This window comes from Pogoniulus pusillus, chromosome 24 (assembly GCF_015220805.1).
Source record: "Pogoniulus pusillus isolate bPogPus1 chromosome 24, bPogPus1.pri, whole genome shotgun sequence".
Taxonomy (NCBI): Eukaryota; Metazoa; Chordata; class Aves; order Piciformes; family Lybiidae; genus Pogoniulus; species Pogoniulus pusillus.
Window position 1 is genome coordinate 6,834,156 of NC_087287.1, and position 66,413 is coordinate 6,900,568.

The 66,413-nt window shown below is 51.2% G+C and overlaps 1 protein-coding gene across 1 annotated transcript; it reads right to left on the reverse strand.

Annotated features, from left to right (window-relative positions):
• Positions 1–29,166: 29,166 nt before the first annotated feature.
• IGF2 (insulin like growth factor 2) lies at positions 29,167–48,583 on the reverse strand. The gene is made up of 4 exons (XM_064163181.1): positions 47,922–48,583; positions 40,260–40,419; positions 31,498–31,664; positions 29,167–30,794 (listed from the first exon to the last, which is right to left on the reverse strand). The coding sequence occupies exons 1-4, from the start codon at positions 48,045–48,047 to the stop codon at positions 30,552–30,554; spliced, it is 696 nt and encodes a 231-aa protein (XP_064019251.1). The 5' UTR covers positions 48,048–48,583; the 3' UTR covers positions 29,167–30,551.
• Positions 48,584–66,413: the final 17,830 nt, after the last annotated feature.

Genomic DNA, 66,413 nt, shown 5'->3' on the forward strand with positions numbered 1-66,413 from the left:
TTATTTCTCATTCCCTTCTGTCCCGTGGCCAGTTGAGGAGGCAACTGATAGAGTGGTTTTGGTGAGCTCCTGACACCCAGTCAAAGTTTACCCTCCAGATTCAGCTCTTTGCAAGTGCCAGAAGGAATTAAGAGCTTCTAATTCTCACGTGTGATTGCTGATCCATTAATTGTGCCCTGCTAGCCAGAGGCTGATGGGGTGCCTGAGTCAAGAGGACAACCCATGGGCGCTTGTGTCAAAGCATCCCTGCTGGTAAGCAGACTGCTTACCAGTTTGAAAGCCTGGCACACCAATCTCTCCTCGGTGCTACAGGGACTGTGTTGACTGCAAGGTGTTATGAATAGCAACGTGAGCATGTATGTGACTGGAAGGTTTGCACAAGCTCCAGAAGTATTTTGGCAAACAAAAACTCTCTCCTTGAAAAAAAAATCCTATGTATGGCTCCACAGAAAATATATCCACCTACAAAGCAATCCAAGAAAGGCTACGGGACAGCCCAAGTCTCCTCCAGGCACCATCTCCACAGCAGCAGGGAGGCGAGGTTGCTACCAAGCAATGGCAACAATTTCCCTATGTTTAATGCCTATTTTTACTCTTCTTGCCTCCATTTTTCCTGGCACGCGAAGGGCTGGAAGCGAAGGCGCCGCACCCTGGAGTGGTGGGGGGAGATGAGAGCAGGAACACGGTGCCAAGGTGCTGGTTAGATCCTAGGCTCCCCTTGACTGGCGTCACAACAATTTTATGACTGACTTTGTCTTACGAATGCCCAAAGCTCTGGGCCAAGAAACAGGTTGTTGGAGACCGTTAGCAAACAGCCAGCAGCGGAGACAGGAAGCAGCTGCTTTACTAAAGGTCAGCTTGGTGGGCTAAATACATTTTTCTCCTGCATAATATCACACCACCAAACCTAATGGAGGCACTGAAAGACCCCAAGCCACCCACACAGTGCCCACATAGCCAAACGAGCAGGGGAGTCTCCACCCAGCCAACCCACCACGCTGCTGCCCAGCGGTGCCCCATCCAGCTTGCAGGCTGAGCCTCCAGTTCAAATGGGTGTAGACTGGGGTGTGGAAGGTGAGAGGGTTAATGGCACCTAGCAGGAAAACTGGATGTAGTGTTTCCAACCCGACCAGCCACTTGAATATTGCCCAACCAAAATATTGATTCTTTTTGATTACTGAACTTCTGCAGCCAAACTCACAGCTCACCCATCCAGCTCAGCGCACTGACGTCTTTGCAGCCACTGTCTTCTTTGCAGCAAAGGTCCTTGAGGGCTTGCTTTTTCTTTTTTTCTTCAACTGGATGGCCTAGGATGTATAGGAGACAAGATAATGAATGAATATTCCTAGAAAGAAACACATGTTCCTGGAAATCCTATTCTACCTTCATGAACTCAGAGAATCACAGAATTTCTTGGATGGGAAAAGCCCTTCAAGCTCATCGAGTCCAATCATTGGTTTCACACTGACGAGTCCTTGACTAAACCAAAGCCCTCAGCACAACATCAATCACTAGGAATCACTATGGTTGGAAAGGACCACCAGGATCAGCCAGTCCAACCTTCATCCCAGCATCCTTCATCACTACACCATAGCCTCAAGCACCACATCCACTCTCCTTTTAAACACCCACAGGGATGGTGACTCCACCACCTCCATGGGCAGCCTGTTCCAGCACCTGACCACCTGCTCAGGAAAGAACTTCCTCCCAACATCCAACCTAAACCTTCCCTGATGCAACTTGAGGCCATTTCCTCTTGTCCTATCATTAGTGATTCGGGAGAAGAGACCAGCTCCAGCCTCACTACAACCTCCTTTTAGGTAGTTGTAGGGGACAATAAGGTTCCCTCTCAACCTCCTCCAGACTAAACAACCCCAATTCCCTCAGCCACTCCTCCTAGGTCATGTTGTCCAGACCTCTCACCAGCCTCATCCCCCTTCTCTGCACCTGCTCCTGCACCTCTGCTGGCAGTAAGTTTCACCTGGAGAAAGCAAGGTGGCAGTGACTTTCGTGACCCAAACAGCCCTTTGCTAGTAGGATAACACCCTTGAAGGTCTTGCTCAAGGAACTGCTTCTTTTGCCTTTTCTTTCCTTTAATGTTCTGTATGTTGGTTTGATGTTCACTTTCTTGAAGTCTTCAGTGTCCAGCCAGTAAGGCCCTTCTCCACTTCATAGAATCATAGAATGATCTGGGTTGGAAGGGACCTCTAAAGGTGGACACCTTGCTGAAAGATACCTTTGTCCACCACTGGGAAAGAGTCAAGATAAAGGATCCAGTCTGCCGAAAGTGGTTTCATTTTTAGTGCAATTTAGCTGATTTGCACCCATCTATAGCACATTATTGTCCCAAGGCTTCTGCAGATGTTTGTGGTCAAGTGCCTCCCCAACTGCTTAGCCTATGCTGTTCCCCTTTCCTTCTCCCCCATTAGGTGTGGAGAAAGAGAGGAAGAGGATGGGCAAAGCTTCCTTGCACTGATAAAATGAACACGAAGCACAATTCCTTGAGCAGCTTTGCAGTGGGTTTGAGCCTTCTAAGTTCTGACCTAAGCTGGTTCTGCATTGCCTCTCATTGGAGTAACCAAACCTTGGTTTAAGCAGATTCTCCTTCCAGGAAACTTGAGCTGGCAGCAGGGTTTCCACAGATGGAAACAGAAATGCTTCTTGGTTCATGAGCCGTGAGATATTTGGACGAGCTGGTTCCTACTGGTCCTTTGGCTGCTGCCACACAATCAGTGAGTTGCCTGGTGTGTTGTTACTTACCTTTTGGCTGAAGGACCAGCCTTGCTTTCCTGTCCTCACCTGAGTCCCACCATCATCTCTTGGGAGTGCTTATCTTTTTTGATATGCTGTCTGAACTGCCTGGGCGGTTGCTTTCTGAGCTACTTTTCAGCTCGTTGCCAACCAATCTGGAGGGGCAGCATCCTGCAGCAGGAGAGTGGTTGAAGATAGTAAGTTGTCCAGCTGGCTCAGTTGCTTTTGGAAGATGTGTGATCAAGCTGTAAATAGAACCATTTCCTGCGCTTTCCTTCCCAAGCTTGGACTTGTTTATTCATGCGAGTGGCACCTGGGCCTTGCTTTGCATTTGTCTGTACTTCAGCAGCATCATTTAATCATAGAATAGAATCAAGCAGGTTGGAAGAGACCTCCAAGATCATCCAGTCCAACCTAGCACCCAACCCTGGCCAATCAACTAGACCATGGCACTAAGTGCCTCATCCAGGCTTTGCTTGAACACCTCCAGGGACGGTGACTCCACCACCTCCCTGGGCAGCCCATTCCAATGCCAATCACTCTCTCTGCCAACAACTTCCTCCTAACATCCAGCCTAGACCTCCCCTGGCACAACTTGAGACTGTGTCCCCTTGTTCTATTGCTGGTTGCCTTAGAGAAGAGCCCAACCCCACCTGGCTACAACCTCCCTTCAGGTAGTTGTAGACAGCAATGAGGTCAGCCCTGAGCCTCCTATTCTCCAGGCTAAACAACCCCAGCTCCCTCAGCCTCTCCTCATAGGATTTGTGCTCCAGGCCCCTCACCAGCTTTGTCACCCTTCTCTGGACATGTTTCAGCACCTCAACATCTTTCTTGAATTGAGGGACCCAGAACTGGACACAGTACTCAAGGTGTGGCCAGAACTGGAGCAAATTCCTGTAGATGATCTGTTCTTTGTAGCCCTTTAACTATGGCCAGATGGAGTGGCAAGGAGCCACACCGGGCATGCTGAGGAGCACATCCTAATGTGCATGGTCAGGAAGACGTCAGAGCTCTCGTCTCATCAGCAGTCTGAAGGAGGTTCTCCTCCCCCTCTACTCTGCCCTGGTGAGACCTCATCTGGAATATTGCACTTAGTTCAGGAGAGACAGGGGTCTACTCAAAAGAGTCCAAGAGAGGGCTGCAAAGATGACTAAGGGGCTGGAGCACTGCCCTGTGAGGAGAAGCTGAAGGACCCAGGGTTTTTTGGTCTGGTGAAGAGAAGACTGAGAGGGGATCTAATCAGTGTCTATAAATATCCACGGGCTAGGCTTCAAGAGGGAGAGGACAGGGACAGCATCTGCTCACTGGTGCCCTGGGATAGGACAAGGGACAATGGATGTAAACTGCAGCACAGGAATTTCCACCTCGGCATGAGGAGGAACTTCTCTACTGTAAGGGTCACAGAGCACTGGCACAGGCTCCCCAGGGAGGTTGTGGAGTCTCCTTCTCTGGAGACTTTCAAGACCTGTCTGGATGCATTCCTGTGCGACCTGAGCTAGATTGTATGGTCCTGCTCTGGCAGGGAGATTGGGTCCCTTCCAACCCCTAACATCCTGCTCTCCTGTGACCTCAGCTCATTTGGTAGATGGTTTTACTCCACGAGGCACAAGCCAGAGCAACCAGCTTAAAAAGCTGTAGGGTGCTTCTTGGAGGACTCCATCACTTTAGATCTGTGAGGAGCTGCTCTCTGCTCTGCCTTTCCAGAGGTGTTTAGGGATAGTGGGGTGCTGGAGCGAAGCACCAAAAAGCCTTAGGTTAAGCAGAGGAGGTGGAAGCACAGCCCTGTACAGCAGTGAGTGCAATGTGCCCATATGCTTACCCAATTTCATCTTTGCTCTCTTGTCCTCACTCATTATGGCTTTGGAGAACTGCATTTCACCATGCTGGTTCTCCACAGAACCCACAGCACTTGGAATGTGCAGTAACCCTTCATAGATAAGCATTCCACTTTGGTAGCATCTTTCCTGCAAGGATCTCCAAATGCTTAATACAGGGAAATGTTTCTCTCAGTTTTTTAACCAAAGGACTAACTAGAGCCAAAGGATAAAGTGATCTTTGCAGAAACACTTTCAAACCAAGCTTCCTGACTGCTTTTCCAGGAGCTGTTTCATCCATTAGCCCAGTCCACTTCTGCTTCTTGTGGCCACTAATTGTTTTTCAGCTTCCCTCTCAGTGCATCCATGAGAGACCTCAACTTTAGGACACAGGAGGACACTTAACTCATGACTCCTTCCAGAGTTCACCCCTTTGTATTACCACTAACCTCAGGATGAGTGGGGGAAAAGTGGACTGAGCTACTCAAAGGTGAGAGTGAAACTTGACCAAACATTCAGCTGGGGTAACCCAATAAGCTGAAGAATGGCCACCACCACTTGCTTTGGAAGGGCAGCAGTGGGGCAGTGTCCAGTTCTGGGCCCCCCAGTGTGAGAAGGACATGGAAGTGCTTGGGAGAGCCCAGCACAGAGCCACAAAGATGATGAAGGGAATGGAACAGCTCTCTTATAAGAAGAGCTTGAAGGAGCTGAGGCTTTGCAGGTTGGAGAAGAGGAGATTGAGAGGTGACCTCATCAATGTTTATAAACATGTAAAGCTGAGTGCCAGGAGGCTGGAGCCAGGCTCTGCTGGGTGATGCCCAATGACAGCACGAGGGGCAATGGGTGGAAGCTGAAGTGTAGGAAGTTTCTTTTAAGCATGAGGAGGGATTTTTTAGCCTGTGAGAGTGACAGAACCCTGGAACAGGCTGTCCAGAGGGGCTGTGGAGTCTCCCTCTCTGGAGATGTTCAAAACCTTCCTGGACATGTTCCTGTGTGATCTGGTCTAGGTGATCCCTCTCCGGCAGAGGGAGTGGATTGGATGAGCTTTGAAGGTCCCTTCCAGCCCCTGACATTCTGTGATTCTGTGTTGCAATGCTCAGGGCTGCTGAGAGGTGCACTAGTGTCGAGGCACACACTTTCTCCTCCACCCAAAGTCAGAGACTTGGAGTTGAAAGCAGACTTTTTGGTGTCCATGTGAGCATGAGGCACAAGGTAGCCTCTGGGCATTATTTCCCATTTCATTACCACATCATGCAAAATGCTTTTCAGGAAAATCTTGTTTTGCCACTGCCATGTAATAAAACTGTAGAAAAAGAGAATGAGTCCCACAGTGTGCTGGGGAGATGTGGTTAGCTGATACTCCAGCAATGTGCTTGGCTCAGCACCCCTCACAGCTTTCCATCATCTCCGGGGCCTGAACATCTCCTGCAGCTGCGCCCATCCCTGGTACGTCCCAGGTGAGTGCAGCAAAACAAAACTTCACTTTCTAGGATTAAACTCCAGGATTTCCTCACTCTTAAGCAAGATCCAGCTCTCTGGAGTCAACAGCAGCTTGACCAGATCCTACTTTCAAATACAAACAGATGTAAAACTCAGGGTCACGCAGTGCTCTGCTCTGACCTCTGGGCTGAGCTGCTCCACTGCACACTACACTTTCCCCCACCCATCGGAAGGCTGGAGGGATCCCCTTAAACCAGCACCGTGACCCCACTGCTGCACTGGGGCATCCCAGCCTCCATGCTGTCTGGCTCCTGGCTGGCTGGGAAGGAGTTTGGATGCGATTCATTCATTGCAATCAAAAAAAAACCCAACAAGTACTGGAAGAAAGTTCAAATGTATGTGAAAGAACTTGTCCGAAAAGCTGGCAAAGGCAGCTTATTTTTCCTGTCTTACAAGAAGTTATGCAATCAAGTGATTAATTACCCATGGCACAGTCTGAGGGGTGAAAGACTAATATTCCTGGAGACTGCTGCTGTTGACCTTGTGTTATACCCAGGATGGGAATAGCCTGAGCTTCCCAGCAGAATAAACCTTGCCCAACGGCCAGCCTTGTCTTCTCCAGAGTTGAGTGAAGAGGTTAAAGTTTTGTTTTCCTTCATAATTCTGTCCCTCCAGCAGGAAATAGTGCCATCAAAAAGACCCCCACCCATCTCCTGGACCAAAAAAGAAACAAAAAAGGAAGTTGAAGGCTTTTCTAATGGAAGGGCTCTGCCTCGCCAGGCTGCAGCCGTGGGGTGGGAGCCCAACCTTCAATCTGGGCACTGCTGGGAAATGCTTTAGCAGCACAGAATGTGTAACTGGCACCCGCTGCTGGAAACCATCTCAGCTGGTTGCAGTTAGCCCCAGGAAGGGTGAACCTCAAATTCAGTCTCAGTTTCAAATGATGGTTCTTGCCTGCACTCCATGCTTGTTACTGCACATTGGGATAGGATTTCTTTCCTGGGGCAAGAACCATTTCCTGGGATGTGAATTCAGCATGCAGCTGCAGTGCTGATCTGCTCCAAAGGGTGCCACGTTCCCGTGGTGTAGGGCACATCACATCATCCCACCTTCCACCTTCTACACAAGACCATGTGCAAGCAGCAACCAATTTCTGATGAAAAGCCTTCACCATGTTGTTAGCCAAGTCCAAAAGGTCTCTGCTGCTTTCATTTATGGTGCTTTTCAGGAGTTTTTAACTTCAGCTAAGTCTTCACTTCTAGATGAAGTTGTGTTCATGAATCATAGAACATTGGGGATTGAAATGGACCTCTAGAGCTCATCTAATCCGACTCCCCTGCCAAAGCAGGATCACACAGGAATGCATCCAGGTGGGTGTTGAATCTCTCCAGAGAAGGAGACTCTAAAACCTCTCTGGGCAGCCTTCTCCAGCAACCTCATAGTAAGGAAGTTTCTCTTCATGTTGAGGTGGAACTCTCTGTGTTCCAGCTTATACCTGTTGTTCCTTGTCCTGTCACTGGGCACCACCAAAAAGAGTCTAGTACCTTCCTGGTACCTTCTCCCAGGCAACCAGCAACACAACAAGGGGACACAGTCTCAAGTTGTGCCAGGGGAGGTCTAGGCTGGATATTAGGAGGAAGTTCTTCACAGAGAGAGCGATTGGCATTGGAATGGGCTGCCCAGGGAGGTGGTGGAGTCACTTTCCCTGGAGGTGTTCAAGCAAAGCCTGGATGAGGCACTTAGTGCCATGGTCTGGTTGATTGGATAGTGCTGGGTGACAGGTTGGGCTGGATGAGCTTAGAGGTCCTTTCCAACCTGGTTGATTCTATTATTCTATGATTCTCTTGACACCCACCTCTCAAGTGTTTATGGATGTTAATAAGATCCCTTCTCCCCCTTCTCTTCTCCAGACTAAACAGTCCCAGGTTCCTCAGACTTTCTTCACAGGAGAGATGCTCAAGTATCTTAATTATCCTTGTAGCTCTCCGTTGAACTCTCTAAATCTAAATCCAGTACATTTCCAAGGAAACAGTGCAGTAAACTGTCAGTCATTTCAGTCACTGGGGCAAGGAATGGTCCATGTGTCCACTTACAACCCAGGAGGACACTTAACTCATTACTTCTTCCATGGTTTAGCCTCTTTTCAACAGCAGTAGCCTCAGGATGAGCAAAGGAAAAGTGGTCTGAGCCACTCAAATGTGTCTCAAAAGTCCATGTGTAAGGAATAATGGTTTCATGGCTATGATGGTGTTAGATTAGATCAATGGTTGGGATCAATGACCTTAGAGATCTTTTCCAACCAAAGCAATTCTATGATTCTATGAATGCATACCTCTCCCTATATACAAAACCTTCCCCACTTTGCCACTAAGCCTTTACAACCACTTTCTTGGGAGTATACCTTAGCATGGCCTACCTCTCCTGGCTGAATTGGCAGCATCAAATATTAAACAAACACCCAGCATTGATTTTTAAACTATATTCAGTATAGGAAGAGGCAGTAAAAGAAAAGGCTTGCACAACTTCTCTGTCTCAGGTAGAGGTTTCCATCAAAGCAACTTGAAGTCCCTGGCAAAGGAGAGAACCAAACAAGAAAGGATACCAGGAAAAACAGGGCAGGGGGTGAAGGGTTACTTGATGTGCAACAAAGAAAACCTCCCATAATCTTTGGTCAGCAGCACTGGTATCAAATAATTCCTTGGAGCAGGAAGAGTGGACAGCACATCTCCTGTGAAGACAGGCTGAGAGAGTTGGGCTTGTTCAGCCTGGACAAGAGAAGGCTCCAGGGAGACCTTCTAGCAGCCTTCCAGTAGCTGAAGGGGACCTAAAAAAACCCAACAAAACTGGAGAGGAACTATTTACAAGGGCTTGTAGCACTAGGCCAAGGAGCAACGTTTTGAAACTAGAGCAGGGTAGATTTAGATTGGACATAAGAAAGAAGTTCTACACTGTGAGGGGTGGTGGAACATAGGAACAGGTTGCTCAGGAAGGTGGTGGACGCCCCACGCCTGGAAACATTGAAGGTCAGGCTTGTTGGAGCTCTGAGCAACCTGATCTAGGTGGGGATGTCCCTGCTGACTGCAGGAGGGTTGGATTAGGTGACCTTTAAAGGTCCCTTCCAACCCATAGAATGCAACCAATGCATTCTATGAGCGTGGTGCTGAAAGCCTTGTTCAGATTGGCATAAACAACATCCACTGCCCGCCCCTCATCCATCGAAGCACTCATCTCATTGTGGAAGGCTATCACGACGGCCAGGCATGACTTCAGCAGATCAAATTCACCAGAGTGTGAGCTTTTTGAGAAACTGGAGAAAGGGAACCGCACCTCACCTCCCTCAGGCTTGGGGTTTTTTTTCATCAGAGTTGGAGGGAAATTGGTGGGGTTTTAGCTTTTGTTGTAACTAAGAATGGCCATCTCCCTTCTGGGGGAGTTAGGGTAGGAAAGGCAGAATTTACTGTAAAAGCTTCGCTCTGTGTGCTCAAATTTTAGTCTCTGCTTTGGCATGGACTTAGAAAAATACTAATCACTTAAAAATAAACTTAGCTATTGTATTTAACCTTGGCCCGTGCAGCCAGCGAGACTCTGACAGACGTTCCAGCTAGCCCCAGATTCTTTTCACCGAAGCTTCCCTTCAGGAAACCAAATAAATTAATGATACAAACAGGAAGCAGCTGTCTTTTCCTAAATAATAATTAAAATGGGGTCCCCTTAGCTGAAAAGGGGGAATAAAGGGGAGGGAAAAGACCTGGGAGAGTGTCGGTTTAACTTTGACCAGCCTTCAGAGGACAGGCTTAGAATAGCAGCATGAGCTGTGAGGCTGGGGGGGGGGGGGGGGGGGGGGGAGATGACTTATTTTCTTAGGAGCTGGTTTTAGCTTTAAAGAACACCAAACCAAACAAAAACAAACCAACAAAAAAACCCCACAACCAAGAGAAAGGTCTGGCCAAGGGGCAGATGAGCAAGACAAAGGAATGTCGCTCGCTGGAGGCACACAAGCTCTCCTCCTGCGGTAGTGTGAGCAGGGAAAGAAACATTAATCATCATCATCATCATTGATGCTGCTCTTCAGTGGCTTTCATCTCCTATCAGCAATCACTAGGAAATTCCAGGCTGTTCCTGATGAGTCTTTTTTTGGTGTTGTTGTTGTTGTTTTTGTTCCAGACTGGTGACTTGACACAGTTCCTTGAAATTCCACTCCAAGGAGGACAAGAGGAAACTCTTGGCTCCTTCCAGCCGGCTGGGAGGAGGAGGTGGTGGTGGCAATAAGTGTGGTACCACTCATGGGTTTTTTCCTGCTGTGCCCCCAGGATTTTGGTCTGACCAGGGCTTCCAGAGGTGGAGAGACCTTTTCCCTATTGGCTTAGCAGCTGAGCTTGTGGGTGACCACAAAAAACATATTGGCCAGAGGCGAGGAAAGTGGGGGAAATAACCACAACCAACAAAAGCCATAAGCAGCACAAGAGCAAGGACTTCTTATCTGTTATTGCACTTGAGTTAAGCTGTGGCAGTGCACAGGGGAAGGTGGATTTATGAACAGTGTGAAACAGCTCTTCAGTGAAAAAAAAAACCCAAACCCAAAAAACAAAGCAGGTTTGAGTTTGCTCCATCTCAGGAGATAACGTCAATACGTTACTGTGCAACATGGCCCTGAGAGAAGACTCAGGATGCAGCCTCAGTTGGTGCTCTGCCATCTGCTTGAGTAGGTGGTACTGGGTGACTGATGGTGCTGATCGTACAGGAGTGACTTAGTGGAAGTTTTGTGACTGCAACCAGAAAAACCTGTGCCATAAACCCAGTGGGTTAGCCAGTGCCACCTCCCGAAATATAGAGCGGGTGGGATAAACAAGGTTTGTGTTTTGTTTGTGAGATTTCAAGGCTCTGCTTGGCAGGCAAAGAACCTTCTGCCCACTCCCAGACATATCACTGAGTTGCTGAGCGTGGCAGGGATTTAGAGGTGAAAAGGGAGATGGCAGAAAAGCTGGTGACAAGCCTTATGACTCCTTCTGGTATGTGAAGGTATCATCAGACTATCACAGATACCAAATTCTATATGCTTTGAGGTATGGAAACTCCAGAAAGGCCTCATGCCATAGGCTCTTGCCCACAAATAACAGTTGGCACTGATTGTGACTTCAGTGTTTTTAGAACTGGTTGCTTTTAAGGTTAGAAAGCAGTAAGGCACCTGGATGTGAAGACATTGGCACTGTCACATAATTAAGGAAAGATAGGGGTGGGAAAGGAACTACAGAGATTGTCTGGTCCAACTTCCCTGCCAGAGCAGGTTCAGCTAGAGCAGGTTGCACAGGACAGCAGCCAGGTGGGCTTTGCATGACTACAGAAATGAAGACTCCACCACCTCTCTCTGGGTAGCCTGGTCCAGTGCTCTACTACCCTCAAAGTAAGGAAGTTCCTCCCTATGTTTAGATGGAACTTCCTATATTTAGGTTTGTGCCTGTCACCTCTTGTCCTGCCACTGGGCACCACTGAAGAAAGCCTGGCCACATCCTCCTGCCACCCACCCTTGAAGTATTTATAAGCATTGATGAGATCCCCTTCTCAGTCTTCTCTTCTCTAGGCAAGAAGAGACATTCTCGTTCCCTCATCAACTTTGCAGCCCTCTGCTGTACCCTCTCAAGCAATTCCCTGTCCCTCTTGAACCAGGGAGCCCAGAACTGAACCCAGCCTTCCAGATGAGGCCTCACCAGAGCAGAGCAGAGGTGCAGGAGAACCTCTCTTCATCTGCTGGACACACTCTTCTTCATGTACCCCAGGATGTCACTGGCCTTCTTAGCCACACAACCACGTGGTCCCTTTGCACTCAGTGACTTTATTATCCATACAGCCTTTCTTCTGGCTCCTTCTCATTACATCTTGTCCACCTTCAGCTGGCACCCTTTGGGTGAAGCCAGCAGTAACACATGTTCACATTTAACTGGGCAGAGCAGTGTCCTGCCAGTCCTGTATCTGCAAGGCTGAGGGGACAGAGCCAATCTCCTGGTGGCATTGCAAATGCTTCTTTTAGCAGCACGGCAGGAAAGTTCAGCTGGGAATGTCCAGAACACTTAACAGCCTTCACCAGGTCACAAGGACAATTTTTCCATGGAAATCCTAACCCTAGCCTTTTCCATAGAAAAGTTTATCTTGAGTTAGGTTCAGATAAGGACAGTGCCCATGGGAAGCCCCATTCATGTCCCTGCCATGAGGGGGAAATCTGCTCTGGGTCTCTGAACATTGAAAAATGAGGATTTTTGCAGTTTCCTACTGGAAGAACAGTTTTGTCTCTGAATTCAATTGCCTGTTCTCTGGATCTCTCTTGTAACAGGCATTAGTAGCTAACACATCAAGTTGGCATCTTCTCTGCCATGTGGGTCCCAAGCCAAGCACTTCTTCTTCACGTGCTCAGAAGGAATTCAGGAGAGCTGAGGTATTCTGGGCAAGCACAGCTGTTAAGACAGAAGACTTCAAGGACAATAAAGCAAGGAGGAAATATTTCCCCAGTGGTACAGACATGCTTCCATGGGGTCCCAAGAAGCTGAGCAGGTGGCAGTGTGGACATCAAAGGGAGGTTCTCCTGCCCCTCTACTCTGCCTTGGTGAGACCCCATCTTGAATACTGTGTTCAATTTTGGGCTCCCCAGTTGAAGAGGAACAGGGATCTGATAGAGAGGGTCCAGTGGAAGGCTATGAGGATGATTAGAGGACAGGAGGGCATGGCTTATGAGGAGAGGCTGAGGGACCTGGGACTGTTTAGTCTAGAAAAAAGAAGACTGAGAGGGGATTTGATAAATTGTTATAAGTGTCTGAGGGCTGCCAGGAGGGGGGACAGGCTCTGCTCACTGCTGCCTGAGATAGGACAAGGAGCAATAGGTGTAAGTTGCAGCACAAGAGGTTCTGCCTCAACACAAGGGGCAGCTTCTTTACTGTAAGGATTCCAGGGCAGTGGCACAGGCTGCCCAGAGAGGTTATGTGGAGTCTCCTTCTCTGGAGCCTTTCAAGGCCTGTCTGGATGTGTTCCTCTGTGATCTGTGTTAGATAGAATTGTCCTGCTCTGACAGGGGGGTTGGCCTCGATGATCTCCTTGGGTCCCTTCCAACCCCTGACATCTGTGAGCCTGCAATCCTGCGACCCTGTGACATCACCTTCAGGTTTGTGTGCGCTTGCATGCGATCGGGGTGGGGGGTGGGGGTGCTTGTGGTGGTAAACGTAGAAGTTTTTGGAGAAAACAGATTTTAATCCCTGTTTAGACTCACCAAGCACACCCAAAAAGGGATGAAAAAGGAGCCTGACGTCACCGGAGCCCTCCTGGCTCCCGACACTACACGTGCCCTCCTTTTTAGTTCAAATCAAATTAATCTATTAAGGTACAGGAAACCTCATTTCACAGCTGAGTCTTCTCCAGCAGAGGCTGCAATACCGAAAAAGGCAGCAGGGTCTTTATCAGAATGCACAGCTCAAGGGAAGTGAGAGGTATTATTCCTGCGGGTGTGACCCCATGGCCACACTGATTCACTCCTCCACTCCAGAGCCCTCCCTCGTGTCCTTCCGACACTTTGCAACAGCTCGGGGCCACCTCTGCAAGGGGCCTTATTTGGTGAAGAGGGCTACATATTTTGGCCTACCCTCTTTCCTCCCTGCTACAAGTTATTGTTGTGGAAATGGCTCGCAGAGGGCTGTTGTTGGGTTTTTTTTCGTGCCCCTTCAAGATTAGGCTTCCCGTGGCTAAGAATAGCTCCTGCCGTTATGTGAGCAGCAGCGGAGAGTAAAAGGAGCGTCAACAATGTGAATGTCACCGGAGGCGAAAGTCTCGCTCCACCCGTCGCGACAGCAGGACACTTTTGGAGAGCTCTGGGTGACACTCAGCTAATTTTGAAGCTTCCCCAGCGAGATCCACAGTCAGTGTGGCAAGAGGGAGGGCAAAGTTTGGGCAAGCGTTCTGCATCGGCCCTGCAGTACCACCCAGAGCATAAAGTCAGAGAATGCTTTAGGTTGGAAGGGACCTCCAAGCTCATCCAGTTCTAACTCTATGCCATAGGCAGGGATACCTCCCACTAGAGCAGGTCACTCAAGGCCTCATCCAACCTGGCCTTGAACACCTCCAGAGAGGGAGCAGCCACAACCTCCCTGGGCAGCCTGTGCCAGTGTCTCACCACCCTCACTGCAAAGAACTTCTTTCTAACATCCAGTTTCAATCTCCTCTCTGCCAGTTCAAACCCATTCCTCCTCATCCTGTCATTACAAGACCTCGTCAGTAGTCTCTCCCCAGCCTTCCTGTAGGTCCCCTTCAGATATTGGAAGGCTACTACAAGGTCTCCTGGAAGCCTTCTCTTCTCCAGGCTGAAGAACCTCAACTCTTGTAGCCTGCCCTCACAGCAGAGCTGCTCCAGCCCTCTGAGCATCTTTGTGACCTCCTCTGCACTTGCTCTGACATTTTGATTTTCAGGATGCTGATAATCAGTTGTCATCAACCCCAGTGAGCTCTGAATGGTGGCAGGTGGCTTGCTGTGTTGTCCCCAAAATCTTCAACTGATGTATTTATCTCAGAATCATAGAATCAGCCAGGTTGGAAGAGACCTCCAAGCTCATCCAGTCAAACCTAGCACCCAGCCCTGGCCAATCAACCAGACCATGGCACTAAGTGCCTCATCCAGGCTTTGCTTGAACACCTCCAGGGATGGTGACTCCACCACCTCCCTGGGCAGCCCATTCCGATGCCAATCACTCTCTCTGGCAACAACTTCCTCCTAACATCCAGCCTAGACCTCCCCCGGCACAACTTCAGACTGTGTCCCCTTGTTCTGTTGCTATCATGGAATGCACTGGGTTGGAAGGGACATCCAGAGGTCAGCTAGTCTAAACTCCCTTCAGTCAGCAGGCACATCCCCAACTAGGCCAGTGGAAAATGAGCTCACAGCTCCACCAAACCTGACCTTCAGTGTCTCAAGGGATGGGGCCTCCACCATCTCCCTGGGCAACTTGTTTCAGTGTTCTACCACTCTCATAGTGAAGGACTTCTTCCTAAACTCTTGAACCAATGTATTTACCTCAGAAGATAGCTCTTGATGTAGTCACTCCTGCTTTGCCCTCTGTCTGGGAGAGAGAAGAGCATCTATGTGCTCCACGTTCCCATGATGAGCACCATTTTCTCTCTCTTTTTTTTTTTCCCAGACCATTTTTTTTCCTTATTCCCCTTTGGAAGTCACTGCTATCCTGACTGCTTGTGGTTTACAGCAGCTTCTCAAAGTCACAGCAAAGAGACCCAGGACACAAGACCTCAAAGGAGCATCTGGGAGATGTGAAAGGAAAGCTAACAAGGCTGCTTGGTTGTTATTCACAGACTCATCTTTCAAATAGTGTTTTCCAGGGAAGATTGGGGTGAGAAAGGCTCAGGCTGTTATCACTACAAATAAATCCTTTAGAATATATCACAAGTAGGATGAATCAGGGCCCGACGCAGTTCAGCTGAGATATGTGCTGTCTCAACAGCTTCAGCATCTCTTAACACAGTTACCAACAAGGACTCCATTTCCATAGCTGAACTCAGAACCAAATGGGCAAACTGCTGACCAGAATTCTAATTTACTCCCCACAACTGGTTTCACAACCATTTCAACACTGGATGTTGGGGGGAAGTTCTGTACTGAGTAGGTGGTCAGGCACAGGAACAGGTGGAGTCACCACCCCTGGAGGTGTTTAAAAGAAGAGAGGATGTGACACTTGAGGCTATGGTCTAGTGATGAAGGATGCTACGACGAAGGTTGGACTGGCTGATCCTGGTGGTCCTTTCCAACCATAGCAATTCATAGTGATTAGATATGCTGAAGGGTTTGGTTTAGTCAAGGACTTGTCAGTGTGAAACTAACAATTGGACTCAATGATCTTGAAGGTCTTTTGCAATCTAAGATATTCTGTGATTCTGTGATTGTCTCCTGAGGTGGGAACAAATGGCACAACAAGGAGGCAAGAGGGGTAGCAGCATCTGACATCAATATTATTGCCAAATAACCTGATAACATTGAACTCCAAGAGTGGTGAACCACTTGGGGATGCTGTAGATGGCAGACATCACAAACTTCAAGTTATTCAACAAATCTGCCCAGCAGCTCTCAGGATATCTTAAGCTGTTTGGTCAAATGTGACCTGGAAAGTGGTGTGTGCAGTGCCTGAGCTGTGCTGAGCACAGAGCAGGTGAGCTGCTTGAAAATGGTGACCTTTGGGAAGTAGCCATGCAAGAACAGGATAAAGCCATCCCTCGTAGACATGGTAGTAGAAAAGGATGTGAACACAGCCCCAGTGGGTCAGGCCAAAGGTCTGGCTAAACTAACATCTAGACCTCAGCAGGGCCCATGAGTAGAAGTCTAGGGAGAAGTAAGAACAAGGACAAACATACAACACCTCCCCTCAGAGCTCTCCAAGCCTCCAACTATTTTCAGCTCAGGAACTTCCTGAGCCAGATACAGTTTCTATGTATTTAGTAACTCTCAGTGGATTTATCTTCCGTGAACTCTCCTTGAATCCATGTAAACTTCTCCTATCTACAACATCCCTTGGTAAGATACTCAGATCAGCTACCTGTTACATGAAGATCCATCTGCTTCTGTTTCTTTTTCAACCTGGCTACATTGATCTAATGCTGCTTGGTCTTGTGCAGGAAGAGACAGTAAAGCCTTGCCCATCCCTGCTCCCCTGCTGCTCCTCTTTCTTTTCCAACCTGAAGATACCTGTTTTAGTTGGTATGGAAACTAAGCCCCAAGGTGGAACCTGTGAAGGGCTTGGGCTATTTTAATGTACATCCTCATTTGCCCTCCAGGCTCCAAAGGGTCTTGTTGCATCCTGCAGTTGTGAATGAAAGCCTCCAGCTTGCTCAGCGCTTGAGTTCCAGCCATAATGCTGCGAGCGTCACGCGTTGGCAGAGCTCTGGGGTTATAAATAATAGCCTGCACTCAAACCCCAGGGAGGAACAGTTCCTAACCGGGTGTATGCATGCACGAGCCATTCCTGTGAGCCTCTCCTTGCTCCCACCCTCCCTTGCATGTCCCCAGCTTTGCCAGCTCCATACTCCCAGCTTCACTTCCAGAGGTCTTGTAAGGTTATTCATGTCTACGAGGTGCCCTTTGTGGACAGACTTCAAGAGTTTTTGGCAGTGACCAGCAGCTTAGCCCTTTCTCTCACTGCACTGGCATGGAAATCCCTTGTGAGTGCCCAGGGGAACCAAGAGCCTGCCACCTGCATAAACGTGACTGAGTACCTACCAGAAGCATAGGGCACACTCTGCCCTGTGTCATGGTGACCTCCCAGCACGCCGTCTAAAATAAGCCCATGCGTGGAACCAGGAATAGAAAGAAAGGAAGGATGCATTTTAGGTAAATGCAGTCAGAAAGTCTGCAAGATAAACTGCTTGAAGTGGTTTGAAAGAAGAAGAAATGTGACTCACTTCCAGGGGGAACAGGACTGAGGGCAGGACTGTGTCTTTAGGCAAGTGCGTGGTCACCATTGCTGACATCCACATGGATGGACTGGGAGTGGATTGTAGTGAGGGGGGGAATCAGTCTCTTCATCCAAGTAGCAAGAGATAGACAAGAGGAAATGGCCTCAAGTTGCACAAGGGGAGGTTTGGGTCAGATGTTAGGAAAAATGTCTTCATGGAAAGTGTGGTTAAGCCCTGGAACAGGCTGCCTGGGGAAGCAATGGAGTTCCTACCCCTGCAGTGATTTCAAAGCCAGGTCCACGTAGTGCTGAGGAACATGGTTTAAATAATAGAATCATAGAATCAGTCAGGGTTGGAAGGGACCACAAGGATCATCTAGCTTCAACTCCCCTGCCATGCCCAGGGACACCCTACCCTAGATCAGGCTGGCCAGAACCTCATCCAGCCTGGCCTTAACCACCTCCAGGCATGGGGCCTCGACCACCTCCCTGGGCAACCCATTCCAGGCTCTCACCACTCTCATGCTCAACAACTTCCTCCACATGTCCAGTCTGAATCTCCCCACCTCCAGCTTTGCTCCATTCCCCCCAGTCCTGTCACTCCCTGAGAGTCTAAAAAGTCCCTCCTCAGCTTTTTTGCAGACCTCTTTCAGATCCTGGAAGGCCACAAGAAGGTCACCTGGGAGCCTCCTCTGCTCCAGACTGAACAACTCCAACTCTTTAAGTCTGTGCTCACAGCAGAGCTGCTGCAGCCCTCTGAGCATCCTCCTGGCCCTGCTCTGGACACGCTCCAGCATGCCCACACACTTCTTGTAATAGGGGCTCCAGAACTGGATGCAGTGCTCCAGGTGAGGTCTCACCAGAGCAGAGTAGAGGGGAGAATCACCTCCCTCACCCTGCTGGCCACACTTCTCCTGCTGCAGCCCAGGCTCTGCTTGGCTTTCTGGGCTGCGAGTGCACACTGCTGGCTAATGTTGAGCTTCTCATCCACCAGCACCCCCAAATCCCTCTCCTCAGGGTTCCTCTCCAGCCACTCACTGCCTGTATTTGTGCTTGGGTTTGCCTCGACAGCACCTGGACTTGATGATCTAAAAGATCTTTCCAACCTAAATGAACCTGTATGGTGGGCAGGCAGAGCAAGTGTGGCCCATGGACACTGTGGGACCTCTGCAAGTGGGGGACACCTATTTATCTGCAGTGTGGGCTTACACATAGTTTGTGCAACCAGTATCACTAACATAAGGATGCTCACTGTGGGCCTGGCAGAAAGAAAGTCTACAAGACAGGCAGGACCCTCCTAAGCTGTTTCAGAGCAGCTGTATATTTAATTAAACTCTTCTCTTCCCCCAAAACCAATGGGTAGCACTGCAGAGGATGAGGTAAGGAAGCTCAGTGCAGGCAGCCATGCCCTAGCCAGCTGCCAGCAGAAGTTTCCTCTGTCCCCATGGCTATCCTCACCCAGCTCCTCTGGAGCGTGGGGGTTTGGTGATGTTTATCAACACTTGCCTTGTGAAACACAGATATGTGTTCCCTCATTCATCACAGAGATAACATTATCTCTCCACTGCTCTTCTCTCACTATCTCCTCACGGCAATGAGCAATTCCACAGAATTAATCTGTGCCTGTTGACGACATCAGGTGTTTTATTTCACACCATCTTTCCACGGTCACTGCCTGCTGATGCAAGGCTCAGAGCTGCTCTTCATGTGCAGCTCCGCGGCGTGCTCCAGCCTCTCAGTGCTGAGGAGCCAGCACCGGCAGGTTGTGTCCCCTTGAGCAGGCGCACAGGTTTGGCAGTGCAGCCCTTTGAGAAGCACTGAGCGTTTCTGAGCAGGTTCCAGCTATTGTTCCCCGCAGGTTGCATTGCAGCAGCTCCGGCTCTGAGTTTTCCGAAGCCCTGCTCCATGAGCATCCACCGAGCACAGGAATGCGAGTTCACCCGGAAACCACCTTTCCCTTTCAAGTGAGAGCATCTGAGAGCAGGTCTGGTATTTCCCATCTCTAGATACCACATTTTTTCCACTAACCCTGCAGGCAGCGCCAGGATTTCCAGCCAGAGCCTAAATCCGTCAGCACACCAGGAAGTGCAGGAAGCCAAACACCGAAACTTCCCATCCCATTTTCAGCAGAGGGGTCAGAGCTGTCTGTGCCCTGCAGCGCGGCCACCAATTTACTGGCATCGCCTCGCTGCCAGCACAGGAAGGCACTCGCAGACCGGCTCCAGCCCCGGCGCCCTGGGTGGGGACGCCAGCCAAGGTGCTGCCTCTCCGGGACCACAGGCCTTTTCTCTCCTTCCTCTGCCGATGAGGATGAGGATGGGGATGGGCTGGCTGAGCTCGCTCGCTCACGCCGGGGCTGGTGGCAGGGTGGCACAAAGCCTGCATTGTGCGCGCTCGCCGCCCTGCCTGGAGATCTAATTGTCTTCCCCGGCTCACAGCAACAATTTGCTGGCAGCCAGGCTTGTGTCATTATATAACTGGAGATAGTCAAACTTGTAAACACATCTCCAGAGCATGCCTCTCATCCCTTGTTTCGGAGGAACAATAAGCTCGGGGCTGGCTGACACCTTGATGTTGTTTGCATGGGCACAAACCGAGCCTTTGCAGGGAGGGATCGGTCCTGGGCATTGCCTGCTCTTTGCCTGAGGCATCCCAGGAAAGGAAGAGGTTTTCAAACCAAACCTGGAGATGTGCAGGGCTCCTTCAGCTGCATCTCCTGCTTTCTGGCTAGGGGAGGAGCTGTGCAGAGAAGGCTTTCCAGCAGTAAGTCTGGAGGAGCCTGAAGAAGGAATTTGCTTTCCATGCTCACTACAGAATCATGGAGTGGTTTGGGTTGGAAGGGACATTCAGGGGTCATCTAGTCCAACCCCCCTGCTGCCAGCACAGACAACTAGATCAGGCTGTTCAGAGCCCAGATAAGCCTGACTTTCAGTATCTCCAGGGAGGGGGTCTCCACCACCTCCCTGGGCAACCTGTTGCAGTGTTCCACTTCCATCATAGTAAAGAACTTCTTCCCAATGTCCAATCTAAATCTACTCTGCTCTAGTTTCAAAACATTTTGCCTTGTCCTGGTGCTACAGGCCTTTGTAAACAGTTCCTCCCCAGCTTTCTTGTAGGTCCTCTTCAAGCTCTAAAAGTTCTCACCAGAGCCTTCTGTTGTCCAGGATAGACAAATCCAACTCTCTCAGCCTGTCTTTGTAGGAGATGTGCTCCAGACCTCTACTTTTGTGGCACTCCTCTGGACCCTCTAGGTCAGGTCCATGTCATTCTTGTGTTGAGAACCCCAGAGCTGAAGGCAAAACTCTAGGTGAGGCCTCACCAGAGCAGTGGCAGAATTGCTTCTCTTGCTCTGGCTTCTGTTGATGCAGCCCAGGATGCCTTTGGCCTTCTGCACCATAAGTAGGCACTTTTGACTCATGTCCATCTTTTTGTCCACCAGTGGTCCCATGTCCTTTTCCACAGGGCTGCTCTCTATCACATCATTCCCAGCCAGTACTGGTAATGAGGATCCTTCTTTTTCCCAATCCTTATCTTATGCTAACCAGCTACTGAGGGACAGGCAAAAAGCATCCTCTACTCCCATCCCACCACTTCTAGGCTGGTGAGGGATGCCCCAGAACATCTTCTCTCCATTGCTTGCCAGAGTTGAAGCTGAAAGCACTATGCTGTCACAGTCATCTGTGCTGCTCAGGCTCCTTGGGCTTTTGTCCTCACCAGAGATGGTCTGCACTGGGATGTGTATCCCCTTTAGGAAAGGAAAAGTAAACTAATCTGTCTGAGTTTCTTCTTTCTGTGCTTTTGCACATAGTAACACCAACAGACAAAATTTCTGCTCTGGAAAGCTGTTTCTCATCAGCTACAGGGGACAATCTTCATGTTCACTTCAGTGCTGGGCTTCCCAGACAGCATTTTGTGCTGCTTGAGCCTGAAACAGGGTTTCAGGATGGAGGATCAAGAGGAGAAATTATTTCCTGGGCTGGAGTTTCCCTTTGACTTTTCTATTTAAGGACAAAGATGTTGAGAGGACAGGGCTGCTACAGCCTGGTCAGGACATGCTTGAAGTGCTACAACAGGGCTGAACATGAGTATGCCAGCACCAGAAATGGGCTACTTAACCACAGAATCATAGAATGCATCAGGTGGAAAGGACCAGCAGAGGTCATCTAGTCCAACCCCCACTGCTGTCAGCAAGAACATCTTTAACTAGATCAGGTTTCTCAGAGCCACACCAAGTATGCCCACGAATGTCTCCAGGGATGGGGCTTCCACCACCTCTCTGGGCAACCTCTGACAGCATTTCACTACCCTCATAGCAAAGAACTTCCTCCTAATGCCCACCTAAATCTATCCTGCACTAGTTTCAAATCATTGTCCCTTGTCCTACCACCACAAGCCCTTCTAAACAGTGCCTCCCCACCTCTCCTGTACCCCCATTCAGGTACTGGAAGGCTGCTCTAAGGTGTCTGCAGAGCCTTCCCTTCTCCAGGCTGAACAACCCAAACTCTCTCAGCCTGTCTTTGTAGGAGAGGTGCTTCAGCCCCCAGATTATCACCCTCTGGACCCTCTCCAGCAGGTCCATATCCTTCCTGTGCTGAGACCTCCCTCCACCATACCTCCCCTCTGCTCCCAACGCTGTCTGCCTATTCAATTCCTCTCTCTCACCTCGCTTTGCCCTGGGCCTCCAAAGCTCTGGGCGCCACATCCCACTCCCCAGAAAAGAGGGCAGGAAAATACCAAGAGGTTGCTGCTCTATTAGAAGCTGGCAGCTGCTGGCCCTGAGCATCCATCTTCCCTTCCTCCTTTCTCCCCCACTGTTAGATCCCATTCCATAAATAAATACCCTGCACACTGACGTCAGCACAGGCCTTGAGAAGTCATCCTCCTGCCGCTCTCTGCGCCACGCTTGGGGGATGCAGGGGAGAGGGAGGAGGAACAGAAGCAACAACCTCTCCGAAGATGAAGTCTTAATATTCTCTTAATTGCCTCCCTCCCCTTTGCAGCTCTGCCCCAGCTGGGAGGCAAACAAAGATTACCCTTATCGGTGTGTCCTTCTGGCTTGAGACAGCACAATCAAGTATCCAAATTCCCTGCTGGTGGTGAATTATTGCCTTCTTTCTTCAGTGAAGGAGGGTGACACGGAGATACTCTGTCCTGGATGCTAGAGGGGTGCTCTCAGAGGTCATTGTGCTCCTCCTGTGGGGCCTTAAAAAGTTGTGCTCAAAATGCTGGCAGAGCTTGGGGAAAAGGAAGTGAAGGGGAGAGCTTCTTGCTCTCTAAAAGCACCTGAAAGGAGGGTGGAGACAGGTGGGGGTTGGTCTTGTCTCCCAAGTAGGGAGAGCCTGGAGGAGGCTCAAGAGTGACCTCTCTGCTGTCTACAAATACCCTAAAATCACCTGAAAGGAGATTGGAAACAGGTGGGGGTTGATCTTGTCTCCCAAGTAGGGAGAGCCTGGAGGAGGCTCAAGAGTGACCTCACTGTTGTCTACAAATACCCTAAAATCACCTGAAAGGAGATTGGAGACAGGTGGGGGTTGATCTTGTCTCCCAAGTAGGGAGAGCCTCCTAAATAGGGAATCCCTGGAGAAGAGGAGGCTCAAGAGTGACCTCATTGCTGTCTACAACTACTTGAAGGGAGGCTGTAGCCAGGTGGGGTTGGGCTCTTCTCCCAGGCAACCAGCAACAGAAGAAGGGGACACAGCCTCAAGTTGTGCCAGGGGAGGTCTAAGCTGGGTGTTAGGAGGAAGTTGCAGTACTCAAGATGGGGGTTCAATGGGGCAGAGTAGAGTGGGAGGAGAACCTCCTCAGACATCTGAAGAGTGTCTTTTTTTTTTCCTTCCCATCTGGAGCTGTGATACGCTTCGTGCTTTGGTGTCCAGTGCTGCTCTTTAGAGAGCACACATGGGGATGGATGTTGTACCATGCTCCTCACCTCTGATCATGCTGCATGCTCTTCCTGTCCTGGAAGCCCAAGCCCCCATGAGCAGCCAGCAGAAAGCAAGAACAACCCATTTTCATAGAATCACTGGCTAGTTAAGGTTGGAGGGGACCTTCAAATGCCATCTAGTCCAGCTCCCCTGCAGCGAGACATCTTCAAGCAGATCGGGTTGCTCAGAGCACCGTCCAACCTGACCTGGGATGTTGCCAACAGTGGGGCAATCCTGAGTGTCAGGTTTGACCTCCCACACTGCCCAAGCCAAAAAGCACCCTGGTTCAGACATTTCCTGCCTCCAGGCCATTGCTGGTCGCTGAGCCAGAGCCTGGCAGGTTGGAAACCTCAGCTTTCATTCGGCTGTTGGCAGACAGAAGGAGAAGGCAGGGAAAGAGGCTCTCGCAGGGCTCTCTGCAAACGCTGACATGGTTTTAATGAGCAAATGCATTCCTCAGGATGTGCACAGCTGGGAGGGCAGCAGCGAGGCAGGCCAAGATTCCTGCAAGGACCTGTGCCTCCCCAGCAGGTTGAAGCCATGTCTCCTGCAGCGTGCTGACAGCTGACAGACAGAGCATCCTTCAATCCATGGATTTAGGAGGAGCAGGTCCTGCTTGACCATCTTAACCTCTTTGTATGACCAGGTGACCTGCCTGGTGGACATGGGGAAGGCTGTTGTGCTAGTTTGAAGCTAGCTAGAACGTTTTGGTGAGAAGAACTAGATTACAGGCTGTGAAAGGGAAACAGTGTAGTCCACCTGGACTTCAGCAAGGCCTCTGACACTGTCTGCCATAGCAAACTCCTGGCCAAGCTGGCAGCCCTTGGCTTGGCCAGGGGCGCTCTGTGCTGGGTTAAGAACTGGCTGGATGGCTGGGCCCAGAGAGTGGTGGTGAATGGTGCCACATCCAGCTGGCAGCTGTCACTAGTGCAGAAACTGTCTGGTCAGGTCTACTCCTGAGTGCAGAAAGGGTTGTCAAGCTCTGGAACAGGCTGGCTGGGAAAGTGATGGAGTCTCCTTCCCTGAAGGGGATTAAAACCTGTGTAGATGTGGAGCTGGTGGACATGATTTAGTGGTGACCTGGAAGTGCTGGGTTAACGGTTGCACTTGATAATCATTTCTCTGGGGCTGGGCTGGGATGAGAGAGTGACTTTCCCAGTCTTTCCTAAGGTTCTTGGCAACAATTAGAACTTCTCTGCTGAAATTATCCTTTGCTTCCCCACCCTCTGACATCTCAGCAGAGCAGTGGGTGGAGGTCCCTGGACCAGCTGGGCTGGATATGGATGTCCCTTGAGTGTCAAGAACTGCAAGCTGAATCTCCTCAGAGATCACTGCTGGTTGCTGCTCCAGCCTCCCATGCTTCTGCAACCCAGTAACTAAGCACTTGAAGCTGTGTCTGTGTATAGAGGCATTATCACAAACATTGGAGTCAGTTCTGCCCATCCACCTGAACAAAGATGTCATCTGGAATTTGTTCTCAAGTCTGCAGTCTGAGATCCCCAAGTTAAGCCAATGATTTATCTGCTGACTTGCAAAGCAGCCTTGCAAGCAGCAGAAGGAACTTGAGCCAAAGCAAATGTCCAGTTTCACTCAGGCTCAGAGGTCCTTGTGGCTGCTTGAGGCTCTCTGCAAGAAAAGGCAACTCTTGCCAAGACAAAAGGTAGGAACAGTCTCCTGGTACCCAAAATCCAATCTGCTGTGCTCTTGCCCTCTGGTCACTCATGACAGGATAAAGTAGAATGGAGGGTTAAAGACAATCCATGCTTGGAAACATGGATTCTCTGACCTCAACAACAGGCAGCTTTTGATCAGATAAAAGGAGAAGTAGTCCATGCAGTGGGCTTAGGACCTGTAAATTCCAGGACCACTGCCAGCATCACTGCTTTGCTCTCTGGAGGATATAGGCAAGAGACTTATCCACAGTTTTGCTTGGGTAGTAATAATCTCTAAATATCCCCCATGACAGCAGTTTGCACAGCAAAGAGCAGAAAGGACTCAAAGCTCCCAAAGACCACCAGGTGCTGTGACAAATTGGCTCCTGAGTCTCCACAGGGACACAATTTAGCATGAAGAAAACCAGAGGTCTCTGGTGGGTGGTGGGACAGGGGCAGGAAGCTGACACATGCCTCTCTGCCTGCAATAATGTGCCCAAAGGAAGCACCCAGACCTGCCTCTGTACAAACCCCCTTCTGATCAACCTCAACAATCCCAAGAGGAATTACTCACTTAGGGAAAAAAAGAATGTGGGTTGTTTGGGTTTCTTTTGTTGCTTACTGCAAACTTGAGAAAGAAAAGGGTTTATAACAAGCATTTTTAAGGGCATAAAGTGGAAGATATATTCCAGCCCATGTGGTGTGAGCCAGGAGATTGGGGCTCAGTGACATCCTTACTCAAGCCCCTCACTCTACAGTAAGACAAAGGTCTGGGTCATGCCAGGGGACTAAGCAGGCAGTGCAAGGTCTGCCTGATCTGGGGGGGTTAAGGATGCTACCAAACTGGAACAGGAGTATGTAACCTCCTGTTTGCAGTGGTGCACAATGGTGTGATGGTATCCATTTGATTAAAAGTGGCTCTTTGGAATCTCTAAAAGCTTAAAAAGGGTTCTTCCTACCCTGAAAAAGCAGAGCCTAGATGATCTTTTTTTCTCTTTCTTGCTGTTGGTTCACCTTTAACTCCCATTCAGCTATCAGTGCCCAGAAAAGGGCAACAAAGCTGATGAAGGGAGCAAGTCTTACAGGAGCATCTGAGGGAAGTGGCATTGTTCTGTCTGGAGAAGAGGAGGCTTAGAGGAGACCTCATTGCTCTCTACAACTCCCTGAGAGGAGTTTTGTAGGAGGTAGCTGTTGTCTCTTCTCCCTAGTACCAGGTGATAGAAGATTAGATGACCTGAAATTGTGCCAAGGGAGGTTTAGGTTGGAGATTAGGAAAAAACTCTTCATGGAAAGAATGGCCTGGCATGGGAAAAGGCTGCCCAGGGAGGTGATGGAGTCACTGTCCCTGGAGGTGTTGAAGAAATCTGTGATCGTGGCACCTCAGGATGCATTTTAATGGCCATGGTGGTCTTGGGTTGAAGGTTGGACGTGGTGAGCTAAAATGTCTTTTTCAACAATAACAATTATCACAGAATCTCAGAATGTTAAGAGGTTGTGAGGGACAGGAGTGGGTGCTAGGTTGGACTGGATGATCTTGGAGCTCCCTTCCAACCTGCTTGACTCCAGTCCACAGAGGAATGCACACAGGTGGGTTCTCAAAGTCTCCAAAGAAGGAGACTCCACAAGCCCCCTGAGCAGCCTCCTTCAGTGCTGTAAAGGTTCTCATGTTGAGGTGAAACCTATGTTCAATTCTATGATTCTAAGTCCCTCAAGGGACTGAAGGGAGGCTGTAGCCACGTGGGAGTTGGTCTCTTCTCCCAGGCAATCACCAACAGAACAAGGGGACACAGCCTGAAGTTGCACTGGGGCAGGTCTAGGCTGGATGTTAGGAGGAAGTTGTTGCCAGGGAGAGTGATTGGCATTGGAATGGGCTGCCCAGGGAGGTGGTGGGGTTGCTGTCCCTGGAGGTGTTCAAGAAAAGCCTGGATAAAGCACTTAGTGCCATGGTGTAGTTGATTGGACAGGTCTGGGTGCTAGGTTGGACTGGATGATCTTGGAGGTCTCTTCCAACCTGATTGATTCTATAGAACAGCCCAAACCACTCAAAACCTCTGGGAAACAACCCCAAACATCACTGAGCACCTATTTATCTCACCAGGTTTAGGGCACATCCACCACAAGCTCAAGCCTACAGAACCACCTTTAGGATTGAGGTTTCAGGGTGGTGCTTAAGGGCAGCTCACCCTCTCTTGCAGGAGCCACAACACAACACTCCTCCAAGACCGATGCTTGGTGTGACCTTTTCCCACCCCCCCCCAGGAGCAAAAAATAAATGAAAAGTCAAAAGAAAAAAGCCAGGCTTCCTATTCTGGATGGATATTTATTTGCTTAACAGGGTTTGGGTTTTTTCTTTCTTTTTTCCCTTTTTCTTTTTTTTTTTCCCTTTTCCTTTTTTTCTTTTCCTTTTTTTCTTTTTCTTTTTCTTTCTTTTTCTTTTTTTTTTCTTTTTCTTCTTTTTTTCCCATTTTTTTCCTTTCTTTTTTTTTTCTATTGTTTTGGTACAAAGCACCCAAGAAAGCTTTTACTTCTCTTTTTGAAAAATAAAAACTAAATTTTATTTTGTTTTGTTTTTGTTATTTTCTTTAAAAAAAAAAAAGACACATGAAAAGGAGAGGAAAAAAAAAAAAAACTCAAAGCTTTGCAATTGCTCTGTTTTATTTTGCCTTCCCCCTTCACTTCCCTTCCCTCCCTCCCCTCCCCTCCCCCATTAATTTGGACCAATTTTCATTCTTTTCCATATATATTTAATAAAATAAATAAAGGATTTTCTTTGTTGTGTATTGCAGTGCCTTTTTTTTTTCTTTCTTTTTTCTTTTTTTTCCCATTTTTTTCTTTTTTTCTTTTTAATTTTTTTTTTCTTTTTTTTTTTTTAAACAAAAGGCTTCATGGCTCAACATTGCAAGGTAATAACAAACAAAAGGATTATACATTAAAATCCTCCCCCTCGCCAGACTCCCCCAGCCCTTCCCCCTTCCAAACCACAAAATATAGAATACAATTCAAGTAGTCTTTTTTTTTTTTCTTTCTTTCTTTTTTCTTTTTATGTTTTAAATGTATGGATATATAAGACAAAGCAAGTACAGAACTGGTTAACAGAGTGACCCCATTTTATTAGCAAGTGAGAGTATATCATAGGGAGATGTAATTGATTTTTTCCCCCCCCTTTTTTTTTTTTATGGTTCCTAGACAGATAATATATATTATTTTAAAAACCAACCTATTTTACAGCCCTCTGCCCACCTCTCAAACCCATCCGCTCACAGAGTCCTGACCCTCAAGCCACAGACTTGTCTCTCCCCACCCCCATCCCATGTAGCAGTCACCCCGCCCGGGTGCATTGCTCTCCATCCGCAGCCCTCAGCCCAAGGTGGGGAGCAAAGGGGGGGGAGAGTTGAGGACACACAGGGCAGGGATAAAGGGTGTCCGGCCAGAAGGATGCAAAGGGCAAGAGAAGGAAATGGGAGATGGTGGAGCATGGAGCTGGTGCCTCTGCGGGGTCTGCCCACCCACCCGCCTCAGCCGCTCTCCCTGGAGCATCCTGTGCGAGCAAGGCATCAGGGCAGGGAGGAAGCGCTGGGTCCTCGGCCAGGGGAGGGAGAGAGGAGCTGCGCAGAAGCAGGGCTTCGAGTTGTAACTGGCAACACCTTTACCCTTCAAAACCATTAGTCTCTAGAACAGTTCCCTTTCAGTCTAAATCGCGGTGGCTCCGTGGTTTGTCAGGTTCGGGTTTTGTTTCCTTTTCAACCACCACCAACCACCCCCAACAAAAAAGGATGCGTGTGGATGTACTTCTGTGTGTGTGTGTGTGTGTGCGTGCATCTGGGTACATGAGTAACAGCCAACTAGCTCATATGGTCATGACCAAGCTCTATTTCATCAGAAGAGAAAAGAAACAACATTTATCACACTTTTCCTAAAACGAAAAGCTAAAATTTCAAGTTCAGTATTCGCTATCTTGTCCTTCCCTCCCCCACCCTCCTTTGCTATTTCTGGGTTTTGTGGTGGTGTTGTGTTTGGTTTTGTTTATGTTTGGGGTTTAGGGTTTTTTTTTTATTCTTTTCTTTCTTCTTTTTTCCCTTTTTTTTTCCTTTTTTTTCCTTTTTTCCTTTTTTTTTTCTTTTTTCCCCCCCTTCCTCCCCCTCCCCCCCCCCAAACCCCGCTTTCCAACTTACTTTAGCACCATAACACATTTTAAACATTACAACCCCTCTTCAGATACTACACCAAAAAAAAAAGTCCCATAAAAATAGTGCTTTTTTTTTCTTTTGTCTTTTTTTTTTGCCAAAAAAAAAAAAAAGTTATATAATATATTATATATATAAATCAACTAAATCCGTGGCAAATGTGCAATGCAGACGCCTCCTCCATTTAAAGTGAGCATCAGAGCTCACTTCTTTTTTATCCTTTTTTTTTCTCACTTTTTTCCTTTTTTTTCCTTTTTTTTTTTTTCATTTTTTCCCCCTCCTTCTTTCCCTCTCTCCCTCCCCCCCCCCAATCTCCTTTTTCTTCTCCCTTTCTCTCTCTCTTTCCTCTTCCTCTCTTTCTCACGTCAGCGATGACATCAAAAAGGTGCAAGTCGATTTGGAATCTTGTCATGAAGCACACACACCAAAAGAAAAAAAACAAAACACCAAAAAAATTAAAAGAAATAAAAATATATAAAAAAAAAAAAAACCACCAAAAAAATGCAGATGGGAGCTCCTCAGATCTTCTTTCTCAGGTACATTTTTGTTTCCTTTCCAAAGGTGCAAAAAAAGAGTTATAAAAAATAAGAAACTCAGACACCAGGGGGGAAAAAAAAACACCAAACAAGAAGGAAACAACAAAAAAAGAACCAAACATCAAAAAAAAACCCTACCAAAAAAAAATCAAAACCAAAAACACGAAGGAAGAAAAAAATTGGGGTGGAAATGAGGCAGGGGGCAGGGGGGGGGAAAAATCATCCCTCACTATTTCTCCCCAGTTTAATGAAATTGTTTTTCACTTTATTGTCAAGAAAGACACAGAATGGATTCTTCTTCTTCCTTCTTGAGAAAAAACAAAGAAACAAACAATAACAAAAAAAAACACTAAAAAAAAAAGGTTAAAAAAAGAAATTTTAACTTCATATCCTTTTTTTTTTTCCCCCTCTTGCTCTTTCGTCTTCGGGCGTTGGCACTGAGGATGTCACGCAGTGCCCGGCAGCAAAAAAAAAAGAGTTCAAGTGCCAAACTGTCCCTTTGCAAGTACAGGCTTGGAAATACTGGGGGCACGGGGGAAGGAAATAGGCCTGGGAAATGAAACAACCCTCCCCCACCCCACCACCCCCCCCACCACCACCCCGAGAGGACGATGCCGCGGGAGCGACGCTGCTCGGTGCCGCCGCCGTCCCCTTCTTGCTGTGTCAGTTGTTTGGTTGGGGCCGGAGCGGCGTGAGGGTTCCCCCCCCCATCGCCCCGCTTCTCGGCTCGGCGGCCCCGGGGACGGAGGGGTTTGGGAGTCGGGTTTTGCCAGTCCTCCGGCCCTCCCCCCGGGAGATCAAAACTCGAGACGGCTGGTCAGGGTTCATTTTTGGGGGCCGGCCGTTTCGGGGGAGGCTCTCGCTGCAGGGGGCCGCTGGCTGGGCAGGGAGATGAGGGGACGGTGCAGAGCCTTGGCTTCCTCCGCCGCTTGCAGCCCCTCCGCCTGCCACCGGTACTGGCGAGCCCGCAGGATGCCGGGCACCTCCCGCTGCAGCCGCTGGGAGCTCTTCTTCTGCCACACGTCGTACTTGGAGTACTTAGCGTGCGAGGGCTTCTGGAAGCTCTCCTGCAAGGGGGACAGATAACAATGTCAGCCTCGTCGCAAGCCTGCCCGTCCTCCAGGTGGAGGTTCATAGAATCATAGAATGTTAGGGGCTGGAAGGGACCTGTGGGAGATCAGCTAGTCAAAACCCTCTGCTAATGAACCTAGTACAACCCCCCTGCTAGAGCAGGATCACCTAGAGCAGGATGCACAGGAGTGCATCCAGATAGGTTTTGAAAGTCTCCAGAGAAGTAGATTCCACAACCTCTCTGGGCAGCCTGCTCCAGTGCTCCATCATCTTCAAAGTCAACAAGCTTCTCCTAAGTTCAAGTGAAACCTACTATGTTCTAGTTTGTTCACCTCTTTGAGCTCCATCCATCTTGTGGAAGTGTTGCCTCATTCCTGGAAACGTTCAGGTTCAGGCTGGAGGAGGCTCTGAACAACCTGCTGTAGCTGCAGGTGTCATTGGCCATTGCAAGGGGGTTGAACTATCTGAGGTTTAAAGGCCCTCTCCAACCCAGGTAAGGCTGTAGCTCCATGATCCAATACACCTCCGGTACCCTAACCTTACTAAAATCTGGCTTCCCTGCAAAGCACTTGCTGGAAGTTGCCAATGGTGGCCAGCTCCCAAAGGCTCTGTAAGAGGCAACAGCCCTTGCAGCTGAGGTTTGTTCTCTCCCACCCATGGCCTTCCCATCCCTTGCCGTTGTTTTTGGAGACGCTGTACCTTGCTGAGCGCCGGCAGCCCTGCCAAGGAGGTGGCGGAGAGGTCGCGCTCTGACTTGACGGACTTGGCGCAGTAGGTTTCCAGCAGAGCCAGGTCGCAGCTCCGGAAGCAGCACTCTTCCACGATTCCCCGGTTGATCCGCCGGTTATTTCGACCCACCGGTCTGCCTGCAACAGCAGAGACCTTGGTGTTAGCCACCAACACAGACTGGACCCTCTCCCCCCTTCCACAACACCTTGCAGGCATCCCTCCTGCCGCCACCAAAACTTGTTTGTCCTATAATCCTCAAAACCAGCAGCGCTTCTCCCAAACCAACCAACATGCACCCACAAACTGAGTTCCACATTAAGGCTGCCCCAAGCATCCATGCCCAACACTGCTCATCGTGCCACGCCAAGCCACCGCCCCTAGTCAGCCTGTGGGAACTCACAAAATGGTCCACACTGGCCCTGTGTGTGATCCAAGATGCCCTGAAACCATAGGCTGAAATTGTGCCAGAGAAGTTGGATATTAGGAAAAATTCTTTCCTGCAAGAGTGATCAGGCACCAGCTCCCCAGGGAGGTGACGGAGTCACCATCCCTGAAGGCATTCAAGAAACATGTGGGCATGGCCCCTCAGGACGTGGCTTAATGGCCCTGGTGGTGTTAGGTTGATGGTTGGACTCGATGACCTTAGAGGTCTTTTCTAACTGAAACAACTTAATGCTTCTATAGACGGTATTGATGCCGACTGGGTTCTTCCATGTGTGCATGGCACTGATTAAAGACGCTTTATAGGGTGGAGACTTCTTCCCCTCCTCTACCCCCAGCACGGTCAGCCTTTGTGGGCACAGCTAAGGTGAGGAAGCTGGAGCCAAGCCTGGCTGCCAGCACTGCACTGATGACAGCGACCATCTCCAGCACTGACCCTGCACAAGCACATTTTATTGGAGAGAAGCAGCACAACACTGCGGCTGCCAGCCTCCCTCCATCGGGTCGAGGTTCAGGCAGGTGAAGCAAACCAAGGCAGCTAAATTTTACCAGATGGGACAGCTCTGAGACAGCTGGAGAGAGAACACAGGCTCCTGCACCTGCCAAGAACAGCTATTAAACTTAATCTTATAATAAAGGCTCCTCTCCCCTTTCTGCCGGCAGAAGGATGCAAAAGCCCAGGCTCAGTGCAGCAGCGACCAAGTGCATTTTATATCACTGTTTAACAATGGCCAAGACCCTCCAGAGCAGAAGCTCCCATCACTTTGACTGTTTGTCCTCCTCCTCTTGATATAAAAGAGATGGGGAAATTCAAATTCCTGATGCAAACCAAGTTTGCTTGGGAAGTGCAACTTCCAAACCGCAAACTGGCCCAAAACAAAAGGAGTTTCTCTGCACTTTTGCAGGTGGAATGTTGCATGCTCCTGCCATGGTGGGATCTGCAGGCTGCCATGAGGAATGCATCCCACTAAGAGGTGCTCCAAGGGAAGGGGAGCAGGGGCTAGCACCTTGAAAACAGCATCCAGTACATCATCCCAGCCAGGAAAATTTGAGCATGGGAAAAACTGAACGTGAGTGGTGGAAGCACAATGCCCAGCTCTGACCATCATGCCATGCTGAGCTCCCACTACCAGCCTGTGGGAACACTGAGAATTGCCTACATCAGCCCTGTGTGTGACCCACCATCCCCTCCCCGCACTCTGAATGAAGCAGGCACTCAAGTGTTCGATCCTGATGAAGATTAAAGGGCCCTGGTTAACAAGGTGCTGACCAATTTGAGTACTGCATTCAGTTTGAGACCCCTCATTACAAGAAGGATGCTGATTTTCCTGAATTGGGTCCAGAGAAGGGAAACATATCTGGAAAAGGCTCTGGAGAACAGGTCTTGTGAGGACCAGCTGAGAGAACTGGGATTGGTCAGTTTGGAGAAAAGGCTGAGGAGAGACCTTCTGGCTCTCTACAACTACCTGAAAGGAGGTTGGAGCAAGGTGGGCATTGCTCACATCTCCCAAGTAACACGAGACAGGATAAGAGGAAACGGCCTCAAGTTGCACCAGGGGAGGTTTAGGTTGGACATTAGAAGAAACTTGCTCCACTGGAGTTGGTTGAATCCCCATCCCTGGAGATGTTTAGAACACGCAGAGATGTGGTGTGGAAGGACATGGTTTAGCACCACACTTGACAGAGTTAGATAATGGTTGGACTCAATGAACTTAAAGGTCTTTCCAACCAAAATGACTCTATGGTTTTATTCAGGGGGTTATCCCATCAGGGTGCCCAAGGCAAAGTGCCCTGGGACAAAGATTCTATGAAAGTGCAAAGCACAGGAATTCTCTGTGCATGGAGTACAATCCCACATGTGAAAAGCAGCCCCAGATATGCAATGCAAACATGCATATGCAGCACAGCCCCATGTGTGCAATGCTGGCCTCAAAAACCCTGTGACTGTACCACCCCTTGGGCTCTGCCATAGCAAAGCTCTCATTAAGAGCTCTCTGCTCCACGATGGTCCATTGCCACCACACACTCAGTTCACAAGAGCAAACGCGACATCAGGGTGCAGGGCACTGGGACAGCTGACTATCACCACACAGCCCACCCAAGGAGTCACTTCAAATGCTCTATTTCAATGAAGGGTAGGGATTGGAAGTGGCTTCTGAAGACCATCTAGTCCAATCCTTCATCTCTATTTTCCACATTCGTTCCCTCCTGTGCCACCACCTGACTTTTCTTTTCCCTTTTAATCTGAGAAAATGTTAGGCATGACCTTACCTAGCCCAGTGTGAAGGTGAAAATGATGCTTTCCTCTTAGTAAAGCCTAGAGGATCATCTCCTCTCTAGAAATATTCATGGTAAATAACCACACTGGACAGGGTCCTCCTTTTAAAGGCAGGAAAGGTGTGTTGAGTGCCCACAGCCCTGTGAGTGATGTTGGGGCCAGCAGTTCAGGTGGTGATGCTCAAGGTGATGCTTAGTGAGCAGAGCCAGCTTGGGACCACCTTCATGTTGCCTTCTACACTCATGTGATGATGGCCAGAAAGGTCCATGGGAGACACGCGCTGCCACCAACACTCCACATCACAGGTGGCCCCTGCTCAGCACCTATCCACCCCAGTGCCCAAATCTGCATGTGAAGCAGGATGCTGAAGCATGGAGCTGCTCCAGAGAGGCATCCTGAGCATGGGTAGAAGGAGACATTGGAAGGAAGAGGGAAAATATTCAAGTCACCCTCTCTTGCTAGCATATCCCCAGAGGGCTGTGTTCACACTCCCGCTGAACAGAAGGTTGCACGAGTGACGACACACACAGCTCAGGGAGAAGCTGAGGGTTTGAAAGGTTACAAGCCTCTTCTCAAAAAGAGAAGCTACCCACTTGCAGATCTGTGCTTGTCTGGAAAGAAGAGGGGAAGGAAAAAAACCCAACAAGCAAAGTGGGACCAGTTTTGCTGCCTTGCCATCAAGGACGCCTTGTGGCATGAGAGTGCATGCAAAGATCACAGCATCCCAGGTGTGGCACTGCATAGTGGAGCTCCTGGCAGGGACAACTATGGTGGCAAGTTCCCTTCCTCCCTGCTTGCTCACAGCCACTGCCCAGCTGGCGAACACACCCATGGGCCTGGCCCCAGCATGCTGCCCTTTCTCTCTCACATAAAGCTGCTGCATGCCATTCCCGTTCCCCTTGCTGGCTCCGCTGCCACGGTGCGATAGGACACATTTCCCATTGCATAATTGTCCGTACGGATCTCTCCAAACGCCAATACAATCCTCTGTGGGAGAGTTACTTCAGGAAAAAAAAACAGGCAAACATAACAAACAGGGATTCAGACCCAGAAAGTGCCTGGAGATAAGGAGCCAGGGGTGAGACGCCAGAACACCGCTGGTTAGCGGCCGGATCGCTGCTGACCTGGATTGGGAAAAGCGTTTGTTCCATAACACCATTTACGCAAGGACTAAAGGTTGAATTTCCTGGCTTTTGCCCACGGGTGGCATCTCACTTCACCGCCACTGCCAAACCCAGGGAGGGCTTTGCTGTCCCTTACCCGCTGGGAAGGCTGCACCACTGCCGGGCCATGCGAGCCGCTTCCCATTGCGGTGATGGCCACCTCCTCCCGAGGAAATGCGCTTCCGCTGCGTGAATGGCTGCGCTCTCCTCTCCCCAGACTGTGCTCCACCAAAGCCTCCCACTGCTCTGCTGAGGGGCTGAGCCCGGTGATGTACAGCTCAGTGATGTAAAGCTTGGTGACGCAAAGCCTGGTGATGTAAAGCTTGGGGACGTAAAGCCTGGGGACGTAAAGCTCAGTGATGCAAACCTCAGTGAAGTAATGCTTGGGGACGTAAAGCCCGGTGATGCAAAGCCCAGCAATGCAAAGCTCAGCAGTGCAAAGCCTTCCAGCTGCCTGGAATTACTCACGTCTGGCAGCAGGCTGTCCCAACATGGAGAAGCCGGGCATCCCGGCAGCAGTGCAAAGCCAAACCCGCTCCTGGAAGAGCCCAGAGGTCGCATACCTGCAGCTCATCTATGCCCCCACAATGGAGGCGGGGGCCCTGGCCAGGAAGGACAAGAGGCTCCCCTCACTGGCATCACCATCCCGCTGTTCCAGGCTCCCCACCCTTACCAGGATGCTGCAGGGAGGGGTGCACGGTGCCGATGCCACCCTGGCCGGGTCCCCTCTCCTTCGGTCAATCAGGCGGCAAGCCGAGTGGAAGGGGACTTTGGGTGTAAACAGTCCCCGCGCCCCTGTCGCAGGAATGTCGGGAGCAACAAGGGGGCCTTTGTGCGGCACCGGGCCCCGTCCCAGTGCCCCCAGCCTGGCCCTCCCCCACCCCGGCACCGCACTTTCTCCCCTGCTTTTTCCTAGTATTATTCAGAGGAGCGGCGGGCGCACAAGAATGTGCCCTGTCAGCACAAGCGGCTGCAAAGAGCTAAATTCTTATCAGCTGTTGGAAAGGAGGAAACAGGAGCTGTTGTTTACAGAGAAGTCCTACGCCTCTCCCTCTGCAGCCCCTTCTCCCCTCCCCACCAGCACTGCCTGACAGCGGCTTCGAGGCTGGGGCTTCTTCTCAACCTGTCCCACTTTTTTTCACTCGAGGTTGTGCTCAGCATCCATCCACAGGCCATAGGTGGGTGCCAGGGAGCAGGGTGAAGGGTCCCAGACTTGTTGAGTACTATAGTCGGATGCCAGCACTTTGCCAGCACCTGCAAGCCAACCCCAAAACCCTCAAAAGTTATGGAGTTAAGGAATCACAGCAGAGGTGGAGAGCAAAGCACCCACAGCTCCACCTGCAGTTTGCCCGGGCACCCCTGGGATGCGAGGATGAGGAAACTAGCCCTCGGCATTTGGCACTCGTCGCCATGTCCACCCTGTGTCCCATGACCAGGTAACCAGTGCACAGCCAGCTCCTGGCCCTGCTGCTGCAGCTCTTTAGCAGCTCCAGCTCTTGGAGGCAACTTTGGCATCCTCAGTCCCAAGCACCTGCCAGCCGCAATGCCTCCAAGGGCACTGGGGGCTGGGACTTACTTTCCACACCAGTGGACAGATAGACAGATCCTGGTTTATCAGGGCTTCACTTTCCTCAGTATAGGTTGCCAGACGCTGGGGGGTGAAGCATGCTCAGCACGCCGCAGCCCCTCGCATGGATGCAGACAGCAATGTCTTTCTGAGCCTGCTTCACTAGCTAAGTGCTCCCTTCCAAGAGAAGAGCATCGATTAAGTACTTCAACCACTGCTGCAGCAGAAAACCAGAAATGGATTTCCATGCCATCTTTGCTTTTTCCAAGATTACCCACTGGATACTTGCACCTTCCCAGTGAGTGGGACCTACCTCCACCTGCAGGCAAATGATGCCCAAAAGGCATTTACCTCCCTCTGAATGACTGGGTTAGTGCAACCTGATCATCAGGTCACACATCCCATGCCGAAAGTGCTCTCAGCAATCCCAAGCCTGGTTTCAAGACATAAACCTACAATCATGAAATATAACCATGGCCTATCAAGCCTATCCAGTGACAACCTGAGGGTTGAGGAGTGAAGGTGAATAGGGTCAGGAGGTCAGCTGATGGAGGTAGATGGAATAAAAAAAGTGAGCTGGGGATGTCCAAACCCTTCATCAAGTACAACCACCAGCCAAACGTCTTCAGCCCTGCCTGGCACAAGGTGGCCAGATGCTAAAGAGATTAAAATATGAGACACAAGGAAGCTTTGCTTCATCTCCCAGCACCGGGCTCACCAGAAAGATTCAAAGAATGGTGGGACAGGAGAGGACAGGGAGGGGAAAAAAAGGGGCAAGAGTTCAAGAATCCCCTTGCAAGCACCAGATTGGGCACTTGGCACCAAGAGACTTGTCTGCCTCCAAAAGTGTTTTTATTTTGGCGTGGGCTGCTGGGTTATTTGAGGTGAAAAGAGGTCGGTTTGTCCATAAAACAAAAGCCCTATACCCTTCCAGCCCCAGAGAGGGGGAGGAGGGATGAGAAATGACAGGACAGAGATGAGAGGGAGAGAAAGAGGTGAAGAGGTGTTGGAGTGGAAGAGGAGCTCACCTTCTCTTTGCACCAGTAAGGCCAGGCACAGACTCACTATCTCAAACAAGCTCCAGCACAGGACTCATTGGCTCAGGAAAGGTGGAAGCAGGAAAGGAGAAGAGGAAGGGCAGCTGATGTGCCAACCCTTGCAACTCAGCAAGAGGAAGGAAGTGCACCCGAGGAGTCCCTAAAAGTGTTGCCTGCATGCAACACGTGGTGGGCCATGAAAACATAGAATGATAGAATCTCAGAATGGTTTGGGTTGGAAGAGACCTTCAACAGGTCATCTAGTCCAACCCCCTACACTCAGCAGGAACATCTGCAATGAGAGCAGGTTGCTCAGAGCCTCAAACAACCTAACCTCGAGTGATTCCAGTGATGGGACCTCTCCCACCTCTCTGGACAACCTGAGCCAGTGTCTTACCATCCTCAGTGTCAAATATTTCTTTCTTCTCTCTAGTTTGAATCTGCCTCTTTTAGCTGAAACCCATCAGCCCTTGTCCTGTCACAACAAGCCCTGCTCAAAACTCTGTCCTCAGCTTTTTAATTGGCCCCTTTAAGTACTGAAAGGCCCCAGGAAGATCTCCCTGGAGTCTTCTCATTTTGCTGGTCAGATGGGATGGGGCTGGGGTGTGGCCACCTGCAGCCCAACTATTTGTCTAAAGTTATCCAGTCTAAACCCTGTTTGCTGCTGGGTGTGGGATCCCCATGTCTCTCCCAGACCAACCTCAGCAAGCAGTGTCTGCAAAGTCTGGCTCAGCAATCAGGTTGAGAAGGGACATCCAGGTTGAAAAGGAACGTGCAGGGTCATCTCCTAACTTTGCAGTATCCCATTCCCAGTGCAAGCAGACAAGGAGAAGGGAGGCTTGGCTCTCAATTCCACTACCCCAAAAACCACCTTGTTACTTGAAAATGACTTTTTAATTCTCTTTCTCAAGGCAGAGACAAGACTACCAAATGCACAGCACCACACGCAGCTGCTATCTCCAGCCTCTTCCCCTGGTGGGGGGAGTTCTGCATCTCTTCTGTAGTCAGTTACTGCAGTTCAGCCCTGAGTGGGCAGCAAGACACAGGCACTCCCCTCTCCCAGGCAAAGCAGGGGACCAAAACAAGGTGTCACACCCAAAGTACCCATAGAGCATCCATCACTACTCATTTATGCCTCCTCCCTGTTTACCAGCCAAGCCATTGTACTGCTAATGCCAACAGTCCAAAGTCCCAAAGAATCCTGGTGGAAAGCCCACTCCAGTCAACTGTCCTGAAGTCACTTGCACTCTGCAGACAAAAAGAAGGCTGCTTTTTCTCTTTGGCACTAGCTGCCCTGCCAAAGGTTGAGACACCACTCCTCAACGACAGGTTCACCAGCAGGCAGCCAGAAGGCCATAAAGCACATCTTGGGAGCAGCCTATAAGCTGTTGCTCTACCGAAGCAAAGCTTGCCCAGAAAAGTGAGCACCCAGATCCCTCTCAGGATGCAACACTTAGGGCACCAAGGTTTAAAAATAAGCCAGGGCCCAAATTCAGAAGTGAGATGACTGCTGAGATCCTCACTGTTTTAATGACTTGCTCATTTTGCAATGAGCCAGCCACCTATGGCTCCCCAGCAACATTCAACTTTCCTATGCATCAAATCAGAATGGTTTGGCTTGCAAGGGACCTTCAAAGGTCATCTAGCCAAATCCCCCTGCAGTCAGCAGGGACACCTTTGTTCAGAGGCCCAAGCAACCTGACCTGCAACGGTTCCAGGGATGAGGCATCCGAGCAACCTGGGCCAGCATCTCACCACCCTTAGGATAAAAGACGTCTTCCTTTCATCTAGTCCCCTTTGATTTTGAAGCCGTCACCACTTGCCCTGTCGCAAAGTCTGTCCCCAGCTTTCTGATCAACCCCTTTAAGGACTGAGACAGGCCACAGGAAGGTCTCCCTGGAGCCTTCTCTTCTCCAAGCTGCACAACCCCATCTCTCTCAGCCTGGCCTCACAGCAGAGGGGCTCCAGCCCTCCCATCATTGCTGTGGCCTCCTCTGGCCCTGCTTCAACAGGCCCACAGCTCTCCTGAGAAATCCAAGACCCAGTTTCCCTAGGGGACTAGCCAGTCCCACAAATCAGCATGAGGTGGGTGCACGTCACCCCGAAGACATGGCTTTTTCCACTGCTCTCCTGGCTCACTGCCGTGCTCCAGGCAGTGACTGGAACGCCCCACTCCGTTCCCTCCCAGCCCAGCTCCACCACAGCGAGGGGTGGGAGCAGCAGCCTGCCCGCTGCCCAGCACTTACTGAAGTAGAAGCCCCGGTCCCCGCAGACGAACTGCAGCGTGTCCACCAGCTCCCCGCCGCACAGGGTCTCCGCCGTGCCGTACGCCGCGGCCGAATCCAGCGCGTAGGCCAGGAAAGCCAGCAGCAGCAGCAGCCGCCTCGCCGCGCACATCCTCTGCACCTGGGGATGGAGGCACAGCCTTGTTAGCCTGGCACCGGGGACCCCTGTCTGCCGCCCCTCCCGTGCAGTGGCTCCAGCCTGCAGCGCACCTGGGGCGGGATGCCCGGGCACGGGGGCACGCTGCGGGGAAGGACCGGCAGCGCTGAGCCCGGGCGGGATCCCTGCGCTTGCCCCGCTGGTCAGCCACTCTGCTCGGGACAGGTTTGCGCTGAAGCGCTTTTTCCACTGGAAAATCCCACTTCGGTCTACCTCTGAGAGGCTTTTATTTCCTCTGCTTTTCCTTCCCCCCCCCTCCTCCCCTCCCCCCCTCCCCGACCCCCCCTCTTTTTCACCCAGGAAATGATATTCAGGAGGTGTTTGTGTTTTCATTCCTGATGACAGGTTTGCATGCCCTACCTGAAACACACTTCCCCAGAGCAGAAACAAATGGAAGCTCGACCTGTCCTAGAGCTGCTTTTGAGGAAAGCTGAATTTTGCCAGGGAGCGGTGCCCTTTGCCCCGGGCACGCAAGGGCCTCGGGCAACCGAGGGGCCGATTGCACAAGCAGTGTTTGCTGATGAGAGCCGGGACCAAGAAGCCATCCCTCAGGAGCAGAGCAGTCCCATGGAAAACATGCCTGAGGCACCACCAGGGAGGGCCAAGGGGATATCAGCTGGTGTGGAGGATTAAAAAAGGAACTCCCTGGATGTTTGCTAACTAACCCAAAGATTTCCCCTGACTCGGCTCTGGCAAACAGCTTTACCTCTGCGTCAGCTTCTGCAGGTGTAAAGAGAGGCTGCTATTGCCTCGCTGGATGAGGCAAAGCCCACGAATGGCTCAAAGAGTTCTAGTCCTTCAGTGATGAGCACCACTGGATACATCCGGCCAAATAACAACAGTAGCCAGACAGGTCATGCCAAAATGATGAAGGGAAACGTGGCAGAGCAGCAGCCAGCACAGGGGCACCACCGCCTCTCGAGCGGAGCATCCCCCCCCCCACGCTGGGTTCCACCGCCAGCCCTCATCGCCACAACATCCGAGCAGCTCGAGAATAATATCAGTTAATGAATATTACCTCACCCCCCCGGGATGCTCGGAGATGGAGCCGAAGCCCAGGATAGATTAAATGACTCGCCCAAGGTCACAGGGGAAGTCTGCAGAGCAGTCAGGAAATTAGCCCAGCTCCCCCGGGGCCCTGTTACGGCCCCGCCAGCAATACAGCCACCCTTGCTACCAATTTTTTACTACCACGTAGCTCAAACTGCGGCTGCTAGAAACACACCCTGCTTACAAGTCCAGAGCTCTGCCCAGCGCCGGGATCAGCACCAAGAGAAAAAAGCCAAGTGGGAGGCTGCAAGAGCTGAGTGGGTTGCAGCAGGGCATAACCCATGCAAAAGCTTTGATGCCCGTCTTGCTGGCAGAGATTAGCAAGCTGGCAAAAGCCCTCCAGGGCTCTGGGCAAGAGAGGGAGCATCCGTGGAATAAACTGGGTTCACACCAGCAAGTAATGGGACCAGCATCAGCTTTTTCAGTAGCAGTGGCTACTGAGGGAGCTTTGGTGTTTTTTTACCCTAGGAGCAAGGGGATGGCATGAGGCTGTGACTACACCACACTGCCAAGCTTCAGTTGTTTTGTCACCTTGATTGTTTTACCAAGTGGTGTTTACTGGGCCCCACAGCATCACCTTCACTGCTGGAGTCTTGTCCCTGGTGTGGCAGCGTCAGCAGCTGGATCTCCAACTGACAAGAGACCTTTTTCCTCTTTTTCTTCTATGCAGTTCCCAACTACTGATGTCCCCAGGGTGCAGGTAGCACTGCGTGGGTGACAGATGTGTGCCAGCCAGTGCTGCTGCTGAAGGCACTGACATGGGACTTCAGCACACACAGGTAGCCCCTCATCCCCAATTAGATTGCTGTTGGCTGGGAGCACTGTGGCTAACCAGGATGCTCTGTGCTGGCTTCCCTCAAGGCAGAGCTGATGCCCCCAGAAGGGGCTTGCTTGGTGGCACGAGTGACAAACACCTCTTTTCTTCCACACTCAGTCTAAAGAAAGGGGTGAGAGTCTCTGAAGCAAGGGGAGAGGGAGGATTTTTTTTGTTGGCAGGGCGATATCTGATGCTGGGGATACCTGATACCTCCTGTGGAAAAAAACTTGTGCTCCTCAGAAAATACCCACTGCTGTGCAACCCACACAAGGAGCCCCTAGCAGCCTTCTCTGCCTCCACTGCAAGCTTTTAGGGTGCCCACACCCCCTAGAACTCCAGACAGGAATTCCCCTAGACGCCATGAGGACAGCGACTGCCTTGCTGTTGTCTCTCCAGAGCTGGGCTAATGTGGAGGTATGCAATGTAATGAGGTGCCCCTTTGCCCAGGCATTATCCACCAGCCCTTCCAACTGCTGTCACCTTGGTGTCTCCCTGCTCCCTCCAGCAGCTCTGTAATGAGAAACCAGGCAGCAAAGCAAAAAGCATCTTTATTTACTACCTGGCGCTGCAGTTTCAGTCCAGCTTGCTGGAGCTGCAACCCAACCCAAGCTCTCCCCTCTTGCTTTAGCCCAACTGACTCTGTGGAGAAAAAGCTCCCAGGCTTCACCCAAAAGCTAGACAAGCTGCCAGGGTGCCAACACTGGTTCAATGCATCCCAATGACCTTCCAACTGATCCTTCCTCCCTCCTGCTCCTTCCATGCAGGGGAGTTTGCACTCACCCTGCCACAGCTGCCAAAGCCAGAGCTGTTCCCTAAAACTGAGCAGCACAGCACTGCTGGGTACCCAGCAGCCCACAAGCTGGCACAAGCACCATGTGCACAGGTTGCATGTGGTTTCAGTTGTCGTGGCCAAATCCTGCTCAGCATCACGAGACAAAGCCCTATGAACTCCTCCGAGCCTTCATTCTCTGATGGAAAGGTGGGACACCACTGCTTTGGGGCTGCCCTCTCTGCTGTGGGACAAGAGGAAATTCACACTGACAGATGAGAAAACGTTCCTTTTTTATCAGAAAGCCTCTCTCAGGTGAGATGTAACAGGTACAAAGCAGTAAGCAGGGTGTTTTCCTGAAGGACAAGGTCCCATCCTGGCTAGGAGTGAGGCTATGCCCACCAAAGTTTTTCCTTCTTGCCAAAATGGGTTGAATCAGTCATGCCAGCTGCCTTTCCCCTTCATGTGCCCACAGAGAGCTGAAAGGCTTCAGGATGAGGTTTTAACCAGGGATAGTAGAAACAGCAGTGCCAGATATGCCAAGTGTCCAACAACCTGAGCATCAAAATCCTCCTAATGATAGCTTGGACCTCAGGCAGCGTGCAGGAGGATGATGCAAGAAGGACTTCTTGGTTGCACAGGTGACCTGTGCCTCCCCGAGACTCACTCCTGGAGCTCCTCTTCATAACCTGTGTCTGAAAGCAGCCTTCTTAGCTCAGGGGAGCCTATTCCTGACCTCTCCTTGCCCTGAGTGGGTCTGCTTGGCTCTCCATCCTTCACATCCTTCTCTTTTGCCTTCCTCAGGTCCTCACTAAGAGCCTGGCTGCTGCTGGAGGCAGTCTGGCCAGCAGTGAGAGGCTGATGCAGCCTTGGCACTCGTGTGTGTTCCCTGCACTCATAGCCAGAGACCTCCAATTCCCCCTCAACAGCTTCCATCCAGATGGGACACACTGAAGGAGCAGGTTCCCTCAGAGTGGCTGTGGCACGCCAGGAGCGAGCCCAAGGGCAGGTCTGCAGCAGAGCCTGAGGCTGTTACAGGATATTTTTGTCAGGGTTTGCTGCAGAATCAGATGGATTGGCAATTTCTGTCCAGCTGCTGAGGAGCTAGGGTCCAAGAGGCCACAATGTGCTACAAGGCCCAGTTGTCAAATCTCAAGAGGAGAGCTCAGGCATCCCTTGCATCCAGACTCAAGCTGAGCCAACCAAACCACAGTGCCTCTCTTGGGCAACAAACATCTCCCCAAAAATGGAGACTAAACCTCCTGTCTGACCTAATTCCTTCTTCAGTCTGGCCTTCATTACAATTTAATATGAACAGAACAACGTAGGAGGGAATTGACAGATGGCCCAGTCTGCAAATTTTGGATCTGGACAGCAAAAGAAAAAAAAAGGGAAAAAAAAAATCCAACCCAAACCCCAACTCTTCTTTGCAGAGCAACACAGCGTTGAGAAGGCAGCAGGGCAAAAAGTCACCAGCCCAAGCCCAGTGGCATGTGTGCAGGAGGGGAAACCCCCAGTTTGCACATCCCAGCCTCCACCACCCCTCCCAGAATACAAGCAGGCAGACGGATGTTTCACCACTCCAGTGACTGCCTCTGAGAGATGCTGAGTGTCTTATCTCTGGGTGAGCAGCCCCAGAAGAGCAGGGAGCTGATCCAGTTTGGAGCACAGCTCTCCCAAAGAGGCAGGACACAGGCGTGTGCCAACCCTACGTGTGCCAAGTGAATGCCACCCCTGCCCATAGGCAACCTCATACAGGGCACCACGCCATGATGCCCCGAGGTGCCAAGTAGAGAGGCAGGTGCCTTGGCAGCCAAAATCCACCCAGAGGCTGCATCCTGGGCAGAGACACAGGGATGAGGTGGCCAGCAGCGCTCAAAGGCAGAGGAGCAGCCACATACTGTGTGTTGCAGAAGAGCCTTTCTGTTCATCTAAAAGAGAAAGGAACAGACTTCCAGCCCAGAGATTGGAAGAAATAAGCTCCAAAACACAAAACTTTGGACCACTGAGCTGTCAGGCAAATAAAACCGACCCAGGGGCAGGAGTTTTGCTGTTTAGCTCAGGCTTGGAAAAAGAAAACCCTCCTGGTTCTTGGCACCTGGCTCGCATGACATTCGTATGGCTGAGCTTGGCAATGCTGCTGCTATTTTTAGCGCTCACTTTTTTGTCTTCACTGCTCATCCCCACCAGCAACCCACCCCGCCCTGCACCGACGGTCACCTTTCTGCCCGGGGAGAGAGGCACCTGCCTCCTTTTGCTGCGGGACAAGGGACTGCTGCTGGAGCGGGCAGCCCCGCGTCCATAGGTGATGCCGCAGCAGCAAGACCTACCAGAGCTGTGGAAAAATCAAGCTGAAAAAGGTGAATGGGGTATTCAGTACCATTTACTCACCCCACTGGGGAGTAAGAATGTATTGCACAAATTTTGGTATGCGGCCCAGAAACGTTTGATTTATTGCATAAAAAAAGGAAATGCAATCTTGCTTAACTCTTCTAAAGACAGCTGGCAGGGCCCAGTGAAGGGATTTAAGTCCATTTTAGTAGCCTCACTTAACTCCTTTCTTTATTGTTCCTCTCCCCTTTCTGCATTCCTGTCCAAAACCTGGAGTATATCAGGGAAAGTTAACAGCAAGTTAAGCTGTTAAATCAGAAATTGTGGTGACTGGAGTCTACTGGCAAGTGATATTCCCACAACACGTTGAACTTGCTTTATGTCTTGGCAGAGCAGCTTTAACCCTTTCAGAGCCAGGCTGCAGCCCCAAAGCAGATTTCTTCCCCTCCCTGGTGCCCCCCACCTCTCCTGACCCCTCACATCAACGTGTGGAGGGAGCCCGGGGTCTCCTTGCCCCATTCCAAGACACAACAGCCTTGAAAAGCAAAGACAATCCAAAGAAGGATCGGCGAGGTCAGTCCCAGGACACGAGCAGGGAGAGAGGGTGGGCCGCTTATAGTGCTCATATGCGCTGCTGGACACACACCAACTCCTCGGTCCCTCTATAAATAAGACCTCACCTGCTGTGTTTGCTTTATTTAAAAAAAGAAAAGTGGAGAAATGCTTTTCTCCGGCGCTCCGTCAGGCAAGCAGGGCTTGCGCCGAGGCCGGTGGGAATCAATGGGCAGCCACGCACTGACACCTCCGGGTTGCCTGCTCAAAGCAGCAGCAGCCCTCCAGACAGGCTGCAAAACGGATCACCTGTCAGGAAAAAAGGGGGCTGCCCCCCCCCAAAAAAAAGCCCAGGGACACACACGCAGACACATTTTGGCTCTCCAGTTTCACGCGGTGGTGGGAGGGGACCCACGGGTGTCAAATCTTTTATCCCTTAATGAATTTTCACAGAAGCCGGGATAGCCCCTTTTGAAAGGCTGACTGAGCTTGTGTGGGTGTCGACAACACGGAGCAAGATTTACAGCTCTGACCCATTCACCCCCACCAAAATTGTCGAGTTGGGTCCAAAACAGCTCAGCAAAGCTCGGCTCAGAAGTGTCAGTCAGTTTTTATCCCTCCAGATGTCCTTAGCACACAAAGTCACCCTCACAAAACCTCACGACCCGAGCTCCTCCACTCCTCTAAATCAAGGCAGGAGGAGAAATAAAAAGAAAACACCAAAACAAGCTGAACCCTGTGAAGCAAAAAGGAAAACCACACACAGGCACACACACAACTTGACAACAAATAAACCCAAAGAGAATCAGGCCTTGGCTTCCCAAGCGTATCCCAACATCGGGAAGAACGCTACGGACTCTGTGTAGGAAGCCTTGACTCAGGAGTTGAAAGCAGCGGTTCTCCCGAGGTGCCTGGTGGAAACCACCCCCACAAACCTTGTTTTTACACTGGATTGCTCCACGCCAGACCTGGAGTATCGCAAAAACCCTGCGCAAGGAGCACTGGCTGGGGGTGAGGCAGCCGCAGCTGCTGGTACCGGCAGGCTCAAATCCCAGTTTCCCCATGTGCCCCAATTCCCCACCGCTCAGCAGCGCGGAAACCTTTCCAAGTTACGTTCTTACAACAATTACTGTGGGGAAAAGCAACTGGGAAGGAACAAGGAAAAAAAAAATTTAAAAGAAAGGGAAAAAAATACACAGAAATCACACAAAGTCGAAGGCTACATGCCAGCCATTAACTCTCGCTCCATTTTGGCTTCGGTCTCTTGTTTTTCCTCGCTGTATTTTTATCCCTCCGGGACCGAAGGCACCGCAGTGTTTTGCAGAAGAGAGTTTAATCATCCCCCCCGTTCTCCCAAGCCTTAGAACTCGCTGGCCCTGCCCCGCTCAGTACCCGCTCCCAGCCTCTCCCGGCTCCCCAAACAACACGGGGCCGCTCAACCCGCTCTGACCTCGCATAGCCCCGGCCCCGCTCCCCGCGCTGCTCCCGCTCCCGGCCGCGCAAAAGTGCGCGCTTCCAGCACAACCTACACACACATTACGAGTCGTAGCTGGGGGAGTGAACGGCGGGTGAGAGCGGACAGCGGGGCTGTCCCTGCCAGCGGGACCGCGGAGGGGCGGCGGAGGGGGGACCCCCGGGGACACCCCGCGCACCCCAGCGCGGCGGGGCCGCCCCGCAGCCAGCAGCGCCGGCTCTTGGGGTCCCTCTAGTGACAAAAGGGAGGGACGGCGCGGCTCGGCATAGCACGGCTCGGAATGGCTCGGTATGTCACAGCGCGGCATGCCACGGCTATACCCAACACAGAGCGGCACGGCGCGGCAAAGCGCGGCATGCCACGGCTATGCCCGACACAGAGCGGCACGGCGCGGCACAGCCTGCCCGCCTGTGCCCGTGGTGGGGCAGTGCAGACTGGCGCGGAGCAACGCGGATCGGAGTGCAACCGCTTACCTTGGCGCTGCCGGTGCTGCCGCTCTCAACTTCTTGCGGCGTGGGCGCTGGCGGCGGCGACGGGCTGGGGAGGGAGGCGGGGGGCTGCCGGCAGCGCTCGGCCGTCCGTGCCCCGGAGCTGGCCATGCTGCTCGCCTGCCCTGCCAGCGGTCGCGGCTCCGCGTCGCCTTCCCCGCGCCCTGCCTCGCTTCTCCTCCTCGCTTCGCCTTTTTGGTGTGTCAAGTCCCTGCTTGATTTTAGCTGGAGGATGTTATTTTATCAGGTATTTTGTTATTCTGGAAAGCGAGAGAGCGCTTTCCTTTCCTTTTATTTTCTTCTATTTTCTTTTTTTCTTTCTTCCTTTTTTTTTCCTTTTCCTTTCTGTCTTCCCTTTTTTTTTTTCTTCTTTTTGTTTTTTTTCTTCCTTTTTTTTTTTTTTTGTTTCCCTCCTCTATTTCCCACCCTTCTTTTTTTCCTTTTCTCCCCTCTTTTTTTGTGTGTGTGTTTTCCCTTCTCCTTCTCTCCTCCTGCTGCTTTGGGTGGCTTTCACTTTGGTGTGTACTGGCTGCGTCCCGCTGGCCGGGGCTGAGGGGCCGGCTGCTTGCCTTGAGCCTGGCTGCCCGCTACTCCCGGCTGCCTGCCCCACGAGCGAGGAGACAGGCAGGGCGCTCCGGCTGCCCCCCTTTTATACCCCCCCAATGGGCATGCTCTGACTTCCCCGCGAGCACCAGCCCGGCCACGCAGCCAATAATGTTGCAGAGCGGTCTAACCCCCTCTCTTCCCTCCCTCCCTTCCTTTCTTCCCTCCTTCTCTCTCGTAACCCTCCGGAGTCCAGCTCGAGAAGGAAAAAGGGGACAGAAAGTTTCTGCCACACGCTTTCTTCGCCTAGCTGCTCCCAGACTGGGGAGTTTGACCCACCCCGCCTGGTCCTGGGGGGGCACAGGGGGCTGCACGCATCCCCCGCAGGTGAGAGGAGGAGGTGGGGGTCCGAATCCCTACACAAAATGCTGGAAGGCACCCGCTGAGTGCCTCTCGCTGCGGGACGGCGAGCCCCAAGCGCTGTGGGGTAAGAGAGGCAGCTGGAGTTTGCACTGCCCAGCTCGCTCTCGGGGCTGCCGCTCGGTGTGCACAGGTGTCCGCAGCGGCCACCTTGTTCCACGCCAGTCCCCAGACTGCTGCAAGACAGAGGCACTCGGGGCTGCTGGCCAGACAGCCACCCTGGGCTCACAGCCTGCCCCCCAAACCTGTCCCACGTTGTGTGCCCCCGAGCAGTCAAGCAAGCCCCCACCTCACTGGAACAGAGCACCCGCGTCCACCCGTGCACGTCCATGTGGGTAACATGGGCACTTCTCCCTCCCCGGGGCAGCGGCGCCGGGGCTTTGCAGCCCTCAGAACAGCAGCAGCAGCAGCGGTTCCGCTGCTGCCTGCCGGCTCCAGGACCGCTGTCTTTGAGCCAAAGGGACTTTTCCCAGGCTTGGCCACTGACCGCGCTCCTGCTGCTTAGCCGGTGGCTGCGTGAGCCCAGGCTTAGCCTCTCCGAAAGCGCTGCCCTTCAAGGCTGCCTGAGGAGAAGGGAACCCCAGCCCCCTTCCAAAGGCGCACTCTTGAGGCACCCTCTTTGGAGTGGAACAGAATTCCTTGAGACGGGTCCATCTCAGGCAGCACTTGCCATAGGTAGTGGTGTGAAAGTGGAAGGATGCAGCAGCCCTCACCCCAGCGCGCAATACAGATAACTTTTTTCTTTTCTTTCTTTCTTTCTTTCAACTTTGAGCTTTTTTCTTCACCAAAAGGACCACCAGGCACTAAATCAGCCTGCCCAGAGAAGTCGTGGTGTCACCATTCCTGGAGGTATTTAGAAGACGTTTGGATGAAGAGCTTAGGGACATGGTCTAACAGTTGTGTACAGGGAGATGTTAGCTTATGGTCTCACTTGATGATCTTAAGTTCTTTTTCGACCAGGTAATTCTATGATTCTTTCAAGAATGGAGGGCTTGGTGCATCTCTGAATAATCGAAATTGCCCTAAACATGGCCAAGAAAGTGTGGGCAGAACTTGTCCTTTCTTCCCAGGCTTTCGCCATCCTTCCTTCCCCAACACCCTTCTGCCCTTTGGGCTATGCCTCTGCGATTCATTCCCAGCACAACTGGTGTCAGAGCTCTGAGCTCTGACCGAAGCATCAGCACACCTGAGTGAGTAAGGTGATGCTAAGGAAGGGTTTCTGCACCCACCACACTCAAACACGGGCATCAAACCTCAGCACCTACATTGATATTTAAGCACGTAAAGAAGTAGCCTGGTCGTCAGAGAGACTGAGCGTCTACCAGCATGTGTCAGGGCTCCAGATTTCTCCTAAAGTCGATACTTACCTTGAGCTTTAAGAGCTTTTTCAAGACTCCCAGGACCCGATAAATCCCAACCGTGAGTGCTCGCAAATCACTCTGCGAATCTGGTCTCCTTAACAAAGAGCGACCACAAAGAGCAAACCACCTTTCCTCCTTGCAAAAAAGCAAAACCCCATCAAAGGAGAAGACCCAACCTTGGCGGGGCGGGGAGGGGGTAAGCAGGGCTGTAAGCTACTGTTAATAGCTGAAGGAGCCCAGCTCCCTTCCCCCCAGCTCACCACAAGGACCTCCTGAGAGTAGACAAAAGAAAGCTTGGAGGGGTTAATCTCCCTGAGAAAAACAAGTGATTTTCCAGTAAACAACTGCAATAGCAAACAATGGGGGTGAAAAATAGCGATCATAAAAAAGTCTGCTCGGAGGAAGAGGCGACCCAGTAAGAGAGGTGTCCCTCCGGCTGGGAGGGAAAAACAAGGCAGCACTTTGGTGAAGCTTCAGCAGTAGCAGCAGCAGCAGATGCAACAGCAGCAGCAAAATAAACCCCACAAGTTGCCACTGGATCTACTTGTGTTTGTGCCTTTTGATCTTTTAATTGCTTCTTAGTTATCCTTCAGTGCAAATAAATAGTGCATTGTGTCAAGAAAGAGGAGGGGGGCGGGGAAGGGAAGAAAGAGACACAAAAGAAAGAGCTGTCGCCCAGAAGAGAAAAGGAACAGGTTCTTCCCCCCCACCTTTAAAGGAGTGAATATATCCGTATTTGGTGGGGGGAAGAAGGGGGAGAAGGGGATAGGATTAGAAATCAAAGCGAAATGGGAGAGGAGCGCATTAAGCCTGGGGGCATCCTTACAGTAGGAAGAAAAGAGGGAGGTGGTAAAACCCTCTGGGAGTTTATTCGGTGAGTTATGAGAGGATCCGTGAGTGTAATATCGTTAAAGGTCAGCCTAAACCTAATTTAAACTGTGGATGTGTGACCTCCGCCCTTCATTTAATACAGTCATAAGGAACATTACTCTGCAGATAGCTGGAACAATAGGTGCCTCCACCCCAAACTCCAGCCCCGGGCACTGCCTGCAACGAGGGCCTGCAAGGAGAGCAGGAGGAGGACCAGCAAAGCTGAGGACATGGCTAAAACCTGAGGATGGGGAGGCAGAAAAAGAGGCAGAGGAAGGCATATGGACCACAGCACTGACCACCAAGGGGCTTGCAAAAACACAGCATCCCGGGAAGCATTTTAGGTCGAAAAGGGCTGCAGCAAAGCATCACCTGAAAGCATGGGAAATGCCATAAAAATACCCCACTGTGTCTTGTGTTTGCCTGATCCCCGTGGTCACCAGCATGGGGCAGGGCAGAAATAGTGGGTTCCTGTTAAATTCTCAGGGAGGCAGGAGAACATCACACAGCAAAGTCAGCCAAAGCAAGCTGAAACTAAATGAACCTAAACCGGGAACTGGAATAAAAGTGACATCTGAATGCTGTCCTGAACTGACCAGGGGGTGACCAGGGAAACTTCTGCTGCTGTGGTGGCTGTGGAAGGTCCAGGCAGACTGCAAAAGCCCCCTGACAGCACTGCCCATCTCAGCTGATCAAAGCGACTCCTGGGTGGCCACCAACATGGGCTGGAAAGCTTTCCAGGCAAAGGAGGAAAAGTAGGAAAGCCTGGGGCAGCCTGGGCCCTACAGGCAGGGATGTCAGCTTCAGCAAAGGCAGAGGAATGTAAATAGCTGCAGAAACGCAGTGGTCAAGGGCCAGGGTGGATGTTAGCCACGCTGCCAGGGGGCTGAGCCAAGCAGATACCTTCAGGGAAGGGGACACTGACATGACTCTTCCCTTCCTCTCCATCTAGAATCCAAAGAAGGGAGAGGTCACCTAATCCCAGCCTAAAGGAGACAGCCTGTGCTGCTTCTTTGGCTTATTTCACGAACAGCAAGGTGAGCAGAAGCAGGGGTTAAGGTGCATGGCTCAGGTGCTGAGCATGCAGCCCTCACAAAGGTACCCCAGTCTGTGCAGCACTTTGTGCTCTCATAGAGAACTGCAGAATCATAGAACCAGTCAAGGGTGGAAGGAACCACAAGGATCATGTAGTTCCAACCCCCCCTGCCATAGGCAGGGACACCTCAAATCAGATCAGGCTGGCCAGAGCCTCATCCAGCCTGGCCTTAAACACCTTCAGCGATAGGACTTCAACCACCTCCCTGGGCAACCTGTTCCAGTGTCTCACCACCCTCATGGTGAAGAACTTCCTCCTAACACCCAGTCTGAATCTACCCATTTCTAGCTTTGTTCCATTCCTCCCAGTCCTTTCACTACCTGACAGCCTAACAGGTCCCTCCCCAGCTTTCTTGTAGGTCTCCTTAAGATCCTGAAAGGCCACAATAAGGTCACCTCGGACATATGTCTACATGCCACAATAAGGTCACCTCGGACATATGTCAAGAGCGAGGACAACCAGCAGGAATCAGACTGGCTTTACTGATGTGCCAAACAGATTTGGGCACAGGATGTCCAAGATGACACAAAAGTGAGAGTAAACCACGGATTTGAGTCTCCTGTCATTGAAGAGAAGGAGAAAAAGTCATCCCTGGTGAGAACAGAGAGTGATGAGGCAGAGTCTTATATACAGCTGTTTGATGGCAGAGGAGAATAATCTCTCTTGGCCCCGAGCACTTTTCAGTGGCTTTAAGAAAGTGATACCTTTTGTTTTGTACAGCCCAGGAACCTGGCAATAACACTGTGTCCTTGCATGCTGCTAAAATACATCGATCCTGGGGCACACTAAACTGTTGGAACCAGAGAGATTCATTGGCAGAAGGGGATGTGATATATGAAAGGTCCTCGTGTGAAATTGAAGTCAAAGAATTAAGAACAGGAGAAATAATTCACCTGGGGCCCTTGGTCAACAAGGAGCAAACATGAGCAAAGGCTGGGCAGGGATTCTGGCACCCCTGGGTAGGGAAAACATTTCAGGGCTGTGCTCTCAGCCCAGAGGGTCTCTGTTGCAGGAGTGTTATATGGGCAGGGGAAATGCTGGATGTCCTTACCCATCAACAAAGGAACTTTATCTTTGTTTGGCATGCTCAGAGCTAAAGAGAGACTCTAGGAGCAACTCCTGCCCAGGTTTACAAATGCCTTGAAGGCACTGGACTTAGATGTTCAGGAGGGGTGCTGGCAGATGCATCCTGAGGACCTGGAAGGTGCAGTGCACTAAAAATGAAATTACTCTGGGTTAAGTTGTTGCCAGGTGCCAGAAAAGTTTGTGATGGGGGGGGGGGGGGGGGGGGAAAGGCAGTAGTGTTTTCACCTCTGTGTATATGGAGGACAAACTCCATGGGTTTGGGGTTTTTTTTTTTTGAGGGCTGGTCAAATTTGGTAATCCTGTAGTGGCTTTTAAACTCCACTGTTCCCTGTGAGTAGAGAAATGCTCCAGCCTGAGGAGCCTTGCTTGGTTCCAGAAGCTGTGGGAAGGAGGACGTGGGGTAGGGAGGTGTCACTGTGGCCAAGTGTAAGGTAGGAACTGAGAAAACATGAATAACATTCATCAAGTGAAGCCCAGTGGGTCTGCTTCTGGGGGTGTCATCTGCAGCAGGGCTCCAGAGAAAGAGGCTGAAGACTCCCAATGTCAATATCTGCAGGGGGCCTACAAAAAAGCTGGGGAGGGACTTTTTAGGCTCTCAGAGAGTGACAGGGCCAGGGGGAATGGAGCAAAGGTGGAGATGGGGAGAGTCAGACTGGCTGTGAGGAGGAAGTTGTTGAGCATGAGAGTGGTGAGAGCCTGGAATGGGTTGCCCAGGGAGGTGGTTGTGGCCCTGTCCCTGGAGGTGTTTAAGGCCAGGCTGGCTGAGGCTGTGTGCAGCCTGCTCTAGGGTAGGGTGTCCCTGCCCATGGCAAGGAGGTTGAAACTGGCTGATCCTTGTGGTCCCTTCCAACCCTGACTGATTCTCTGATTCTAAATGACCTCGGAAAGGGAGAGCAAGCTTCTTCCTGCCCATCATCTGTGGACCAGTAAACATCTCTAGGTCATCCCTGGTTGCCAAAGTGTTAACGACTTCCCAAAAGGGATTTCCGAGAAGGGTGGAATAGAGTAGATAAGGAGGAATGCCCGCCCTTTCCCCAGCTTCTTTTCATTGCTGAGGGAGCCTGGAAGGCTCCGAGTTTTGTCTGATGAGTTGTGTCAAAAATGTGCAACAAATGCAGCGGCAGAGAAGGAAGATGGGGCTGTGCCTATATGGACAGATAAGCACACCACCCTTTCCTGTTTTCCTTATTTATTTAGTTTTTGAAAAAGCTTTTCCATGAAAATATTCACTGGAATGTCACGGGGAAGAAGTGGTCCAAACTTATTCAAGGGTCAGTAAAAGCTCCAGCAGGCACAATGAGTTCTTCCAAGCAGCAAGGGATGAAGTTGGCTCTTTACTGTGTTGTTCAAATATGGGTCTGTGTCGTTCAAATATGGGTCTGTCTCTGACTAGGGAGTCAAAACAGCTTGTGAGTGAAATATGTTGTGGGAGGTGGTGGGAAACCCTTTGAACTAGAAGCTCTTAGAGATGAGGATGTTAGGAAGAAGGAAGGGTGGTTTACAGTGAGGGTGGTGAAACACTGGAGCAGGTTGCCCAGGGAAGTTGTGGATGCTCCTTCCCTGGAGGTGTTCAAGGCTATGTTGGATGAGGCCTTGAGTGACCTGTTCTAGTGGGAGGTGTCCCTGCTCCCTGCCCATGGCAGGAGGATTGGAACTAGATGATCTTTGGAGTCCCTTCCAACCTAACCCATTCTGTGATTCTAGGACTGCATCCCACAGCTGTGTCTAAGCAAGGAGGGCTTGATGAGGAGGCTCTGGGGAGGCAGTACTCCTAGCAAGCATCCTCATGTCCCCTGGGGAGAAGCTGAGGAGCAGGAGGGTGGGCTCAGGGATTCCACACATCGGTAGGAAGCAGTCAGTCTGGCTGCATGTTGCTGGATTCCTCAGATCTTAGTAAATTCTTCTGTGAGAGCTGTTGCTGAGGTCCTCTCCATCACCTTTCACTGAGCAGCCATTGCTGGCTGAGTGGCTGGTGGCAATGCCCATGGTGATCTGTGCTGGAGGTGGATGCAGTTCTTGCTTTAATTTTCCCTTGGTGCAGCTTCTCAGAGAGCTTCCCTCGGCCTCATCATGCAGTCAGCTCACTCAGCGAAGCTCCCAGGTGAGCAGGGAGGTATTTCCAACCCTCTGCCACATCCTCCAGCGTCCATTACTGATGCATCTCACCCGTTTCAGGTGCACCCTTTGGAGGTGCATGGTTTGAGCAACCACACTCCAGCCAGGAGAGCCAGCTGGGAGGACCACACCTGTTATAGGCCATTTTGCTACCTGCCCAAGAGAGGTGATGGCATCGAGCGATCAGGGAGATGCAGCTGAGGGGATAGACACAGGGAGAGGTGGAGTGGTGCAGATATGTCTGTGTTGTGTAATTAATGGCTATGAGAAAAAAAAAAAAAGAGCCAGTTGGCTAAGCCCAAATACCTCTGAGGGATTGAGGAATCCCAGCTATGTATCTTTCAGGCATTTCTTCCTCTTTTCTTTTTTTTTTCCTTTTTTCCCCTGTTTTGTGTGTGTGTGTGTGTGTTCTTTTCTTTTCCTTCTCTTCTCTTCTCTTCTCTTCTCTTCTCTTCTCTTCTCTTCTCTTCTCTTCTCTTCTCTTCTCTTCTCTTCTCTTCTCTTCTCTTCTCTTCTCTTCTCTTCTCTTCTCTTCTCTTCTCTTCTCTTCTCTTCTCTTCTCTTCCCTTCCCTTCCCTTCCCTTCCCTTCCCTTCCCTTCCCTTCCCTTCCCTTCCCTTCCCTTCCCTTCCCTTCCCTTCCCTTCCCTTCCCTTCCCTTCCCTTCCCTCCGCTCCCCTTCCCCTTCCCCTCCTCCTCTCCTCTCCTCTCCTCTCCTCTCCCCTCTCCTCTCCCCCTTCTAATTTTGGTTTCACTGCTGTACTTGAGTGCTGGCCTTTTTTTTGCAGCTCTCATTGTCTTTGGGCAGAGGGTTGGGTGGTGCCATCTCCACCTGGCCAGGGCTTCACCCCTTACCAGGGATCCCCTGGTCTTCACCTCCAGTTGCCATGCCATCATTCCTTCCAGCCAAGGGCTTTTGGGGCAGGAGAAATGTGCTGCTGGGCACAACCACTGGGCACAAGACTCCAAAAGAGGAGATGGATTCAGGGTTCCCGTGGGCAGGTTGCTGTAGAGGTGGGTAGGAAGGGCAGTGTGGGGCTCACACAGGGCTGCCACACCCCGAGTATGGCCTTCCTCCACCACTGCATCTGAGCATCACCTTGCACAAGTCACTTCCTTGCCCTCTGGCTTACATCCCCATCTGTCTGTCTGCAATAAATCTGTCCCCCCATTGCCTCACTCCCTTAGGGACTGGGACTTTTGATACGCACTGCTTGCAGCATCCCCTCATTCCCATTCCTGAAGCAGGTGGCACAAAGGCACCCCATGCCCGCTTGTGCTGCCAACATCAATTCCAGACCTTGCCATGGGGTGATGGATGCCCATGGGGAGGTAGGAGGTGAGGGCAATTTGTCTTCTCACTTAAAGAAACCCCTCTCTCATCATGCTAAGGAAAGAGGGGAGGCAGCAGCATCTGGCAAAGCAACTTGCACTAAGTGCACTGCACAAGAAATGTTTCCACTCTGCTGAAGAACCCACTGAGCATGGCAATAGTGTGGCACAGCACTGGCACAGCACAGGGAGCTGAGCTGAGGATTGCATCCTGAGCAAGCTCCCAGCCAGGCTGGGTTTGAAGATCTCACCACCTCACCTTAGCAGGAGGCTCCCAGGCTGTCTCACATGGGGACAGTGGATGGAGGGACAGCGGAAGGTGCACAGGGATGGGCTTGGGCTTCCCATGCATGGCTCCACCTAGGATCATGCACCACCTCATCTCTTGGCCATCAAGCCTGCTTAACCTTCCAAGACAGGTGTGTGGATGGAGTTGACATCTCCACATAGTGTCACAGGACAAACAGGTATAAAACAATCCTGAGTGATGTGGTGGAAGCTTTTCTACAGTGCTGGTTGTGCTCAAGAAAGGCTCTGGTGGGAAGAACAAGTTTCTTTCAGGGATGAAGGTGCTCCTGGAGAGGGGGACCTCACAGAGTAGGACTCTTGGGGGCTGCTAAGCTAATTACTACTTACTAGGAAGGTAACCCCCACCCCAAAAAAATGCATGTAGCTTCAGAAAGCAGGGGTGGTATGCTGGCAGAGCACGTGTGCAGGCGTGTGTGTGTGTGCACACATGTATTTTTGTGCTGAGGGGGAAGAGAGTGCTTGGCTAAGTAGGTAGAGCCAAATGGCAGGTGATTCAGATGCTACCCCCTATTTCTGGTGCCACTGGAGCCTCCATCTCTTCATTAGTCAATGATAACAGCCTCTCAAAAACAAAAAGGTTCTCCATGAAGGCCCAAAGCCAACAGGCAAAGGGTTAACCGAATTCCCAAGGCAGGTGGGAGCTCGAGTCAGCCTGGGTGATATCACAGACATGTTATTTGAAAAGCTGAGAAATTGTGGAATTCCTCACCTAATCCAACTTCCCCACAGTTTAAAGAAAACTACAAGGCAAGATATCACTCTGGCCAAAGGGAGACCCCCCACGAACCTCTCCCTGCATGATCCAGCCCTGGATGCACGCACCGGCAGCCACCTCCCGTGGCAGAGAGTTTGCTGCTGGTGAAACTTGCGGGATGCAACCCTCTAATTCCCTGATCCTTAGGAGCAGAAGGTGGGTGTTCCATCTCTGGGGCATTGCTTGTGGGCAGTTCATGCAGATTCTGGTGGTCCTTTCCAACCAGAGCGATTCATAGATGTTGTGCTGAGGGATTTGGTTTAGTCAAGGACTTGTCAGTGTGAAACTAACAAGTCATCAGGAACAGTGTGGCCAGTAGGACACGGGAGGTTATTCTTCCCCTGTACTCAGCACTGGTCAGGCCACACCTTGAGTGCTGTGTCCAGTTCTGGGCCCCTCAATTCAAGAAAGATGTTGAGATGCTGGAACATGTCCAGAGAAGGGCAACAAAGCTGGTGAGGGGCCTGGAGCACAAACCCTATGAGGAGAGGCTGAGAGAGCTGGGCCTGTTTAGCCTGGAGAAGAGGAGGCTCAGGGGTGATCTTATTACTGTCTACAACTGCCTGAAGGGACATTGTAGCCAGGTGGGGGGTGGCCTCTTCTGCCAGGCAACCAGCAATAGAACAAGGGGACACAGTCTCAAGTTGTGCCAGGGTAGGTATAGGCTGGATATTAGGAAGAAGTTCTTCACAGAGAGAGTGATTTCCCATTGGAATGGGCTGCCCAGGGAGGTGGTGGAGGCACCGTCCCTGGGGGTCTTCAAGCAAAGCCTGGATGAGGCACTTAGTGCCATGGTCTGGTTGATTGGATAGGGCTGGGTGCTAGGTTGGACTGGATGATCTTGGAGGTCTCTTCCAACCTGGTTGATTCTATGATTCTAATGATTGGAGTTGATGAGCTTGAAGGGCTCTTCCCATCCAAGAAATTCAGTGATTCTGTAACTCCCTCAGCCTGCAATGGATGCTCTGCCTTTATCTGAGCTAAGAGCAAGAACACGCTGCTCGTGCTAGGGGAGCCAGCAAGTGGTGAGAGCACCTGCATGGACAAATGGTCAACGAGACAACACAAGAATTAGTGGCAATATTGCTCTTGACTTCAGCAGGTCCCAGTTTAGGCCATGTCTAGTAATGAGAGGTGGCTGTGGTGAGCCCCTGGAGCTACTCAAATACTTGGACAGGATTAATGATTAGCAAGAGTAATTCCAGCCATGGAAACTGCATCCATCCCTTGGCTCAACCCTGCCTGCCCCTCTTCCCTTGGTTTTTCCAGGTGAGTCTCTTAGGCCATCAGACAGAAGAAGATTCTCTGGATTTTTAAGGTTTTTTTGCTGCCTGGAAGTAAGTTGCCTGGGTTTTTGTTTGGATTTTTCTTCACATTAAAGGCAACCATTCCAGCTATGTACAGATCACACGGGTGTTTTTCAGTCAAAACAAGCCCAGTAACCACAAGAGGTGCCAGACTGGAACAACCTCTTCTCCACTAACCTAATCCAAAGGCAGGGGGGAGGGGGGGGGGGGGGGGGGGGGGGGGGGGGGGGGGGGGAAGTAAAGATGTGTTTTGCAGAGAATTAGAATGAATTCCTTTGTCTCTGCAATACAAGGACAGAGAAAAATCTAGCAAGGGATAGCAGGCATCCCCTAAAAGGGACTGCTAGAGGAAAGATGTTGTCCCTCCAGGAAATTGTGGAGCTGGGGAATGATTTCAGACCAGGTCTGCTGGGTCTTGCTGCAGGTCAGGCTGTGAAAGCTGAGGCTGTTCAGCCTGGAGAAGAGAAGGCTCCAACTATGAGTACCTGAAAGGGGCTTCAAGAAAGCTGGGAGGGAACTGTCTCAAAGGGCTTGGAGGTGGTAGGATGAGGGGCAATGGCTTTGAGCTGGAAGGGGGAGACTGAGACTGGAGGTTGGGAAGGAATTCTTTACAGTGAAGGGGGTGAGGCACTGCGACAGGTTGCCCAGGGAAGCCTGGAGATGTCCTCTCCTTGGAGATGTTCAAGGCCAGGTTGAGACTTTGAGCAACCTGGTTTAGTGGGAGGTGTCCTTGCCCGTGGTGTGGGGCTGGACCCGGATGATCTTTTAGGTCCCTTCCTACCCAAACCGTTCTATGATCCTCTGAGCATACGATCAGAGGTGATGAGTCCCTACAACTGCTGTTTCTCACCAGCTGCTTCCATAATCCGTTTCAGGGTGAACCTTGTTGCTTCCAGTGAGTCAGTCCTCAGGGGTCCAGGCTCATTTCCCAGTTGACATAAACTAGCAGACTCTTTTTTCCTGTGCAAACTACCCTAGGGGATGCTGCCTGGGCAGGGAGGTTGGGCTCGGAGATCTCTGCAGATCCCTTTCAACCTGTAAAGTTCTGTGCTTCTGTCATTTGGGCAGGCTGAGTGCAGCCCTCACTCCCTGACCGACTACCACCAGTGTCACCTCATCCCTGCCCTATTCACTGGAGTGTTTCAAGACCTCCTCACTCCAATCCTTTGCAAAGACCCCACTCATGTCCCTCAGCACCACATCTACACTGCTTCTAAATCCCTTCAGGGATGGGGGCTCCACCACTGCCCTGAGCAGCCTGCAGGGTTTGCCCTGATGAGCAATGCATGGGGGAGGTGAGAGCCAGGGAATAGTAGTAGTTAGCAAGTGGGCTTCGTGATTTGCATGAGGCTTGGGCAGGTGTTGCCCCAAGCCAGAACCATCCCGAGGAGAGAGATATTTCAGGGTGTGGGGGGGTGTTGGCGTGTGCCTCGCTGGTCTTCCCCCACCACCACCACCACATGCAGCAATGCAAGGGGGGCACAAAGCCCCTGCGGTGGCTGCTGCCTGCTTCGTGGCGGCTCTCTGCCACCCACCTCCTCCTTCGCCGTTCCCAGAGACCCACATGAAAGCAGTAATAGCACTGTCGGGGTAGAGAACGTAAAAGATGACTCACTGCCAAGCCTTTTGCTCCCACCTTCAGGATGCAACCAGGCAGGCAGTGATCTCCTGGGGAAGGGGGGGTGTGGAGCTGAAGGCAGACTGAGTTTTCTCTTTTTTTTTAGTTCTTCCAACCTTTCCTTTAGCCTAAACAACCAGCCTGGGATGTTGGCACCTGGCCTTTAAACGAGGCGTGTTCTGGGCGTGATTCTGCCAGTGCCCCGAGGAAGGGTCTGCTTCTTGGGAGTGAAAAGGGACCCAGATCCCCTGTTATCGAATGGGAAATCAGCCCTCCGGCTGCCTCTGGTTGCTTTGGAATCATAGAATGGTGGAATTGTTTTGGTTGGAAGAGACCTTTAAGATCATCTAGTCTGTTTACCCAGCGCTGCCAAGTCCACTGCTAAACCGAGTCCCTCAGCACCACATCTACACTGCCTTTAAATCCCTCCAGGGATGGGGATGCCACCACGGTCCTGGGCAGCCTGAAGGGTCTGCCCTGGCTGATGAGCAATCCAGGGGGAGGTAAGAGCCAGGGAGTGGTGGCAGTTTGCAAGTGGGCTTCATGATTTGCATGAGGCTTGGGCAGCAAAGTGATTCCCACCTAGCATGGAGGGTTTTCATGGTGGTTCCCACTATCCCAGCTGCTCTCCTCCCTGCTAATGGCATGTGGCTCTCCAGCCCCTGTGATCTGCCCCTCTTTGCTCTCCAGTTTCCAGCACCAGGATTGATCCTGTGAGGCTTTTAAAAGACCATCTGCTGGGGGTGAGCTCTTACCCCAGAGGGCAAGTGGAGCTCCTGTGCAGGCAGCAGCATCCTTGCATCCCAAACCCACCTGCCTCAGGCACAGGGACTCCCACAGCTGTGGGGTGGGAGGTAAAGGATGCCAATGAGAGGGTGTAAGAGCCACCCAGACCAGAGATAACTGACCAGGGGTGTGAGCATTTTTGCTCAGTTTAAGCTGGGCATGCTCCAGCTGGCTTCAGTGCCTGGCAGGGAGGGCACTGCTGCCACATGTCCACCCAAATAGCAGCTACCTTCTTACCTGCCTCTTCTCCAGCTTTGCCACAGTGCAGACTGTGAGGAGCCAGCCTCTCACCACAACCTCTTCTTCAATAGTAGGAGCTGCTCCAGGGCTCTCCAACAACCACTTTTCCCAGGGCTTCTTCCCAGGGGCTGTTCCCTTTGTCAGGGAGGAAAAGCAAAGTGTGCAGGTCAGGATCCCAAATGGAGAGGGGAAGGACAGTTCTGTGACAGTCAGGAGACCTGGGCTGATCCCCAGCAGTGTGGGCAGCAGGGGTAGGGAGGGGATTCTGCCCCTCTGCTGTGCTCTGTTGAGGCCCCCCCCTGCAGTGCTGGGGCCAGCTTTGGAGTCCTCAGCACAGGGACCTGTTGGATCAGGGCCAGAGGAGGTCACAACAGTGATGCCAGGGCTGGAAGCCCTCTGCTGCAAGGCCAGGCTGAGAGAGTTGGTGTTGTTCATCCTGGAGAAGAGAATGCTCCAGGGAGATCTTCTGGTGGCCACTCAGTGCTTTGAAGGGATCAACCAGAGAACAGGGACCTTGTGCCTGAGGCACCAACATGAGGAACATGAGAAGCTTTAAATGCAGATTTTGAGTGAGGAAAGGGGAATTTTCTGCATGTCATGGCCAGAAAACTGTACCCAGGTGTTCTGAGAGCAGGCACTTGATGCTGGGCTGAGCAAACCAGTGCCACTGAAGCAGCTTCATCTTCTCCTGATTGAAGTGATGCAGACCTTTTGTGCTGACAACGGAACTATGCCACTGAGTAGCAGAGTCTTGTCCAGACAGGCTTAACTTCACCTTCCAGGCACTGACTCTCATGAGGTGCTTGGCTGCTGTGCACCACCAGGACCCTTCCACACCAACTGTGTTGGTTGCAACCGAGGCTTTTCAGCTTGGTTTTATTTTTTCCCCTTGCTCCCCAGCAGAAAGGCAGGTTCTAGGTGGGTCAGGCCATACTTGCTGTTCTTTTCTGCTTCTTCCCCCGTCTCTCCTTTCATCCCTAATGCATTTAGTGGTGAAAATGTGGCCCATTGTCTTTTATCAGGCTTGCAATAGGCTTTTGCAGGGGGTGTTAATCAGCTGGTGGTTGTGCTCATCGTACTCATCATCTTCCTGACACTCAGCACTGGCTTTCCCTCCCTAACCTCTCTCTGCCGGTGATTTAATGACATATTTATCTCATCCACATCAAGATCCCCTCATGGGCTTGTCCCAACTCAATCCCAGAGACACCTGACTTAGTTACTTAGCTCCTGATCTGCTTAGAGACAAGTTGCAATATTTGGCCACTTGTTAAAAACCTGTGGGATGCAGATGGTTAGGAGGGGACCAGGCACAAGCATTTGCTGATGTGAATTTGAGTACCTAATTATGTTTCTATTATTGTACGTGGGTGGAGAGGTTCCCCCCTCCCCTTCCAATGAGGTGTAAAGGATAATTTAGATCCTTTTCCTAGGACAAGAGGCTGTTACAGATGCTGCCAGGTGTTAAGTCTTTAATTCGCTGAAGGAATGAAAATTAGCCTGCTGCTGTTCTCTTCGGCCTAAATTCAGATGAAACCCAACCTAAAGCCCAGAGCTGAGCCTGAGCTGCCCACAGCTCCCAGCCCATTCAGTCCTTTCTGGCTCCAGCACCAACATGAGACACAAGGATGGTGCTGGGCTTGGGGTGGGGGTATGAATTCCTTTGGAAATCAAAGGCTATCAGAGCAGCTCCTTCAATACTGAGTTGCAGCAGTGGCTTCAGTTGGAAAGCAATCATAAGAGCCCAAACCCAGGGCTGAGTTAATGAGGCAGTTTCACCTGGCAACTTCACCAGGTGCTGCAGGTTGACCCAAGTCTAAGAGGCTTCAATGTCTCCCTTGCTGAGGATCCCCATCTTTGCCTCACTCAGTACCCAAGGTCTCCAGAGGGTTTTGTGTATGTGCATTCCCCCCCTCATCCTTTCACACCCGAGCACCAGCGGGCCGGTGGCTGAGCCAGGCTCGACCTTCGTCTCGGCATCCTGCAGCTCCGCAGGCTCAGGGCTTCACACATGGTCCCGGCGCTTCCCGAGCCACGCCGCGGCCGGAGCTCTGCGCGCTCCCTCTGCTGGCTTCAGCATCAGCTCATAACCCCTCATCGGGGCCTCATTCCCACCGGGAAGAGATGCCAGCCGGGGTAACAGCGATCCCAGCAGCAGAATAGCTGACCAGAGCTGTGCCCCAGCCAAGGAGAAGGACCGCGGTGCCCTGAAATGCCTTGCGAGCTGGGTGGGAGTGAGGATCTGAGCAGCAGCCCAGCGCTGGTGCTCTGAAACATCAACACTGGTCTGCAGGATGTGTGTCTGTGCTCTCGCAGTCCTTCGGTGCCACGGGAGGGAAGAAGAGCCCAGGATTTGCTGCTCTTTGGGGCAAGAGGTTATTTTGGACCTAAGCCTAGGTGATTGCTGACTCCAAAACGTGTGCCCATCTGGCCCAAAACATTCCATAGGTACCTGCTGCATCAGAGGGAAAATCTGGGCAGGGAAAGTCTCCCCAGAGCATGTGGCAGAGAGGTGCACTGTAAGGGTGGCAAATAAAGCAGTGGTGAGGGTGCTCTGGGGTGTGAGAGCCCCAGATTGGTGGTCCCACAGCCTACTAGTTGAGGAAGGCAACCAAAACCCTCCTAGGAGAAATATCACCTTCAAAGATCAGGGCAAGAGAATCATAGAATCACTAAATCATTTTGACTGGAAGAGACCTTCCAGATGATCAAGTCCAACCATTAACCCAGCTCTAAACCATGTCCCTCAGCACCACATCTTCACAGCAACCCAAGTCGTCAGCACTCCAGGTCCCTGGCCATGCCAGTGAGGTCTGGCATCGCTGTCAGGAGCTGCCTGTGGATCAATGGACAGTTTGCTTCCCTTGCTTCAGTTGTCTCCCTGCTGCCCCAACTCTGCTGGTCCCACGACCTTGGTGCTCTGAGGTGACCTTACTGTGGCCTTCCAGTATCTGAAGGGGGCCTACAAAAAAACTGGGGAAGGACTTTTTAGGCTCTCAGGGGGGAATGGAGCAAAGCTGGAGGTGGGGAGGTTCAGACTGGGTGTGAGGAGGAAGTTCTTCACCGTGAGAGTGGTGAGAGCCTGGAGTGGGTTGCCCAAGGAGGTGGTCGAGGCCCCATGGCTGGAGGTGTTTAAGGCCAGGCTGGATGAGGCTGTGGGCAGCCTGATCTAGAGAAGAGTGTCCCTGCCCATGGCAGGGGGGGTTGGATCTAGATGATCTTTGTGGTCCCTTCCAACCCTGGCTGATTTTATGATTCAAAGCCTTACTGCAGCATCACATCTCAAGCGACTTCTACTCCAACATCTTGTGTGCTTCCTATGGACACAGGCTGAGAGAGCTGAGGCTGTTCAGTCTGAAGAGGAGAAGGCTCTGAGGAGACCTTATTGTGGCCTTCCAGTATTTGAAGTGAGCTACAAGAAAGCTGGGGAGGGACTTTTTAGGGTGTCAGGCAGTGATAGGGCTAGGGGGAATGGGGCAAAATTAGAAGTGGGGAGATTCAGAGTGGATGTTAGGAAGAAGTTCTTCACCATGAGGGTGCTAAGACACTGGCACAGGTTGCCCAGGGAGAGAGTGGAAGCTTCATCCCTGGAGGTGTTTAAGACCAGGCTGGATGAGGCTCTGAGCAACCTGACCTAGTGTGAGGTGTCCCTGCCTATGGCAGGGGGATTGAAGCTAAATGCTCCTTGAGGCCCCTTCCAGCCCTGACAATTCTATGATTCTATGTTCTGTATTTATCTTTTGCCTCTATTTTGGGGGTCCCTGGTGCCCATGCCACCCTGCCCTACATAGGTCTGCCAGCCAAGGGTGCTGGATCCTGCTGTGAGTTACCCTGCACTCCACCCTGGCAGCAGCTGGGACTGCAGAAGGGAAAGCCATGGCAGGGATTGGGCTTTAACAGATTCCCAGCATTTTTGTGGTGCCCTGTTTTGGTGACAGGGCCCCAGAATAACTGCTTTGCTCTGAAGAGATATGTGAAACCTCAGGATCTTTTCCAGGTTGTGAGGACTGTGAAACCCAACAGGAGAGGATGAATTCCTCAGGAATGGTGCCAGAAAGTAAAACTGCATAGAAGTTAGAGGAATAGATGAGGGTGTAAAGGCCTTTTTGGAGATGAAGGCACAGTGAGGGAAGGTTAGCAGGGGCCGTGGTGGAATGGCTTGAAAGTTGCCCCCAGATCTGTGTTCTTGACTGGGATGTGGAGGGAAATGGGGCTGTCAAAGCAGCAGCTCCATGGGGTGAGGATGAAGAGCAAGCATCTCAAGAATGACATCAGGGCTCTGTAGTCAAAACTACAGAGGAGAACCAGGCATGATATCAGTGCTTAGTGCAGCTCGATGTCCCCAGGGTGAGGTCAGTGATCTTGCAGCAGCAAAGAAGCTGCTGGAGGTGAGTTTTCAGCTTTTGGTGATCCTCACACCTCCTTTCTGCAAGCCAAGCTGAGCCAGGTGAACTCTCCCCAGCTCAGATGCATGAGCCAAGGGGATCTGGTCCCCTCTGTGCCACCACTGCCTCACTGCCAAGGAGCACTCATGCTTTGGTCAGCCAGAATGTGAATGCACAGGGAGACATCTGAGACACTTGCACTGAAAAATCACCTGTCTTCAATCCATCAGAATTAGGTGGGCTCAGGTGTTTTGCCT

Coding starts and splice junctions, on each gene's coding strand:
- IGF2 (XM_064163181.1), bottom strand. CDS start 48,047: ATGGCCAGCTCCGGGGCACGGACGGCCGAGCGCTGCCGGCAGCCCCCC. Junction 40,420..47,921: donor GCAGCACCGGCAGCGCCAAG/GTAAGCGGTTGC, acceptor CTCCATCCCCAG/GTGCAGAGGATGTGCGCGGC. Junction 30,795..31,497: donor GGCTGCCGGCGCTCAGCAAG/GTACAGCGTCTC, acceptor TCCCCCTTGCAG/GAGAGCTTCCAGAAGCCCTC.